This window comes from Mustela nigripes, chromosome 2 (assembly GCF_022355385.1).
Source record: "Mustela nigripes isolate SB6536 chromosome 2, MUSNIG.SB6536, whole genome shotgun sequence".
In the NCBI taxonomy this organism is placed as follows: Eukaryota; Metazoa; Chordata; class Mammalia; order Carnivora; family Mustelidae; genus Mustela; species Mustela nigripes.
The window spans coordinates 147,106,299-147,178,387 of NC_081558.1; the positions used below are offsets into that span (position 1 = coordinate 147,106,299).

The 72,089-nt window shown below is 37.4% G+C and overlaps 1 protein-coding gene across 3 annotated transcripts; it reads left to right on the forward strand.

The window, feature by feature from the left end:
* Window positions 1–5,498: 5,498 nt before the first annotated feature.
* LOC132010159 (phospholipid scramblase 4-like) lies at window positions 5,499–54,867 on the forward strand. Of its 3 annotated transcripts, XM_059388094.1 has the most exons (7): window positions 5,499–5,745; window positions 17,365–17,573; window positions 28,060–28,328; window positions 30,609–30,768; window positions 40,643–40,869; window positions 42,523–42,684; window positions 54,601–54,867. In XM_059388094.1, exons 5-7 carry the CDS (start codon window positions 40,645–40,647, stop codon window positions 54,814–54,816), a joined length of 603 nt encoding a protein of 200 aa, XP_059244077.1. In that variant the 5' UTR covers window positions 5,499–5,745; window positions 17,365–17,573; window positions 28,060–28,328; window positions 30,609–30,768; window positions 40,643–40,644; the 3' UTR covers window positions 54,817–54,867. The 3 variants fall into 3 exon arrangements, with proteins under 3 accessions (XP_059244077.1, XP_059244078.1, XP_059244079.1); XM_059388095.1 differs by lacking the exon at window positions 28,060–28,328; XM_059388096.1 differs by lacking the exons at window positions 5,499–5,745; window positions 17,365–17,573; window positions 28,060–28,328; window positions 30,609–30,768 and adding an exon at window positions 34,604–34,694.
* Window positions 54,868–72,089: the final 17,222 nt, after the last annotated feature.

Genomic DNA, 72,089 nt, shown 5'->3' on the forward strand with positions numbered 1-72,089 from the left:
ATCTGACACCAAAGGCAAAGGCAACAGAAGCAAAATAAACAAATGGGACTACAACAAACTAAAAAGCTTCTTCTGCACAAAAAGGAAATGATCAACTAATTGAAAAGGCAACTTACTGAATGAGAGAAGATATTTATAAATCATATAACTTTTAAGGGGTTATTTATCCAAAATATATAAAGGACTTATACTACTCAATAACAATAACAACTCCAATTACAAAATGAACAGAGGATCTATATTGACATTTTCCCACCAAAGACATACAAATAGCCAACAGGTACATGGAAAGAAGCTCATCACTAATCACCACAGAAATGCAATTCAACACCACACTGTGATATCACCTCACACCTGTCAGAATGGCCATTATCAAAAAACAAGAAATAACAAGTGTTGGCAAGGATGTGGAGAAAAGCGAACCCTTGTGCACTATTGATGGGAATGTACATTGGTACAGCCACAATGAAAAACAGTGAGGAGTTTCCTCAAAAAATTAAAAATAGAACTACCATAGAATCCAACAATTCCACTTCTGAACACCTATCTGAAGAAAACCAAAACAGTACTTTGAATATACACACCCCATGTTCATTGAACCATTACTTACAATATGCAAGATACAGAAACAACCTGCCTGTGTCCATTGATAGATAAATGGATAAAGAAGATGTAGTATATATACACAATGGAACATTAGTCAGCTATATAAAAAATGAATTCTTCCATTTGTGACAACATGGATGGATCTAGTGTGTATTGTTAAGTGAAATAAGTCAGAGAAAGGCAAACACCATATGATATCATTTATACGTGGAATCTAAAAGTAGAAAACAAATGAACAAACAAAAAAGAAAAACATAGATATAAAAAACAGATTGGTGTTTGCCAGAAGTGAGGGCTTGGGAGGTGGGACGAATGAGTGAAAGGGATGAAGAAGTACAAACTTCCTAGTTATAAAATAAGTCCTGCATATGTAACATAAAATATGGTAACTATAGTCTATTATATTGTATTATAAATTTGGGGGGGGTGGAGTGAACAAGTGGAGGATCAAATAGAAATATTAGAACTGAAAATGTAATACCTAAAATGGAAAAAATCGCTGGACAGATTAACTTAAAAGTCAGTAACTTGAAGAGAGAGCCATAGAATTTATCCAATTCTACGAAAAGAGTAAAAGAATGGAAACACAAACAAAGCTCAGTGATCTGTTGGGCAATACCAATTCCAGCATATATTCAGTTGGATTCCTAGATATAAGTGAGGATGGGGGGGAAATAGAGATAGGAAGAAATTTAAAAGAAAAATGGCTGAAATATAACCAAATATGGGGGGAAATGTGGACTGACATATCCATGAAACTCAGAGAACCTCAAGATAGAAAAATACAAAGAAAACAGAGTAGAATAGACTAAGTGCAGAAAACCAAAGATAAAAAGGTATCATCATAGCTTACTATCATCAGACAAAAAGGGAGATAAAGGTATGATGTCTTTAACGTGTTAGGAATTCAAACAAAATATTGCCAATCCACAATTCTATATTCAGTAAGATGACCTTTAAAAATGAAGGGAAAATAAAGATATTTTCAGATTAATAGAAGCTGAAAGAATTTATTGCCAGCAAATCTGCACTTTAAGAAATCCAAAAGGAAATCCTTCACCTTGATGGGAGGTGACACTATAAAAACTCAAATGTCCAAGAAAGAATGAAGACACATGGAATTGTGAACATAGGGGTAAATATAAAAAAGTTATCTTTTTTCCCCTTTGTCTTAATATCTGTAAAAACAACCAACTCTGTAAGCCAAAATTTTATTTTATTTAAATTCAATTAGCCAAAAAATAGTACATCATTAGTTTCAGATGTAGTGTTAAATAATCCATCAGTTGCCAATAACACCAGTGCTCATAATACCATGTGTCCTCCTTAATGCCCATCACCCAGTTACCCCAACACCCTACCCACTTTCCCTTCACCAACCCTCAGTTTTTTCCCCATAGTTAAGAGTATTTCGTGGTTTCTCTCCCTCTCTGATTACTTCCCATTCATGACTTTTCCCTCCCCTTATGATCTTCTGCATTTTCTTATACTCCACTTAAGAGTGAAACCATATAATTGTCTTTCTCTGATTGACTTATTTCACTGAGCATAATCCCCTCCAGTTCCATCCACATGGATGTAAATGGTAAGTATTCATCCTTTCTGATGGCCGAGTACTATTCCATTGTATGTATGTGTGTGTATATATATACATACCACATCTTCTTTATCCATTCATCTGTCAAAGGACATTTCGGCTGCTTCCAATCTGGTTATTGTGGACATTGCTGCTATGAACATTAGGGTGCAGGTGCCCCTTCATTTCACATCTGTATATTTAGGGCAAATACCCAGTAGTGCAATTGCTGGGTCATAGGGTAGCTCTATTTTCAACTTTTTGAGAAACCTCCATACTGTTTTCCAGAGTGGCTGTACCAGCCTCTATTCCCACCAACCGTGTAAGGGAGTTACCCTTTCTTCAAATCCTTGCCAATACCTATCTTTTCCCGACTTGTTGATTTTAGCCATTCTGACTGGTGTAAAGTGATAGCTCATTGTGGTTTTGATTTGTAGTTCCCTGATGACAAGTGATGTTGAGCATTTTCCATATGTCTTTTGGCCAGCTGTATATTATTGCAGAAATGTCCATTCATGTCTTCTCCCCATTTCTTTATTGGATTATTTGTTCTTTGGGAGTTGAGTTTGATAAGTTCTCTTTTTTTTTTTAAAGATTTTATTTATTTATTTGTCAGAGAGAGACAGACAGAGAGCATGTGCACAAGCAGGCAGAGAGGCAGGCAGAGGCAGAGAGAGAAGCAGACTCCCTGGTGAGCAAGGAGCCCAATGCAGGACTTGATTCCAAGATCCTGGGATCATGACCTGAGCCGAAGGTGGCAGCTTAACCGACTGAGCCACCCAGGGATCCAGAGTTTGATAAGTTCTTTAGAGATTTTGGATACTAGCCCTTTATCTGATACATCGCTAGCAAATATCTTCTCCAATTCTGTAGGTTGTCTTTTGGTTTTGTCAACTGTTTCCTTTGCCATGCAGAATTTTTTATCTTGATGAAATCCCAATAGTTCATTACTGCTTTTATTTCCCTCACCTTTAGAGATGTGTCTATCAAGAAGTTGCTGTGGCCAAGATCAAAAAGGTTGCTGCCTATATTCTCCTCTAGGAATTTGATGGATTCTTTTCTCACATTTAGATCATTCATTCATTTTGAGTCATTTTGTGATGGTATAAGAGAATGGCCCAGTTTTAGTCTTCTGCATGTGGCTGTCCAATATTCCTAGCACTACTTATTAAAGAGACTGTTCTTCTTCCATTGGATATTCTTTTCCTGCTTTGTTAAAGATTAGTTGACCATAGAGCTGAGGGTCCATTTCTAGGTTCTCTATTCTGTTCCACTGATCTATGTGTCTGTTTTTGTGCCAGCACCGTATTGTGTTAATAATCACAGCTTTGTAATAGAGCTTAAGTCTGGGATTATGATGCCACCAGCTTTGGTTTTCTTTTTCAACATTCCTTTGGCTATTCAGCGTCTTCTCCAGTTCCCTACAAATTTCAGAATTATTTGTACCAGCTCTGTGAAAAATGCCAGTATTTTGATAGGGGTTGCATTGAATGTGTAGATTGCTCTGGGCAGCATAGACGTTTTAACAATACATGTTCTGCCAATCAATGAGCATGGAATGTTTTTCCATATTTTTGTGTCTTCTGCCATTTCTTTCGTAAGTGTTCCATAGTTTTTAGAGTACTGATCCTTCACCTCTTTGGTTAGGTTTATTCCTAGGTATTTTATGGGTTTTGGTGCAATTGTAAATGGAATCAATTCCTTAATTTCGCTTTCTTCAGTTACATTGTTAATGTATGGAAATGCAGCTGATTTCTGTGCATTGATTTTGTATCCTGCCACATTCCTTGATTCCTGTACCAGTGCTAGCAATTTTGGGGTGGAGTCTTTTGAGTTTCCCATGTAAAGTATCATGCCTTCAGCAAAGAGGGAGAGTTTGACTTCTTCTTGGCCAGTTTGAATGCCTTTTATTTCTTTTTGTTGTCTGATTGCTGAGGCTAGGACTTCTAGCACAATGTTGAACAAAAGTGGTAAGAGTGGGCATCCCTGTCATGTTCCTGACCTTAGGGGTAAAAGTTATCGGTTTTTTTCCCCATTGAGAATGAAATTCACTGGGCATTTATGATATTGAGGTACATTCCGTCTTTCCTTACACTGTGGAGAGTTTTAATCAAAAAAGGATGCTGTGTTTTGTCAAATGTATAAGACAAAATTTTAATAATGTTTATGGAAATTATATCTTGAATAGTGACACAAGGGACTGAAGAACTGAAGTGTATAAAGTGTACTGCAAATTTCTTAATTTTGTACTGATATAATTAATTTCAAGTGGTTTTTGGCAACATAAAATCAATCAGTTAAAAATAATAACAAACAGGAAAAGATGTAGCTAAAAAGCATAAAGTAAAATTTTTGTTTAAAGCAGTGCAGTTGTTATCACGTAACTTATTCAAGTTGGAACATAACTGCATCATGTCTTTAAGACTTGACTGTGGATCACCATAGCTTTGGTGGTTATTTCTACAGTTGAGAAATGTCCTGTGCTAATGATATGTACAATAGAATTTTTTTAATGTATTTTCACATACATACTAAAAATGGCATGCAAAGAAAAATGGAAAATTCCAGAACTCCACTCCTATATGCCTTCCCCATCCAAACTTCTCCCACAGTGGAGCACCGCCAAGTACTCTTCAGAGCATAATATACCTCTACTCAGCTCTGGGATTTTGTTTTTTTTTTGTTTTGTTTTTTAATAATCAGGGACTTTTTTAGACTTCCCCAGCTCAAGTCAATCAATTGTGCTTCTCCCCATGGGCCACCCCAGAGCTGAATCGCAGGAGTCTGGGGCTGGGGGCGGGGGCAGCAGGAGGGGGTAGCATTTGTGCTCAGCAATGGTAATTAACAAAAGGCATTTCTCCCCCTGTGTCGGAAAACACAGGCTCCCCTCCCCCGCTCCGGAGTCCCCGCCTTCCTGCCTCCACTGGTCTCTTCCAATCCTGTGAGGGGGAAAAATAAAAAAACCCACAAAATGCCTGGGCCCGCGCCCGAGTGTTTCCAGGCGCATTGCAATGCCAAGGCCAATTCTCCAAGCCAAGGGTCTGAGGGGTGGGAGCAGATGCAAATTAACCCGGCTCTTGCGAAACTGGTTTCTTCGCTTCCTTTCCGCGCACAGTAACCGCTGTCAGCAAATCTCCTCAAAAACCTGCGTCTTCCATTAGAAACAACCGTCAACAGGCCCTTACCTCCCTCTTCACCTCACACTAGAGCTCTGACAACTTTTCTCTCCGTGTCCCCCTCTCCGTCCTTTCTCATTTGGACGCCTACAGCCGTGGCGCTCCGCGCCTCCCGCACAACCGACCCGCGGCGGCCGAGGACCAAGCGCGGGGGCTGGGGTCCGAGGTCCGCGCGGCCGCTGGCCCCGGGGGAGGGTCCGGGCGAGCCGGGACCACGCCCCTGAGCCCCGCACCGCCCCCTCCCCTCGGGGCTCTCGTTTGTTTTCCATTTGAAACGTCCTCCTCTTCCTTCTCTCCTCCCCTGTCCCTCCTCTCTACTCCGCTCCGCCGGGAAGGTTAGACCCTGGGGCCTGGCGTCGCGGGTGCGGAGAGGACATCGGGCCCGCGGTGAGTGGAGCCGGGGGCGGGCGAAGAACGGGGTCTGGGAGGCTGGAGGGCCGCCTGGGTGGTGAGGGGAGGCCGGGGCTGGCGGATGCGGGGGCGCGCGGCGTCCTGGGCTGGTGCTCGGCCGCCCCCTGCGCGGCGCGGTGCATCCTCAGGTGGTGCGGGAGTTTCCGGGCTCGAGGCGCACGTCTGCCGGGAGACTCAGTAAGGACCAGTAGGGAGGTGTGCGTGCTGGGAGAACTGGCTGGCTGGCCCGACCTTCCTGCCCGGCTTTCTAGCGTCTCCTGTGGGAAGAAGGCTCGTGGGGGCTGCTCTGGGCCACCTCCTAGTCTCTGTTCCGCAGGAGGGTTTCTACCGGGCCAGACTCCTCTTGCATGTCATAATGAACGTTTAATTTTATAGTTGTTATTCTTCAGGATTAAGGAGAGATGACAAAAACAAAAGGAGCTAAAATTTGACTACACGAAATAAAATATTGCGTGGAGAATTCCAATAAGTAAGGACCAAAGGCACGTTTCAAAAATATTTCAAATATGACAAAGTTCTACTAAACTTTATATAAAGAACCCAAGTTGGAAAGAAGAAAAAATAATAGATAAGAATGGACAAATGAAAGTTTGTAAAAAAAGGAGATACAAATGATCTTCAAACAAAAAATTACTCAACCCCTCAACGAGAAATTATTATTCTTTGACTATGAGATTTAATAGTGACAAAATTTTGATAGAAACTCTGTTGGAAAGTGTATACATTATTGCCAGGAGTGCAAACTCGACGGTAGCTATCAAAACAGATTTTTCCTTTTAGTTATGTAATTCAACTATAGCTATCAAAACAAATAGCATGAGACTTTGATGCAGCTGTTCTACTTCTAGGAGTATATCCCACAGAAATATATATATGTATATATATATTTATAATATATATATACACAAAAATGTATATATATATATATATATATATATACACATATTTTTTTGAAATAGCTGAAATTTTGAAAGAATTTAAATTTTCATTAACTGGCCAGTTAAAGAAAATGTGTTCAGTTATAAAAAGAAAAAAAGGTTTATATCAATTGAAATGATATAAGAAGACTAGTAAGTTTAAAAATAGATACACAAGGGGCACCTGGGCGACTCAGTTATTAAGGGTCTGCCTTGGGCTCAAGTCGTTATCCCTGGGTCCTGGGGTGGAGCCAGGCATCAGGCTCCCTACTCAGAGGCCTGCATTTCCCTCTCCCACTCACCCTGCTTGTATTCCTTCTCTCACTGTGTCTCTCTCTGTCGAATAAATAAATAAAATCTTAAAAAAAAAAAATAGGTACACAAACTCATATGGAAGACTGTCATTTGTATTATAAGATGCTATAGATAATGTTTGTGTCCTTTCAGAATTGGTATATTGAGTCCTAATGCCCAGAGTCATAGTGTTGGGTGATGTGACCTTTGGGAGGTACTGAGTTCATAAGGATGGTACCCTCATGAATGGGATTACTGCCCTTACAGTAGAGGCCAGAGAATGATCCCTTCCTTGCCCCTTCTACTATGTGAGGTTACAATAAGTCTGCATCTGGGAAGAAGGCCCTCGCCACATCAGGCTGGCACCTTGATCTTGGACTTCCACCCTCCAGAACTGTGAAAAATAAATGTTTGTTGTTTATAAGCCATCCGGTTTATGGTATTTTTGTTATAGCAGCACAGATGGACTAAGACACTAAGTGTACATATTAGTTTGGTTCTTAGAATGTCTCCTGGAAGACAAAAAAAAATCTGTTATCAGTGGTACCTTTAGAGATGAAAAATGGGGTTTGGGGCAGAAGGAATCCTTACTTTTCATGATATGAATATTCCCTGACTACTTGAATTTTGTTACTGTGTTTGTTTGCAGGTAACTCCAAGTCAAAGGAAATCTATCTTTGTAAATGTGAGATTTCTTGTTAAAATGATTTACTCATAGGCCACATGATCTCCTGCTTTATTATAATTTTCAATACCAGAAAACTAGACAGATCGATACAATAAGATAAGACATTATCTGTTAACAGTCCACATATAATTTACATGGCAATGTTTACTTAAATGAATTCTATAAACCTCATGAGAATAATTATTCTTCCAATATTTTTATACTCCAAAATGACAAAAACAACTTTCCTGAAAGCTAAAATTGAGAGAGACCTGATAGTCTCTCTAAACCACTTAACCCAATTTAATGTATTTAATAAAATTTATCTATAGACTGTAGTTATCAGCTTGCTTCTATTTGGTCTCATGCTTTTATTTTAAAATAAAACCAAAAGCTGACCTTTACAGTCCCTAGCATTTGTTGAAAAGAATAAAATATTCCTTCATATATCATTTGTTTGGAAGGTTATAGAATGAATAAAATAAGAAATATATTCATGTCGATTACAGAAAGGATAACATAAAATCAGATAGATTTTGCCAAAATACCATTTGTTCATAGTGAAAAGTCTTCACTTCTCAATTTTTTGTATGATTGATTCCATGTTAATATATAATTAAATGTATACATTATAGGGCTTAGTTAATTAAGCGGCTGCCTTTGGTCCCATATCATGATCCTAAGGTCCTGGAATCAAGCCTCAAGTCCGGCTCCCCACTCAGAAGGGAGTCTGTTTCTCCCTCCCTCTCTGTCTCCTCCCCCACCGCTCATGCTCTGTCTCCCTCTCTTTCTCTCTATCTCAAATAAATAAAATATTTTTTTAAATATACACATTACATATACAGTTCTACTAATAAGATGCTGTGAAACTATAGATATCTGTATATTTATGTTATCCCATTGTAATAGATCTTTGTTCATCTTGTTAGTGGAAAACCTGTATAGTGACTTTGAGGATAGTTTTTCTAATCTCAGCACATGTGATAGCAAATATAAAGATGCCAAGGTGCTGAATAGGAATGACTGATTCCTTCAGTCATTGGATTTGAGTTTGTATTGTGCCCACACAACTCTCTAGATCCTAAGTAACCAAGAAACTCGTGAAACTAGTCAATACAATACAATATACCACAGGAGCCAGTAATTAAAACCTATTATTACAACTGAACTTGGAAGAGTGTGCAGAAGCTATACATCAGATGAACTCAGAAGGTCTTTTTACTTACAGATTCACTACAAGAGTACTATTAGTTCTGGGGGTTTTTTCCATAGATTAATTTTCATTCAATTTTGCAAGGTCATCATAACAAATACACACTATTTTACGTTTTTGATTTAGTGGTATTGGGAGTTTTAAGTGTAAATAGGGAAATTTGTTGTTACTATAGATATCTTCAAGTTACAGTGATTCTTGCCTTCTTTTTTTCTTCTCTTTTATAAAATATAATGTAAAATTCACCATTCTAGCCATTTTTAAGTGTATAGTGCAGTGGCAGTTCTATTTTTATTATTTTTTTTCAACTTATTCAGGTTACTAAAGTCTATTTTATATTTATTATAGAAAGGTTGAAGAGGAAATACTACTTACATTTTAGTATTTCCTCTAGGTTTTTCAGACTTCTTAAAAACAAAGTTATCCACATTATAATTATTCATATTATAAACATTTTATTATTTTTTACAAAAGTACTTGTAACCATACCTCTTAAAGGTGTCAATAAGATTGTGTCAAGAAGTTTTGTTATAATGTTTTTACTGAACCATATGAAATATTTGCATTATTTTTCTTGTTTCAATATGATGAAAACTACACAGTGTTTATAGTGTCACAGAATTCAACTATAACTACAAATATATTTATCTAATTCTTTTTTCTGAAACATTTTGGATAATATTTAAATGCTTGAGAAGGTAGGAAAATGACTAAACACTTTGGAGATATTTTCACTAAATTGATAAAAAGTTTGGGAGAAAGCCAGTCATTTGTAGGAACATTGTATATCCTATTAATCATCCATTTTTAAAATAGCTACCATTTCAGATACCCCAGAAGAGTATTTTAACTAAAGTTTTAAAAATAATGTTATAATTTAAGCATATATATTTACTAAAAATAAATTTCAGCAACTTGATCTAATATAAAAATAACAACCAAATTCCCCTTTTAAATTTTGCTATAGAAGGCTGTAATTTGTATTTCAATTTTATTCTCAATTATTTTTATATTATTTTAGTGTCAAAGGTCTATATAGTTTTAAGTTTTTCAAAAAGTTACAAGTTTTGCACAAAGTAATTTGTGAACTTGATCGTGTATTAGGTTCTTGGGATCATTTCCCTAGGTCATAGTTACTTATGTAAATGCAGAGAAATCCCTTACCCCCTCCACCATTTGAGGATGCAGTGAAAAGAGTTATCTATGAACTAGGAGGTAGGCTCTCACCAGACAGAAAACTTGATCTTGCATTTTCCAGACTCCAGATTTTGGAAAAATAAATTTCTGTTGTTTATAAGCTACCCAGTCTATGGTATTTTGTTAGATTAGCCCAAGTAGAGAAAGATATGTGCTTCCACCAAAATGTAATCATTTTTTAAGACTCTTGACTTTACAAAAATGTTTACTCTTGTGAACTTACTTAAACTTACTTCTACCACTGCTAATTCTCTCCCTGTTCTCTCACAAAGTTCTATTAGCATCAGCAGGCTGAATCCGTTACTGCCCCACCTTATTTCCTGTTGAACTATACAATACCACTTGCCAGCCAGAAAGGGGCAGATGTGTTTTTTCTTTGGTCCAGCAGGTCTGTTGGACAATAGGAGGATGGCAGAGATTCCAACACTTCCTTTCATAAACATGATCTCCCCTTGGTTCGGTTTCCCAGGAAGGAAAGCTGGAGAAGCCTGTGAAAAGCATCTTGTTCTGTGTTTATGTCTCGAGAATTTTTGCTGCAGAATTTTTTGTGAATTATTTACCTACCTCAATATGTGTACTAAAATATATAAACTGACTCAAGTTTAAAATTAGAGTTAAATATGGCAATGTCACACATGAGTTGGCTGTTTATAATTCACAGAACTTTTCCTGAGCAAAATAAATGAAATAAACCAAACACCAGTGTGAGATGGTGCTATAAGAAGATCCTGAGCTCAGAGTGCCTAGATGTTGCAGTCATTAAGTGTCTGCCTTTGGCTCAGGTGATGATCCCAGGGTTCTGGGATCAAGCCCCACTTGGGGCTCCCTGCTTGGGGAAGCCTGCTTCTCCCTCTCACACTTACCCTGCTTGTGTTCCCTCTCTCGCTGTGTCACTTTCTGTCAAATAAATAAATAACATCTTTAAAAGAAAAAAAGAAGATCCTGAGCTCACTTCTCACAGACACACCAAATCTACAAATGTATATGGAATAATTCCCTCAGCAGGGGACCTAAAAACTGGATGAACAGAACCTCTACAACCAAGAATAGCACTGAGATAGGTAGAAGAAGCAGATATATTCTTGATAAGGAAAAAAAAACACAACACAAGTGTGGCCTTTTATGGTCAGAAGGAATCACAAAGGTACAGAACTTCTTTCTGAAGAGCAAGAGATTCAAACTTCAGGATCTGAACCCTTAGATTCTGCACAGGAAAGATGAGCCCTCAAAACACCTGGCTTTGAAAGGTAACAGGGAATACATCCAGAAAAACTACAGAACTGTAGGGAAAGGTAAATCTTCTCTTAAAGGTCTCAAACACAGACTCACTTAATTTGGTAACCATCACAAAAAGACCAGATCAAAAAGCACATCGTAAAGGAACCGACTTGCTAATCTTGGAGCACCTGCCAGAAAGGCAAGAGGCATCTGGGCCTCTCCACAGGTACTGAGACATTCATAGTAGCCATTTCTACTATTTCATTCAGTAGCTGATCCTGGTGCTTGTGGGTGCTCTTTTGGAATGTTCCCTCTACACTGCCTGTGCCAGGACGCATTCCCCACCAAGAGCCCTGTGCAGCCCTGTGCCTTGACTGGGCATAATAGCCATCATGATGATAAACCCACCTACCAATGGGCCAACAGCTCTAATGGTCAGGCCTTGCAGCCAGCTGGGCTGCAAACCAACCCATACAGCAGCATGCTAGCAGCATTCACAGCCCTGCCCCAACAGGAGGGAGCATACAGCCCCCAGAGGGGACATCTCTGAACACCTAGCTCTGGATGCCAGAGGGAATTGTGCTTCTGAGCACCACTGGACATCTCCTACCTAAGGCCACTCCATTAAGACTGGAAGGTATACCAAAGATGTAACTATCTAATACATATAAAGAAACACAGAGAGCCAGGCAAAATGAAGAAATAGAGGAATAACAAAAGAACAAGACAAAAGCCACAGAAAAAGAGCGAAATGAAAGGGAGATAAGCAGTCTACCCAATAAAGTATTCAAAGTAATGGTCATAAATATGCTTACCAAATTCAAGAGAAGAATATATAAACACACTAAGGAACTTCAATAAAGAGAAAGTATAAAAGAGTACCAATCAGAACTGAAGCATACAATAACAGAAATGAAAAATATATGGGAGAATAAACAGTAGGTTAGAAGATACAGAATGAATGAAAGACTCAATAGTGGAAATATGAATGAAAGACTCAATAGTGGAAATCAACCACACTGAATAGGAAAAAAAAAAAAGAATTAAGGAAGATGAGGATGAGGGTGCTTGGGTGGCTTAGTTGGTTAAGTATCTACCTTCTGCTCAGATCATGATCCCATAATCCTGGAATTGAGACTGAGGTCGGGCTTCCTGCTCAGTGGGGAGTTTGCTTCTCTCTCTCCTTCTGCCCCTCCCTCCAGCTCATGCTTTCACTCTCACTCACTCTCTCTCTCAAATAAAGTCTTTAAAAAAAAGAAAAGAAAAGAAAAGAAAATGAGGATAGTTGGTTAGTAAATCTCTAAATATTCTAGTGACAAATGGAAGTTTGAATCTGATTGATCATATTTCTATAGGTAAAAAACTTCAGTCTTCAGATATTTATTCTTTATCTCAATGTGCTTGCATGAGTGAAATATAGTGGAATTTCAGGAAATAGAAGGTGGAACTTAAAGTGAGTATGTATACTCATCTCCATATAAAAATGCTTATAATGAAATTTGTTTTTCATCATGCTTATCTCATATATATTTCAGCATGGAATGAAATAATTATAAATGTAAAAGAAAAATTAGCTAGTTTAAAAGACCTCCAGGACAACATCCAGCATACCAACATTTGCATTACAGGGGTTCCAGAAGGAAAAGAGAGAGAATGGGGAAGAAAACTTATTTGAAGAAATAATAACTGAAAACATTTCTAACCTAAGGAAGAAAACAGACATCCAGGTTGAGGAAGTATAAACACTCCTAAAGAAGACGAACCCAAAAGTATCCAAACTAAGGTACATTGTAATTAAAATGTCAAAAACGAAAGAGAACATCTTAAAAGCAGCAAGCCAGAAGCAATTAGTTGTATGTAATGGAAGTTTCCATAGATTATGATCATTCAGCATAAACTTTATAGACCAGAAGGGAGTGGCATGATACATTCAAGGTTCTAAAAGGAAAAAATGGCAACCAAGAATACCTGATAAGGTTATCAGGTATTCTTCAGTATTGAAGGGGAGATAAAAAATTTTGCCAGACAAGCAAAAGATAAAGGTGTTCAATACCACTAAACCAACTTACTAAGAATATTAGATGAATTTCTTTAAACATAAAGAAAAAACCAATACTAGAAAAAAAAATGAAAGAAAAAAATCTCACTGGTAAAGTAAATAGTAAAAATAGTGGGTCAATCACTTATTAATCTGGTATGAAAGTTAAAAGATAAAAAGTAGTAAAATCAACTATATTTGCAATAATTAGTTAAGGGGTACACAAAAGTTGTAAAATATGACATCCAAAACATAAAACAGGAGTTGAGTAAAAAGGTGGTGTTTTTAGAAAGCATTCAAACTTCAGCAACCACCGACTTAAAACAGACTGCATACCTAGCTAGATATAGATAAACCTCATGGTAAACACAAACCAAACCCTATAATAGATACACAAAAAAATAGAAAGGAATCGAAAAATAGTTCTAAAGAACATTCTCAAATCACAAGGGAAGAGGGCAAGAGAATAGAGAAGAACTACAAAAGCAACCAGGAAAAAAGAAATGAACAAAATGGCAATAAAAACACACCCATCAATAATCACTTTAAATATAAATGGACTAAAATCTCCAATCAAAAGATAGAGGATGGCTGAATGGATAAAATAGCTAGACCCATCTATATACTGTCCAAAAGAGACTCATTTCAGCTCTAAAGACACACAGAGTGAGAGTGAAGGAATAGAAAAGGATATTCCATGTAAATAGACGTGAAAAGAAAGCTGGGGTAGCAATACATCATACAAAATAGAACTCCAAAACAAAGGCTGTAAAGAGACAAAAGCATTACATAATGATAAGGGAATCAATCCAACAAGAAGATATAACACTTGTACGTATTTATGCACACAACATAAAGGCACCTAAATATGTAAAGCAAGTATTAAAAGACATTGGGGGGGGGGGTTTCCTACAGTAAAGCAATAATAGTAGGGGACCTTAACACCCCACTATCCATATCAATGGATATATAAGCCAGAAAAGTAATAAAGAAACATTGGCCTTAAATGGCACATTAGACCAGATGGATTTAACCAGATATATACAGAACATTCCAACTATAAAAAGCAGAATACACTTTCTTCTCAAGGGTGCATGGATCATTTTCCAGGATAGATAATGTTAGGCTACAAGACAATCTAAATAAACTTAAAGAAGATTGAAATTGTATCCAGCATTTTTCCCAACCATGATGGTATGAAATTAGAAATAAATTTTAAGGAGAAAACTGGGAAAAAACTCAGATGAGGAGGCTAAACCATGTGCTTGCTCAACAATCACAGGGTCATTGAAAAAATAAAAAATGAAATGAAAAACATATTGAAACAAATGAAAATGAAGACACTATGCTCCAAAACTTATGGAATGCAACAAAAGCAGCTCTAAGAAGGAAGCTGATAACAATATAGACCCACACAAGGAGAAAGAAAGAAGAAAGAAAAGAAAAAAAAATCATAGGCCAACATCTCTGATGAACATAGGTGCAAAAATCCTTAACAAAATGTTAGCAATCCCAATTCAAAATATATTAAAGGGACCATATACTATTATCAAGTGGTATTTATTCCAAGGATGCGAGGATGGTTGCAAATCAATGTGATATAACACATTAACAAGATGAACGGTGAAAATCATGATTATCTTAATAGATGGAGAAAAATCATTTGACAAATGGGAGAAAAACACCGATTTATGATAAAACTCTAAACAAAGTGGGTAGAGGGAATGGACCACTTCCTTATAATACATAAAAATAAACTTAAAAATTGGTTAAATACTTAAATGTAAGACCTGAAGTCATACAAGTGCTAGAAGAAAACAGGTAATAAACTTTTTGACATCAGTCTTAATACTTTTGCATCTGTCTCAGCAGACAAGGACAACAAAAGCTAAAATAAACAGATGGGACTAAAACTGAAAAACTTGCACAGTTGAGGAAATCATCAAGAAAATGAAAAGACAGCATACTGAATGGTAAAAGATATTTGCAATGATTTATCTGATAAGGCGCTAACAGCCAAAATATATAAAGACCTCTTGTAATTCAAGATAACTAAAAATGGTCAGAGGATGTAAAGAGACATTTTTCTAGAGAAGACATACAGACAGCCAACTGGCCCATGAAAAGATGTACAGCATCAGTAACCACCTGGAAAATGCAAATCAAAATCACGATGAGACATTCGCACCTGTCAGAGTGGCTGTTACTGAAAAAATCAGAAATAACAAGTGGTGGCAAGGATGTGAAGAAAAGGGAAGGTTTGTGCACTGTTGAGAATAGAAATTGTTTCAGTTGCCATTAAAACAGTGTGGAATCTCCTCAAAAAATTAAAAAATAGAACTACCGTAAGATCCAGAAATCCCACTTCTAGGCAGGGGGATGGTAAAACATAGGTGAAGAGGATTAAGAAGTACAGGCTGCAGCAAATGAGACAAATGTGGCTTCAGGAACTAAACTGCCTGGGCTCTAATCCTACCAGTACTTCTCGCTAGCTGTGCAACCCTGGAAAAATGCTCTTAAACTCCTCTGTGCTACAGTTTCCACCCCTGTTCTGTTCTATAGAACTTTCCACAAAGTGAAATGGATCGGTATTTCTAGACCATCTATGAAGATGTTGGGGAAGTGACAATTTAAAGATAAAGAGGTTCAATAATGAAGCGACCAAATTCTGAGTTGCTATATTGGTCATAAAAATAATAATCAGTTCTTATATATCTCAGGCATCTTAGCCTTCTCTATACACTGAAGTGAACTTTAAAAATATTCAAAAAAGAAGGTAAACTATAGAATGCATAGTAAGTTTAGTGAATTTACCACAAGGGTCCAGTTACACCATCAATGTATAAAATTGGGAAGGAGCAGAGTCCGTATATCTGGATACCCCTATCAAATCTGATTTAAATCTTTCTTATTAACAATTTCACTGCACCTATACTGGAAAATGTGTTTTACTTTTGATTATTATCTTATTGAATGCTAGTAACTCAACTACATTAATGTTCAGTACAGAATCCATAAACAAGCTCAATGGAAATACATTGCATTTGTTATTTTAAACTTCCAGTTGGGGAGACTGCTTGCTTAGGGACCTATTATATTTCTTTTTGTTTTTATCTTGCCTCATTTGAAGAAATTAATAAAAAGTTATATAGCTTTAAGCTAGCAATAGATGATTTAAAGTGTCTTACAAGATCAGATCTTTTAGAATATGAGGTTAAAATTACATACAGTACCATATATCTGCTATTCTGCAACATTTCTGCATTTAATTTTTTAAAACTTATTAAGCCATTATAAGTTAACTATTCTGTTTTAAGCAGTGCATAACTAGTATTTTCAGTACTAGAAGAGAATTATTTTATATAATGGTGTCATAAAATAATAGCCATAGTTTCCATGTAATAAATAGGAAGTGAATAAAGGAAAATAATATTTAGTGCCAAGATGGTCATTCATATGATTTGGGCTTAAACAGAAGGACTGTTATTAGAAAGAAAATATCTAGGCAAAATGTTTCCAAATTGTGAAAACTTTGTTGACCCAAAACCTTAACATAAATTATTTTCTACTAAGGCAATAGACATTAACCATTTGTACATTCAGACACTCATGTAAAAGTATATTTTATAGTATTAATCATAATTCAAAAAAAATTAAAACAGTAATAATAAAATAGTTTGAATTAGGTAGGCACAACCAATAATAGATAGCTTTGTAGTCACTAAAATTGTGGTTTAAAATAATATTTGTTATATCCAAAATATATTCATTAATGTATGACTATAGTATACTGAGATCTTAATTTTATTATAATATATATTGTAACTCATTCCTCATACATTCACACAGAAATTCACATACACACAAATGGATTATGCTAACATTTTAAGGATGGTTACTTTGGGAAAGTAAGAACAAAAATGTAACTCTTTTACTTTTTATGACTTTTTGTATTTCTTTATTTTCTATGAATAACATATGATTTTGATAATAAAAAAAGAATGTGTTATTGTGGTTGCATGTTATTAAAATGATCTTCTAAAATTTTCAGCATGCTCATGTTGGAAGAGGTCATCAAGAGCCTGTGATCACCAACTGACCTATGAGCTGGACCCCAACAATTATAGCTCCATCTTCTCCCCTGTCCTTGGAATATGCATTCTACTTGCCCTCACCAGGCTGGAAGATACCCAAGGACATAGGCTTGAGATAGTAAAATATGGTGTTGAGACCTTACAGATGTTGTATGTCACAGCCCAGGTAAGGCCTCTGTATAAACTTTAAGATTCTGGTGGCTGTAATGGAGATCTGCTCATAGCCTACAGCTGCCCAAGACAAGCCTTGTATGTAAGTCCCCTTGTTAAACTTGCCACCTACCAACTGGGAATGGTCTGCTTCTTTGTCAGTCTCCCCTGTCATCTCTCTAGGGAGACTGGTTTCAGATTCCACTGGGGAACCTACCAAGGTTGTGAACTAACATCTAATTTACCTGTAACAACTAAAGTGGAATAGACTTTTATGGATATAGAAAAATAACATATGAGCCTTTTACTGCAAAGACTAATAAATGATTTATTGTTAAGCACAGCATATTTTCTTAGGATTATTAGCACATTAACTTGGATGAACCCAGCCTTTATCCCTGTTGTGAAATATAAGGTTTATGAAATTTGAGCACTTCAAAAGTATTGTTCCTATTTGCTAAGAGCGTTATCAGGGGTCTCAAATAAAAAAACATAATTTTATAAATACTATCTCATTTTATACCATAAAGCACTATAGTAACAGAGTAAAAATATTCCATATTTCATATAGTAGGGTTGCAAAAAAAGACCTCAATATTTATGTTAAAATTTAATGAAAATTATATTTTTATAATATAATATTATATTTTCCTAGTTTTCAGATGTTTTAAACACTGCATTACTTGCTCTTTTAAGTCTATTGCTAAATAAATCTGAATGGTATGACATGATGAAACTATATCGAGCTAAAAGCAAACGCTGCAGACACTTAAGCTGGACTCTGAATCACTTTGTCTTTCATGTAGCTAGAAGTAAAGGCCCACTCATCAGTGTCTCCATTTCTAGTCCACTCCAGTGTTAAGCACAGTATAGACATTGTTTATGAGATGTTACCTGCAGGAATTGTGAACAGTGGAGAAAGAAGTTGGTGATGTTGGCTGGAAGCACAGCATAAAATCGTAGGCATGGGTGCTCAGGAATACATGTTAAATGGCTGAAAGGCTAACAGCTTTTTTAATATTATACTTCAATCTAGATATTTATTCTTGGTCTCTTCATTAGTTTGTGTATTTTATCTTTTGAAATAATAAGAACAATGAAAACTTACTGAAGGCATGGTCTACACCAGGCACCATTTTCAGTGCTTTCCAAGTGGGATAGTTTTTGTCTTCACAGCAGGAGTTCTGTCAGGTGGATCCAACCAAGATTACACTCATGGTATATAGGATAACCCAAGAACAATGAGGTCACCTGGTTCAACCCCGTTAAGGACATCTCTGGAATTTGAACCCATCCTCTGGACCACTGTCCACGTGGTCTGAAATGGGCCACCAGCTGTTTATCAGCCACCAACTCTTCTCTCCTACTCCACATAGCCCATCCACTTTACAAAGGATAACATTGTCTAATAGTTGCAAGTTAAACCCATAGAGGAGTTGAGGGATTTATTGTGATTTTAAATTTTTTTAAGATTTTAGTTATTTGTCAGAGTAAGAGACCACAAGCACAGGGAGCAGCAGGCAGAGGGAGAGGGAGAAGCAGCCTCCCTGCTGAGCAGAGCCCAATGTGGGGCTTGATCCCAAGGCCCTGGGATCATGAACTGAGCCAAAGGCAGATGTTTACCCAACTGAGCCACCCAGTCATCCCAAGATGAGGGATTTTAATAGCTGTAAAAGATTTAATGAAATGATTTCTCCTGTCCCTGATAAGAATCAGAAGGAATTGTCCAGACAGTGACCCTCTGCTTTCTTTTCTCTCCTCTCACAGCTGAAAGCCCTGGAGACAGGGTTGCATGTGCAGGTTTCCAAGCCTTATGCCTCGAGAATTGCAAGGTTCCATATGTCCAGTGGCTTCTCTGCCTAGAGGATAGGATACTGTCTAGTACATACACAGCTGCAAAGATCTGACCATTCTTCTGGTTTTGTAATTGATGTTTTAGATGCCCATGGTGTGGCTCTAGAGTCTGGTTTCACCGAGCTTTGCTAGCACGTCACTGTTTACAGGAGTGGAATTGAAGAGCAAGATACAGCACAGCTACAAGGTTGGAAGCAGCCAGGGGCCTCCCATGTAAATGCTCTCTTGCTGTAGAATGCAATTTACGGTGTCGGGCTGCCTTGCAAAGCAGCAGACCACAGCTTCACCAGCCTCATCCTCTCCAGCCCATGTCTCCTTTCCCTCTTTATTAGGTACCAGGTAGCTTAGATTCACTTGTATGCAGTTTAAGCCCTAAAAATGTGAAAGACCTCTGCAATGAAGAGCTTTGGGGACCATATAAAGCTAACACATTATGAAATAGAGCTTAGTTTAGTTTTCTATTCTGAATTCCATCTCACATAAAGCCCAATCTAGTCTCTTTTCAACCTATGGCACATTTTATTAAAGATTAATGTAGTGTAACATTAGTTTCAGGAGGAGAATTTAGTGATTCATAACTTACAAAGAACCCCAGTGCTCATCACAATTGTCCTCATTAATACCCATCACCCATTTAGCCCTTTTCCCCACCTACCTCTCTTCCTGCAACCCTCAGTTTGTTCTCTAGAATCATGAGTCTGTTTTATGGTTTGCCTCTCTCTTTTTTTCCCCCATGTTCATCTATTTTATTTCTTAAATTCCACATATGAGTGAAATTATATGATATTTATCTTTCTCTGACTTATTTCACTTATCATAATACTCTCTGGGTCTATCCATGTCATTGCAAATGGAAAGAGTTCATTTTTATGGCTGACTAATATTCCACCACACACATGCACCACCACCACCACCACCACCATTTTCTTTATCCATTCATCAGTCAATGGACATTTGGGCTTTTTCCATTATTTGACTATTGTTGATAATGAAGCTATAACCACCAGGGTGCATGTATCCCTTCAAATCAGTATTTTTGTATTCTTAGGGTAAATACTTAGTAGTGCAATTGCTGGATCATAGGGTGTTCTATTTTTAACTTTTTGAGGAACCTCCATACTGTTTTTCAGAGTGGTTGTACCAGTTTGCATTCCCATCAATAGCATAAGAGTGTTCCCCTTTCTCTGCATCCTCACCAACATCTTGTTTCCTGTGTTAATTTTAATCATTCTTATGGGTGTAAGGTGATATCTCATTATAGTTTTGGTTTGTATTTCCCTGATGACCAGTGATGTTGAGCATCTTTTCATGTCTGTCAACCATCTGGGTATCTTTATTTGGGAAAATGTCTATTTATGTCTTCTGCCCATTTCTTAACTGGATTATTTGTTTTTGGGTGCTGAGTTTGGTGAGTTCTTTATAAATTTTGAATACTAAGATATGTCATTTGCAAATGTCTTCTCCCATTCCAAAGGTTGCCTTTTAGTTTTGTTGATTACTTCCTTTGCTGTGCGGAAGCTTTTTATCTTGATGAAATCCTGGTAGTTCATTTTTTCTTTTATTTTCCTTGCTTCAGGAGATGTATCTAGTAAGAAGTTGCTGCAGCCAGTATCGAAGAGGTTACTGCCTCTTGATGTTTTCCTAACTCACACTTAGGTCTTTCATCCATTTTAAATTTATTTTTATGTATGGTGTAAAGAAATGGATCAGTTTCATTCTTCTGCATGTGGCTGTCCTCTTTTCCCAACATCATTTTTTGAAGAGGCATTCTTTTTCCCATTGGATATTCTTTCCTGCTTTGTTGGAGATTAGTTGACCATAGAGATGAGGGTTCATTTCTGGGTTCTCTATTCTGTTCCATTGGTCCATGTGTCTGTTTTTGTTCCAGTACCATACTGTCTTGATCCATACAGCTTTGTAATATAATTTGAAGTCTGGAATTGTGATGCCCCCTTTTCTTTTTCAAGACTGCTTTGGCTATACAGAGTCTTTTCTGGCTCCATACAAATTTTAGGATTTTATATTCCAGCTCTGCGAAAAATACTGTTGGTATTTTAATAGGAATTACATTAAGTGTGTAGATTGTTTTGGGTAATATAGACATTTTAACAATATTTATTCTTCCAGTCTATGAGCATGGGATGTTTTTCCATTTCTTTATGTCATCTTCAATTGCTTTCATAAGTATTCTTTAGTTTTCAGAGTGCAGCTTTTTTACCTGTGTGGTTAAGTTTATTCCTGGGTATCTTATGGTTTTTGGTGCAATTGTAAATGGGATTGATTCCTTGATTTTTCTTTCTACTGCTTCATTATTGTTGTTTAGAAATGTAAGAAATTTCTTTATGTTGATTTTGTATCCTGTGACTTTACTGATTTTGTGGGTCAACTCTAGCAATTTTTTGTTAGAATCTTTTGGGTTTTCCACATAGAATATCATGTCATCTGTGAAGAGTGGAAGTTTAAGTTCTTCCTTGCTGATTCAGATGCCTTTTATTTCTTTTTGTTGTTTGATTGCTGAGGCTAGGACTTCCAGTACTATGTTAAATAACAGTGGTGAGTGTGGACTTCCCTGTTTTGTTCCTGACCATAGAGGGCAGGCTCTCGATTTTTCCCCATTGAGGATGATATTAGCTGTGGGTCTTTCATATCTGACCTATATGATGTTGAGGTATGTTCCCTCTATGCCTACTTTGTTGAGGGTTGTTCCCTCTATACCTGCTTTGTTGGTTTTAACAAATTGATGCTGTACTTTGTCAAGTGCTTTTTCTGCATCTATTAAGAGGATCATATGGCTCTTATCCTTTCTTTTATTAATGTTATTGCTGTTGATTGATTTATGAATATTGAACCATCCTTGCAACCCAGGAATAAATCCTACTCAATCATGGTGAATGATTCTTTTAATGTACTGTTGGATTCATTTGCTAGTATTTTGTTGAGAATTTTTGCATCCATGTTCATCAGGGGTATTGGTCCATAATTTTCCTTTTTTGGGAGGGGAGGGGTTGTTTGGTTTTGGAATCAAAGTAATGTTGACCTTATGGAATGAATTTAGAAGCTCTCCTTCCATTTCTATTTTTTGGAACTGTTTCAGAAGACTAGATATTAACTAATTTTTAGCTGTTTAGTAGAATTCTGCTGAGAATCCATCTGGCCCTGGACTTTTGTTTATTGGGACAGTTTTGATTACTAATTCAATGTCTTTGCTGGTTATGGGTCTGCTCAAGTTTTCTATTTCTTCTTATTTCAATTCTGGTAGTTTTTTATGTTTCTAGGAATTTATCCTTTTTTTTTCAGATTGCCCAGACCATTGTGAAACCATCTTCCTGATTGTTGGCATGTAGTTTTTCATAATATTCTCTTATAATTGTTTTTATTTCTATGGTGTTGGTTGTGATCTCCCCTTTGTCATGATTTTATTTATTTGGCTCATTTCTCTTTTCTTTTGGATAAGTCTGGCTAAGGGCATATCAATTTTATTAATTTTTTCCAAAGAACTAGCTCCTGGTTTCACTGATCTGTTCTACTAGGTTGTTTGTTTGTTTTTATATAATTTATTTCTGCCCTAATGTTTATTATTTCCCTTCTACTGGATTTAGGCTTCGTTATTCTTTTTCTAGCTCCTTTAGGTGTAAGGTTAGGTTGCATATTTGAAATTTTTGTTGCTTTTTAAGGTAGGCCTGTACTGCTATATACTTCCCTCTTTTGACTGCTTTTGCTGCGTCCCAAAGGTTTTGGACTGCCATGTTTTCATTTTCATTTACTTCCATATATTTTTTAAAAATTTCTTCTTTAATTCCCTGGGTGATCCATTTATTCTTTACTAAGATGTTTGGTGCTACCTAGTCCCTGGAAACTGGAGAGGAGAGTTCCCATCTGCTACTGTCTAGCAAGCCCTCCCAGAAAAGTGAACAGTCTCCCCCTCATGTGTCCAGGGGACTCTCTGATCACTACATTCACCATGTCAATGTCTGGGCTGTGTACCCACCCAACAGTGTAGTGCACCTGTGTTCTATCCCAAGCAGGCTGGCTGAGTTTTAAAACTCCAAACTTTGGGGACCTGTGTTGGTTCTCTGGGAGAGGGTCTCCCCATGTTGGGAGTGATGCATGTTGTCCCAGAAGGGCAATCACACTAAAGCACAGGGGCATGGAGTTTGGAGTAAAGCACAGCAAAAAGCAGGTGTCCACATTAGCCACCCTTGGCAAAGTTCTCTATGCCTATGCTGAGGTGTGGGAGAGGGATATGGTGCCTGGCAGCTCTTTTGTTCCAGGAGAGGCAATATCACCTCTCCCAGATGCCCTCCAAGAAGGAGGACCATCTTGTCTCTCCCAGTGCATTCCCAGGGGTTATTTGCCTCTGGGCTATCTGCCCTCCTTCTGCATAGGAGCACTAGAGTGCCCTCAGGGATCCATACCAGCAGACCTCTAAAAATCCAGTCTTTGAACCCTGCTGGTTGCAAATACTCATAAAAGTCAGCCCCTCTCAGTTTCCCAGTCACTGGCTTTAGGATTCCCTGTGCACTTTTCTCTCTGTCTCTCTCTCTCTCTCTCTCTGATCAAGGCTCCTTCCCCTCCACTGCACACACAATCAGTTCTTTCCTCCAGACCATGTCTCTGCACCTCCTACTTTCCACAATGTGGCCTCTTCTCTCTCTCTAGTTGTGCAGTTTGGTTGGGCCTTGTATTGATTTCTTGGGTATTCAGAGTGATTTGTTAAATAACAAATCATTTGTTAAATAACAAATCTAGCTGTGCTTGAGGGATGAGGCAGGCCTAAGGTCCTTCTGCTACTCCACCATCTTAGCTCCTCCACCTCTTTTTCAACCTATGGCACTTTTTATGCTTGCTAAATAATAGAGAAATCAGAAAACGATCCACTGAATGTTAAGGAACAATTATGTAAACAATATCCATGCTTATACCAACTGGAAATTATTCTGCCTCATAATACATGCAAACTAAGTAGAGACATGTTGTTATAATTAGAAAAATATGCAAACTCCTAGATTGTAAAGGAAAATAATATTGTAAAGAAAGAATGGAGGATACTAGGTGGTAGGGAAAAAATTAGCATCTCAAAGGAGAGGGAAGTTAAGCAAATTAAGAACATTTGCAGCGTATGAGGCAGTGTGCAGGTGCATTTCACTTTATTAAATTCATTGATACTAACTGCTTTTTAAAACATCTTTATAGATTGATTTTTCATTTGAATCATATTTAAATTCTAATTTCTGAATGATATAATTGAGAACTGTTTATTTATGAGAACTAATTTTCTTTATCACTCTCAAACATGTCTGATTATAAGACTCACATGGGTCTCTTATTAAAAACACACATTTCTGGGCTTTTCCCTAGAGATGCTACCTAAGAGAGTCCAAAATTCTACATTTTTTTCTTAATATTTATTTTGAGAAAATTTCAGATATGTATTTTTATTTAGCATTAAAATAATGGTGAGTTACTGGATGTACGGATGGATAGATAGATAGAAATAGGTCCTAATAAATTGTTCTAATAAATTTCATTATGAGTTCTTAACAGTTTGAAATTCTGAGACTTAATCTAGAAAGTAACAACAAACCTTTAGTCAGTAAAACAGTACTCTCAACATGTGGCTGTCAAAAGGTCTTGTTCAATGTAATGTCATACGTCCGAAAACATGAGTTTAAACATATAAATATCATTTAAAGAATAAAAACCCATCTTCCCTGTCCTTAATCATTAGACTGTTAGCAGGAAATTAGAGTCCCTTTTTCCTCCACACGTAACCTCTGACTAGATATTGTATTATTAATTCCCTAGTTTTTCTTTAGAGTTTTATTTTCATGTATATATCTGAAAGAAAGTATTTAATTTTCCTGCCTTTGAACATAAAAATAAAATCATACCATATTCTTCAATGACTCTTTTTTTAAATTTACATATTTATTTTAGAGAAAGCATGCAAGCATGAATGGGGGGAAGGGGAGAGGGAGAAGAGTCAAGCAGAAGAGTCACTGCTGAGTGAGGAGCCCAACATGGGGCTCAACCTCAGGACCCATGAGATCATAACGTGAGCTGAAACCAAGAGTCAGATGCTCAACCGACTGAGCTTCCCAGGTGCCCCCAGTGACTTACTTTTTTTGCTCAATATTGTATTTTGAGATTCATCTCTGATGATGGATAAGGTTCTGATTTGTTTCCACTACAATATACTGTTATATGATTATACCCAGATTGATTTCATCTACCACTGATGGATAATAAAAATGTTTTTAGTTTCTCTTCATATGAACAGTGGTGTCAAGAACATTCTTGTGTATGTCCTCTGTGTACATGTACAAGAGTCGCTCAAAAGTATGTACCTATGGTTGCCTGGGATTGAAGCTTCTAGAAAGGTATCAGTGTTTTTCTAAATACCAGGGATTCTTATCTTTGGAGGGTAGAACTCCTTTGGCTGGCCAGCAGTTGCACACACCAGTTTTTTGTTGAGCTCTAGAATATTTTTATACCTCTTGAGACATTGTACTAGTAACTCAGGCTTGAGTGACATTGTGGAGATGATCCGAGCCTAGAAATGTTGTTGGTTTCTTTGCCCCATACTTAGTAGACAAACATTTGGGCTGGGAATCTGTATACTGGCTTATCTTAAAACAATATTCTTAGGTCAGCTCAATATTCATAATGATCACTTACATTCTCTTCTAATGCTCCCTTCGCCTACCCTGCATGAGTGGCTTTCTACTGCACATGAACAACACAAATGACCACACTCTAGATTCTGATCAAGGAGATGGCCTAGTGGAAAGAACATGGGCTTTGGATTTAGAAATAAATGACTTTCATGGGCTTGATGATTTAATGAGCATATAGTTAAGTTGCTTTATTTCTCTAAGCCTGTTTTCTCATCTATAAAGTTGGGATAATAGTTTGTATCTTAGACACATGCTATTATAATTAGTTAAAATATGCAAATTGCTTGGCCCTTTACCTGACCCTTGATATCCATTTACTAAATTATAGTCTTGGTTGATACTGTCCTCATTATTTGTCATCACCCTCAGAAATCTGGAAATACTATAATTCCTTTTTTTAATTGATAACCTCATTTTTTCCCTGCCTAATGGTATCAATTAAATCCATAACCCCCTTAAAAATTTCGTCTCAACTTCTAGTTTCCCACCCTGAGTTATTCTCATAATGTTCACATAAAATATGTCTTGTGCTTTGTTCTTAAATTTTTTTTTGAAGAAAGGATCATATATAGACATACTTCATTTTATTGTGCTTTGCAGATACTGCTTTTTTTTTTTACAAATTGAAGATTTTTGGCAGTCCTATGTTGAACAAGTCTACTTTTGCCATTTTTCAGTATTTGCTCACTTTATGTCTCTGTGCCATGTTTTGGTAATTCTCATAATATTTTAACTTTTTTATTATTATATGTGAATTGCTGCAATCTCATGATAAAGTTTTAACAGGTGAGGAGTTGCTTCTTACGGATAAGCAAAGAAACTTGTTCCTTAAGATAGAATCTCCTTCTGGTGAAGATACTATGAAGACTGCTGAAATAACAAAGGATTTTAAATATCACATAGGGGTACCTGACTGGCTCAGTTGGTAGAACACGTAACTCTTGATCTCAGGATCATGAGTTCAAGCTCCACATTTAGTAGAGATTACTAAAAATAAATGAACTTTTTAAAAAAAAATTTTATATATATATATCTATATATATATAAAACTTAGTTCATAAAGCAGTGGCAGGATTTGAGAGAATTGACTATAATTTTGAAAGAAATTCTACTGTGTAAAATGCTACCAAACAACATCATATGACACAGAGAAGTCATTTGTGAAAGGAAGAGTCAATTGACAGGTCAAACTTCATTATCTTAAGAAATTGCCACAGCCACTCCAGCCTTCAGCAGCAGGCACCTGAATCAGTTAGCAGCAATCAACAGCAAGGCAGGACCCTCCATCAGCAAAAGGTTGATGTCAGTCTTAATTTATAAAGATGACTGAAAACATAGAAAGGTAAATTCCTTTGAAAGAAAAGCAATGATACAGTTCCCCTAGAAATGAGAGGCATGGCACAAAACACAGGGCCACAGGAGGGATACCACATTTTGATCAGGAAGAAGCAGAAGTTAAAAGAGTTCTTAGATCATGGCCTTTATTGAGGTTTGGGGGGGGCATGGTGGAGGGATGAAGGCAGGGCAGGGCAAACCACTGAGGACTGGCTGGTTTGAATAATTGTGACATGTTTCTAGGCCAAAGGAATAGCTCCTAGTTACCTGGTACCTGGCCAGGGGAAGATTAAGGCAAAGGAAATTATCTCCTGGGGTGTAGAGCCCAGACAAAGGAAGAGGTAGGGCTCTGGAGCAGTTAGTTTGCATATCAAAGGCATGCTCCTGTCAGAGCTCTTTGCTATTTCTAAGAATTGGCTAGCCCTGAGGGGTAGGTCCTCTTTCCCAGCCAGGAAAGTTTATGTTTTTAAGATGAAAAGACATTTCTCATAATAGAAAATTAATAAATACACACAAACACAAACAATATTTTCTGTTAATTATTTTGGTCTCTTCTTAAACAAAACATGCCTATTTTGAGCTTTTGATTCCCACCCTCCCCCGTCCCTACCATTTCCCCACCATCTTCCTCTCCAGCACTATCATCAGCTCCAGTACACTGGCCTGAAAACCTATAGCTTCTGCTCCTGACCACACGTGGACCTCTCCAGGGTGACCTCCCCGGTCTAAGCCAGCTTCGGTCTCACCGGGATTACGGCTGCCATCCCATCCTCACTGTGTACTTCCACTTGTGCTCCCTCAAGAGAAAGTATAAATCAGCTCTCATCTCCCCACTGATTCAAGTCCTCCGAAGACTGCCCAGCTGCAGTTACAGCAAATCCCAAACATTTTGCCTCGGTCTTCAGGTATGATCACCTTGTCTCCATCTCTTCACTCTCTTCTCTTCGCTCCCTGGGTCCCAGTCACATCTGACGTCTTCCTCACCCTTGAGCATCCCAAGCTCAGTGCCATCTCAGGGCCTTTGCACATGTTGCCTGTTGTCCTAGAACTCCCTTCCTGCATCTGTAGTATAGTGCCTCCTCTCCTCGTTCAAACAGCTCAAAAGTTTATGCCCCAGAGAGGCTTTCCCTAAAACTCCCGGGACCCCATCCATGTCTTTCCTCAAATTTTTACTTTGTTTTCTTTATAACTGTAGAATGTAGATTCAATCTTAAATATTTGTTAATGTGTTTTTAATCTCATGCCTCTAAAATAAAATCTCTAGCATGATGGGCACTTGGTTTTCTGGTTTATTACTGTATTTTCAACATCCATGTTAGTGCCTGATATATAAAAAATGCTCAGTAAGTATTTGTTGAATTAATAAAAATATGAATGAAATGTAACTGGAGACAAAAAAAATCATGGAACTTATTACATATATCACTATTAGTAATATGTATTACATATATAAATATGTATAAATATATTAGAGCATTAAAACATTTTATTTTTTAGTATTCATTAGAATTCTTCAAAAAAGTTAGCAGTCTTTTGTGAACAAATTTTATTATGCTTCATTTTTTTTTTTTAAAGATTTTATTTATTCATTTGACAGAGAGAAATCACAAGCAGGCAGAGAAGCAGGCAGAGAGAGAGAGAGAGGGAAGCAGGCTCCCCGCTGAGCAGAGAGCCCAATGCGGGACTCGATCCCAGTACCCTGAGATCATGACCTGAGCCGAAGGCAGCGGCTTAACCCACTGAGCCACCCAGGCGCCCCAGGAACATTTAGTCTTATGCTGGCGAATGATCACAGATAAACTGTCAAATTCCTGAAACTTTCCATGGAAGAACTTAACAAATGTTTTTGTTGTTATTGAATATTGATCATTCATATTGTGCTTAGCTCGTGTGAAGAATCATTATGGCATTATCCTACCTTTTTTTTTATCCCCATTTTAAATGTGAATTATATGACTGTTTTCCTTAATAATAGTTTGAGTTTATTTCACTTGGAAATTGTTTTTGTTGTTGTTTACCATTTGGCATAGAAAGGACTAAAGGAGACTTATATTGGTTGCATCTAGACAAAGATACTTAAAATACATGAGAAAAATGAAGGAAAGAAAGGTAAGAGTAGAAAAATAAGTCTAACAAAAGAGGTGATAGCAATGAAAAGCTTTCCTTGATAGAGGAGGTCTGAAAAGTGGGTCCTGAGTTTTCCTGCAACTGATTCAAGGAGAGGAATATCACATTTAAGGGACTTGTGTTCTCTATGAGATAAAAGCAACCAGTTTTTTCAGGAGCACTGAGCTGTTCCTCATAGTGAGGTCAGGGAAAATGTCTCCAATCTCAGTGAAGGGGCAGGGTATAACATGAAACGGGACCTCAACACCTTCCTTTCAGTAAGTGTAGTGACCTAGGTTGTTTTAGGAAGAATAAGTCAACATAGGAGTCACTGGTAAGCACACTAAACCACCTCTAAGTGACTTATGTGTGGCACACTGCTTTTTTTTTTTTTTTTTTTTTTTTTTTTTTAAAGATTTTTTATTTATTTATTTGACAGAGAGATCACAAGTAGGGCAGAGAGGCAGGCAGAGAGGGAGAGAGAGGAGGAAGCAGGCTCCCTGCTGAGCAGAGAGCCCGATGCGGGACTCGATCCCAGGACCCTGAGATCATGACCCGAGCCGAAGGCAGCGGCCTAACCCACTGAGCCACCCAGGCGCCCGGCACACTGCTTTTTAAACCATTAAGTATTTATGTTGTTTTGTTTTGAATTTACTTTGACACAACCACTTTTCAAAAAAGTGTGTAGGGGAAAAATCAGATTCACTCCATATATGCCAGTTTCTCCATATTACATCCTGGGACAAAGAATTTGTACTATTTTGAAAGGAATTTATCTATGTAAATAAGAGTCAGTATCAGGTCCACTGAACCACCAGCCTGGGAACTCATTGCTTTAATCCCAAGCACAGGGTAATTAGTCAGCTTTAGTTTTTTACTCTATGTTCAGCCTAACAATTTATCATATGCATGAATTAATGTCTAATATATGTGTGTATTATGGGTGTCATTAGAAATACAGTAGTGTATTTCATAATGATTACATACACTGATATTGCAGCAAACTAATAAGGAAAAAATTAGTATCTTCAGTAATAAATCATCCCATTTCTCAATTGTGCGCCTCCATTTCCTCCAAGGCTCATCCCCACAAGTGCCGATCGACCTGTGGATGACAATGAAAATAAAACAAAGTCCTTGGATCCAATACCTGATACTCCTCCTGACTACACTGCCATTTAAGTTCAGCAGATCCAAAACCTGATGACCCTCCAGAGCATAATCCCCATTATATATCCGGTAAGTTAAATCTTCAGAATCTTTTCACCACTGCAGAAAATGACACTAAGGGTTAAGCTGCTTGTTTAACTAATTACTTTATTGTTTCAATAAATAAATATTGAGTACCTACTGGATGCCAAGTAGTTTACTGAATATCAAGTAGAACATTCCTATCCTCAAAGAATTTACTGTCTCCTGGAGTAGGAAGTTCTATGGAAATATGAAAAGAATGTGGTAGGGACACAGACCGCAGAGTATTGACTGTGAGATTAAAGGGAAGGCCTAACTGAGGAAGTTGGGTTTTGTTGGCATGATAAGGAGTTTCTCAATCAAATAATGGGTGGGGAAGGGAGAATGTCTGGGCGAAAGAAAACAGGTCCAAAAACAGAAGGTCATGAAGGCCTGGTGGTATGATTGGAACTTGATAAGGTCCTGCTTGGATCAAAAGACAGAAGGGCAGAGCATGGGAGATAACAACTGAGTCTTCTGCTGATGAAGGAGTTTGCATCTTATCCTGGAGCCTGTGTGGGCTGTAGAAGCTTTTTGACAGGACAGCAACACTTCAAAGCAGATACTTGAGTTTGTCTTTCATCACTTTCTTCCCAGCTTTGGGCACAGGGTCTGGTACATAACAGGTGCTGAGTAAATGTCCAGTGAGTAACTGATTGGATGTCTAATAAGATAGCTTTTGTGGGGGGAGGAGGTGGCACATGGGTGGCTCAGTCCTTTGAGCATCTGCCTTCAGCTCAGGTTATGATCTTGGGGTCCCGGGATCAAGTCCTGCATTGTGCTCCCTGCTCAGCAAGGAGTCTGCTTCTCCCATTCCCTTTCCCCCTCCCCCTGCTCATGCTTGTGCTCTCTCTCTTTCTCAAACGAATAAATACAATCTTTTAGAAAGAAAGAAAGAAAGAAAGAAAGAAAGAAAGAAAGAAAGAAAGCAAGCAAGCAAGCAAGCAAGCTAGCTCTTGGAGCCAGTGTGAAGGAATCACTGCAACAGAGGAAAAGCTAGTTAAAAAGTTACTGCCGTCATACCATCTGGATGATGCTTAGAAAGAGTGAGTGTAAAGAAGAGGCAAAAAGCTCACAGTTTGGAAAAAAATCATCAATGAGATGATAACAGAGATATTATTTCATTCTAGAAATAAGATCTGTGGAACTCAGGTAGCCTCTGCCCCTGCAGTGTTTTCTGAAAACAGTGGAGTTTCCTTTTCCTTTTTCCTCTGTGTATATTTTGTATGGCTTGTAATCCAGTATAACCACTCAGTACTGCTCAGTTCCTGCTAAATCCAGGGTATTGACAAACCTATATTATGGCCAAGCTCCTTCTGGCCCTTTCTCAGTATTTTACTTCATTCAATGTCTTATTTCTATATCTTTCAGGTGATTTATCTTCCTTTTTTTTTAATGGAGGTACAAGTCACATACATAAAATTCACCACTTGAAAGTGTGTAATTCAGTGGTTTTTAGTATATCCACAGGGTTGCCATCATACTATTTCCGCACCCCCCCCCGGACCACTTTATTTTTCAATTAAAAAAATTATAATGCAGATATTTCGAAATTCAAATGGTACAAAAGGACCTTGGAAATTCTCTAATCCTTGTGAGCAATGTTACTAGATGACAATCTTGTGTAACCTTTGGGGCCATATTAAACTTAATTCCTGATCTGACATTCTTCAGAAAAATCCTAATTTGTTTTGTTTGTTTTGGGGTTTTGTTTTGTTTTTTTTTTTTTTTAGATTTTTTATTTATTCATTTGAGAGAGACACAGAGACAGAGATTTCACAAGTAGAGGGAGAGGCAGAGGGAAATGGAGAGGGACAAGTAGACCCCCACTGAGCTGGGAGCCCAATATGGGGCTCGATCCCAGCACCTGGAGGTCATGACCCTTGCCAAAGGCAGATAGATGCTCAACCATCTGAGCCACCCAGGCACTCCAGAAAAATCCTAATTTAAAGTTTGCTGCAAACTCATACCGTCACTACTATTTAATCCAGATTATTTCCATCCTGTCCCAGATAAGTCATATCCATTATCAATCACTCCACATTTTGTTCTTTCCCTAGCCCCTGGCAAGCACTAATCTATTTATAGCTGTATAGTTTTGCCTATTCTGATATTTCATATAAGTGGAATCATAACATGTATAGCCTTTTGCATCTGGCTTTTTTCACTCAGAATATTGTTAGGGTTTATCTGTGTTGTAGCAGGTGCTCTGAATCATATTTTATTGTATAAACAACTTGTTTATGCATTTATTACTTCATAGATATTTGAATTCTTTCTACTTTTTGACCATTATGAGTAATGCTGCTACATACATTGACTTTTTTTTTTTTAAGATTTTATTTATTTATTTAACAGACAGAGAGATCACAAGTAGGCAGAGAGGCAGGCGAGTGAGGGGGAGCAGGCTCTCTGCTCAGCAGAGAGCCCAATGTGGAACTCAATCCCAGGACCCTGAGATCATGATCTGAGGTGAAGGCAGATGCTTAACCCACTGAGCCACCCAGGCACCCACACACACCACCCACCCACCCACCACACCCACAGATTATATCTGCCATCTGCCATCTGCCATGAAGGTGAGATGTGAATTTGAATTCCAGTGTTACCACTTGCTACTTATATAAAATTAAGTTTTAGAAAAAATTCTAACCTGTTGTTTCTTAAAGTGTAGCTTAATATACTAGGTCCATCAAAATAATGTGAATTTCTTTTGCTAATATAAAAATGCAGGTCCTGGCCATCTATTGAATCAGAATCTCCAAGACAAATCCTGAAAAAGAAAAATATCCTATCTGGTTGGTTCTTATCAACAGCTAAGTTTGAGGAACACTTTTAATAATGTGTTTTCCAAATTGCAGATCCATCAGTAGGCTATAAAACTAAACTAGTGATTCACAATAAGTTCTTGAAACAAAAATGATAAGAATATTCAAAATAAGAAGACACAAATATAATCAAAGCTTCAGCCAGTTTACTTCAGGTCTCAGCTGAACTCTTCTGCTAACATAAAGTTGGTTTTATTTCATTTTAGCTAAAATCACTCTGTAATGAAATCTGAAAAATAAATTATTGGCCTTATCTCATGTATTTAGTTTTCAACCACAGTACTTTTTTAAAAAACTCTTTTTTCTGGGATCAGAAAGAGAGGATCTTTTTTGCTGTAGGCTTGGCTTTTCTTTACTTTTTGTTCTGGCCTTTCCTAAAAGTTCAGAGAAAGGCAATGAGTGTTCTCTCTCTCAAATGATTTCAGTAAAGGCTTTCCAATGCTAGGAATAACTTAGGAATTTATCAGGTACCCACTTGTAATCAACCAGAGCCCAGTTACTTATGTAAATAAATTAAGTAATTATTTTAAATCCAAGAAAGTAAAACAAAACACGCCAAATCTGGTGGTAAACGTATCCAGATTTTACTTTTTTAACACTATAGCTACATCTCAGCAGTATGGACACTCTCATATCTAAATGCTGTTAATTCTCCACATTGTTAGCAATCCATGTAAAATGCTTGTGAAATCCCTGCTTCTCCAGTGGATGGCGGGGGACCAGTCTTCCTTTCATAGAAAAGGGGGTGAAGTGCTCCTTGTTACTGCTGGTCAGGAGTTCAAGCTCCTTACTATGCCTGCTCTGATCCATCCTGGCTGATTCTAAGCACGCTTCTTTTGAGACATTTGACATTTGATAAAAGAAGCAAAATCTGAAGTCATACATTAGTGGTACCCTCATACTAATTCATAATTTGAGTGCTTCTCTTCTTAAATTTTGTGATTCTTTAAAGAAATCTGATTTTATTGACTGTGGTCTTATTTACATTGACCGAGCTGAAATTAAACTGACCCCTGGTTGAAAGAGAACAGTGTGGAAACAGATGAGGATATAAAGAAGTGACTGGGCTAGCAACAATATAGCAGTCTTCAAGTCACCATTTTGAAGGTGAGATGTGAATTCGAATTCCAGTGTTACCACTTGCTATTTATATAAAATTTAAAATAGTATAAAGAATATAAAAACAGAAATTTGCACACCTAAAACTAACATAATATTGTATGTTAATTATATTTCAATAAAAATATTTTTTTAAAGATTTTATTTATTTATTTGACAGACAGAGATCATAAGTAGGCAGAGAGGCAGGCAGAATGGCGGGGGTGAAGAAGCAGGCTCCCTGCTGAGGCAGAGTCCCAATCCCAGGAGCCTGGGATCATGACCTGAGCCGAAGGCAGAGGCTTTAACCCACTGAGCCACCCAGGCGCCCCCTTCAATAAAAATATTTTTAATGTGAAAAAAATAGAAATTTACATAGTGCTAAACTTATTTCAGTCCCTCGGCTAACTCTGCAGTAACCTTATGAGATTGGCATAGAGAGGCTATCAAATTATACTTCATCTCTTCAACCTTAGTTTTTGCATTTGTCAGGTGAGCTTAACTATTTCATAAGGTTTAAGAGGATTAAATGAGTTAATAATCTCTACTACATTTTTGGTACACGGCATGTCCTTCCCTCAGAAAATGAAACCTTTTACTATTTTCAAGAAGCCTCATGTGACCCATGTGATTTCCATGTAAAAATTTGTGCTAAGTTTCAATACAATGTAGTTTCAATCATGTGTAATTTTTGCATTTGATTTTGGACATGGAGTCCCCAGTAGCTACTGTCCTTTCACTTGCATACTACCCAGGAAGCTTGTTTATGGGATACCACAGTCCACATCAGCTCAGTACCTTCCCCTCGTACCAGCCAACTGGTGGCCCTCATCTTATATAGTACTGGCCTGGCAGATGTCCATTGTTCAATCAGTCTGCTCCAACAGCATGGATGCCAGAGTCAATTCCTGTGCCAAATTGCCCTCATGGTCTGGAATACTTATTAGCTCATGTACTCTATACAACTCCAAATTATTTTTCTTATGAAATATGACCTTGGGGACCCAACAAAAAGAGACACAGGCTGGATACAGCAGGTAAAGGTGGTAGGTCAGTGATGACAGAGGTCCACTTGTGAGACTATAGTAGCAGTGATACTGATTTCAGATATGTGAAGGGGGAGCAAAAGTATAAGAATATTTTCAGTAGGAAGAATATGACTTTCATAATGGATTCAGACTGAGTTGTAAGATATTCAAGATGTCCTCCTAAAGGAAATTAGAAAAATAGGGTTAGAAAAAAAAAAGCTAGGGACGCCTGGGTGGCTCAGTTGGTTGGACGACTGCCTTCAGCTCAGGTCATGATCCCGGAGTCCCGGGATCGAGTCCCACATCAGGCTCCCAGCTCCATGGGAAGTCTGCTTCTCCCTCTGACCTTCTCCTCGCTCATGCTCTCTCTCACTATCTCTCTCTCAAATAAATAAAAATAAAATCTTAAAAAAAAAAAGCTATCATAGATGCCAACTGGAGTGTCATTTACTTGGAAGTAAGAGTAAACATCAAGAAAGAGAACATAGGATGCCTGGGTGGCTCAGTCGGTTAGGCGGTCATGATCTCAGGGTCATGAGATGAAGCCTTGCATGAGGCTATGCACTCAAGGTAGAGTTTGCTTGCCTCTCTCCTTCTGCTCTCCTCCTGCTCTCTCCCTCCCTCACGAATAAAATCGTTTTAAAAAAGACAACATGAAGGAGCAGAACACTTAGTGAAAAACTCATCAGGTGACTTGGTCCCTTGCTTTCCCCTGCCATAATTTTACCAGCTACCCTTGCCTACATAAAAACCTATTACCAGGTAAACATAAGGTGCCTACCAAGCACACATAGCTTCAAGCCAAGTCCGTGAGGTCTCTTCCCACAAAGTGGTGGTCCCCTAAATTCCTTCTGTATAAAAATTATGCAATTACTCTGAAACTTAGGTCATACAGTTGAGGGATAAGCAGATTTGGTTGTAAATTCAAATGGTGTAAACTCAAAAAATTTACTAGTAAAACTGAGATATAGCTAGCATTAGATTCTTCTGTAAGCCTGACCATCTTTGCCTTGGAAACAGGAGGTATTTAAGTTCATTATAAGCAAGGGACTCTGATTCAATACTTCACTCCCCACATAATCAATATAATATTCCTTGAAGTTGACAAGTTCCTTTTGCAATTCAATATATTAATCTTGTGCATTGAAAACTGTCGATACACCACTGTCAAAATAATATGTGAAATGCAGTACAATTGGATGAAGAAACTGGAATTTGTAGGAACCAAAAATTTTACTAAACTGTCCCTTTGTAAAATAACTATAAAATACACATGAAGTCATTAAAGCGCTAAAGTAAACCCCTTTGTTATTTTAGAAGCTTACAGGATGCTTATAGTTAATAAATTTTAGGAAATCTTTTTACACTTGCACAATAATAATAATTTCTCCTTGTAAGTCTGGAGTCTCCTAGACCATTTCCCCATCTTTTTAAAATTGTACAGCTTTAAAATTAAAATAAAAATAAAATTATTTATTTAATAATAAAATTATTAAAATAAAAATAAAATCGCTCAACTTATCCTGACAGAGATTAAATGATAGATATGATGGATTCAGTTTTCATTATCCTGACAGAGATTAAATGATAGATATGATGGATTCAGTTTTCCCTTTCAAAAATGGATGAATTAAGAAACAAAACCAGAAACAGATAAAAAAACAAAACTGGGTTTAGAGCTAGACAATGTAGTTTTTAATTGACTTTATTCCTTACTATTTCTATAACCTTGAACAAATTTCTTAAATAATTGATGTTTCAATTTCTTCATCTATAAAATAGTATTAGCTATCTCTATCCTACTGGGCAGTTCTGAGAATTATCAATGTCTGATACAATTCCTGGCACCCAGGAACCACTGCAGGGATGAGATACTGTAATGAGGCTATTTAGTTGAAATGCCTGCTTAGGTGTGAGTGGAAGGCACCTACCCAGTCACATCCCTCTAACTTCTCCATTTGAGATTCCATTTGAGATTTGAGATTTTCCAAATTTGAGATTCCATTTGAAGGATATCAGGACTCCCCAGAGGAATTCTGTCCAACACAGCAGGACTATGAACTTCTGAACTTTGACTTTGCGAGCAACTCCACTAGCTCCTTCAAGAATTTCTCCTTAATGGCCACTGTGTCTTATTAGGTAAACTTCTCCCTTTTTTTAAAAAAGATTTTATTTATTTATTTGACAGAGATCACAAGTAGGCAGAGAGGCAGCAGGGAGTGAGAGGGGGAAGCAGGCTCCCCACTGAGCAGAGAGCCCGATGTGGGGCTTGATCCCAGGATCCCACGATCATGACCTGACGAAGGCAGAGGCTTTACCCCACTGAGCCATCCAGGCACCCCAAACTTCTCCCATGTTTAAGCACTTCATTTCTTTAGGTGGACACTTTATGAACCACTTTATGAGACACTTTATGAATTTTTTTGTCTTTTAGTCCTAGAGTTTAAAATCATGCAATTTTTAAAATAGGACTATAAACCATTTTGGGAAGGCACTTTTGAAAAGTTGTAAGAGATGCATAGACCCCCTCACCTGGCTGTGTTTTCATACAAGAAAAGGTCTTGAAATAAGCATGGACTGAGTTCTCCACTCCCATGGTGGGAATTCACAGTGCCGGGACAGACAAAATCTGACTTGTATCTACCTCCCTGGATGGGACTAATAGAAAAGCAAAAGAGGATGCCCCGAATGTTGGGCCTTCTTGGAGGTTTCTTGGCTGAAAGCAGCCAGATTCTTACTGCTGCTCGAGATTCTCATGGGAGTAAATGTTGAAACTTTGAAGGAAAACAGGCACCTTTGGTGATCTCGAACTTCACAAACTCCTTGCCTCCTCACCCTTATCATACGCCGCCCCCTATATTATTATCCTGACCATTAAAGTTAGTTACACGTTCCTCCTAGCTTTGTACTTATACCTGGTGCATTGATAAGACCCCAATGAAAGTGTAGACAAAGCTTGGCTTGAGACCTTTTGCAACTAGAGCGTCAGGCACCAGGCCTCTCCTTTCTCCTACTAAGGTGTCTGGAGTAATCTGTTCATTCACCATCTCAGGGTTTGCTGGCCAAACCCGACATCTTATAATTAAGCACATGATTGAACATTCATGTCCAGTTAAGTCACTTTCAATTTTATTCATTTCAAAATCTGTTCATTAACTTATTCAACAAATATTTAAGGAAATATGACATTTCAGCCGATGTTCAAGCTCAGAAGTTAGGAATGACAGGAAATTGTGTAAGATAGGATCAGTCTGCCCTGGAGGAGTTTTTTTTTCTCCACTATAAAGATTCAAGCATCTTGGGAGTAATCCCAAAGTAAAACTAAGATAAAAATGGTATTTCTAATTTCCGTTTTCAAGGGCTCGTATCCCAGAATGTTTCCTGTCCTTTGCCCTAATCCTATTTATGAGCTTCCTGCCCTCTTGGACCCTCCCCTAATTAAAAGTGAACACCTAGGGAAGAGCGTGGTGTTTAGTAAACCCAGTGAATGGAATCAGTATGTTCATCTGTCAGAGGTACCTGTGAAATAATATAAAATTGGACAGTTCTGTGTGAGGTTCACCCTGGCTGACTCCCTCTCCCTAAGCCACTGAGATGATTGCCTTCTCTGTGGCTGGTCCATGTTAAACCATCCTGAACTTCCAGAGCAACACCAGTCTGTAGGTCATTGAGGCCAGTGAGTAGGGACTGAGCTAGAAACAATGTATGTCAACACAGCTTCTTCTCGATGCTGTTACTATGGCTGAAGGTGATTTTCTGATAGTTTATCAAAAACATTATTAAATTTTTTAGTCTAGAGTATAACTGGAGGAAAGGGTTTTTCCTTTTTTTCCTAACTAGACAGTTCTCCTTATATATGATCAGGTACAGATAGGTTAATTTCACTTGATAAAATATATTTGTAATTAATTAACTTACATTAAAGATATTTTAAAAATCAATTGATATATGGCAATAAGTTCTATCAATTTCTTTTCTAGTGCTAACTTGTTTTAATTCTGTTATTTCTATCTTCCCTAATTACTTCTTTCTATCCCACTAGTTGGACAACAACCCCTGGAAAATATGTGTACTTCAGTGGTGATCAGCAATTTTAGAATCAATATTATTTGATACCCAGTTCTTTATTCATACTGATCATTTTTTAGTGGTTCGAAGAGGAAAGACTGTCCTAGAAACTTAAAGAGGGAATTTTTTGTACAATTTTATTAATTTATAAATCATAGAATATTGAATCTTAGATTGAAAAAGATCTTCTATATTATCTGGTCAACGCCATTACACTTTTCCCTCTTCCCACTCCCATGATTCACATTTTATAGATGAGGGGGAAAAAGAGCAGAAAAAAATAAAGGACGTAGTGAGGGACCAGCAGGATCTAGATTTGCTGGAAGGAGGAAGAAATGAGCACAGTAAACATGAAGCTTGTCCTTTGTTCATAGGAAATTATTCCTGACCCTTAAAGCAATAACTTTACACATTCCTTTGGCTGTATGTAAGACCTCCAGCTCCTCTTGGTTCCTTTTTCTGTCTGCAGTTTGTAATGACCTTGGTCATCTTACCAGATTTCATGAGCTGACTCACTTGTGATGCAATATGTAATTTCATTAAAATATTTTTATAAAACTGAAGTTTTCTGATACAGGTATTATATAAGACATGATCATCTTATAAAAGATGTTTTCAATCTTTCCTGTTACATGAATAAACATTTTAAAATCATCTTGCTCTGAGCTTAAAATAAATGTTTTAAATCCCAATGCTTATAAGGATTATAAAATATTGTGATGTTCCAAGCAATTGCATATGCTTCAGTGAGATTTTGAAAAAGCTTTTTTTCGTTACACACTAAGAAATGCTATATGAATACTCGAGGCCCATTTTAACTGCTTCTAATTTAAAGTGTCTTTCTCATTTTATTTTTTTTAGTGATGACATCTTTTGAAACCAATAATAGATATGATATTAAAAACAGTCTGGACCAGATGGTTTACATCGTAACTGAAGACACAGACGACTTTACCAGAAATGCTTACCGGACTCTAAGGCCCTTTGTCCTCCAGGTCACCGACTGTATGGGCCGAGAAATCATGACGATGCAGAGACCTTTCAGATGTACCTGCTGTTGCCTCTGTTGTCCCTCCGCCAGGCAAGAGGTCAGAGAATGCAGGTCTTATCCCTGGTTTCTTCTTGATCCAAGTCTTCCCAGCATCCCTGTGCTTCTTCCAGAATGACACAGGAGGGGATTGTCACTGGCTCTGATGATCCAGTGACATCTCTTCTTTTCTGATGAAAGAAGAGAGTGGGGGAGGCAGGCCACATTGTCTCATGCAAGGAAAAACACAGAGGGCTTTTTCTTGTGGATTCTTGCCTTCCAGTGCTAGTTGGGGGGTCAAGCACAAATTAGGGTTATTTATTCAGTGACTGTAATTCTGTCAGTTGTGTCTAGTGAATTGGAAATGTATTTATGATCTAAAACAGAAGTCACACACATTTGTCTACATGTAGCTACGTATCCCCAGATAAGATGTCGCTAGACCTCATCAAATACTTTTAGAATTGGAAGAGACCTTGGATGACTTTACACTCCCCATCCCAGTCCATACTTGCCACAGATAAAGAAGGGGTGGCTCAGAAAGATGAAGTGCCTGGTGAGGTTACAGTCCCCTGAGGGCCAGACCTACAGAGCAGGCGTTCTGAGTTACAGTTGGGTTCCTTGTCTACAACCCGTGTGGCTCTAGGAAGGCTGTTTGCTGTAGGGAAAGAAGCAGCTTTAGTGAGAGGTCCACCAGAATTTTGAATTCCAGATATGTCACCTACTTAAATTGTGCAATTTACTTAATTTCTTTGGGCCTCAGTGCTCTGGTACATAAATATGCACAACAATACCCCCATAGGATTGCTATGTGCCAGCACATATTAAATGTTAATTTATTTATAACCTTTTCTGTGTTTTGATTTCCTATAAGATGGAGGTAATAATTGTATCTGTACACAGGATTGCTTTGAGGTCTAAATAGTAAATAAATGTTAACTGTTCATTACAGTACCTGGCAGATAGTACAGTGCTCAGAGAACGTTGTTCCCAGGTATCTTACTCCATCATTACTGTTTTGTAATTATGGCCTGATATTTGAGATGAATCTTCACTTTTAATCTTTAATCCTTTTGGATTCATACTCATGAGTTGGGTTTTCTTCTCAGATTGTATAAATGCAACCTCCCATGATTAAAGTAAGCCATGATGTAGTAAAGCTAATCAAAATTATAAATGTACTCAATTTATAGAACATTTATTTCATGATAGATTTTTTTTCTCATTTCTCCAATTTTACTTGTATTCCTGTGTGTGTGTGTGTGTGTGTGTGTGTGTGTGTGTGTGTTCAGTTTTCTGAGGTTTGATCACCTGTGTTGATTTCTATGTCCACCACACAATGCAGATACCCAACAATTTCATCACCACAAAAATCCCTTTCGAACCATGCCCACCATAGACTTCTTAGAGAATGAACTGGCTTTCCGTAGCAAATGACAAGCAAGTCTCCCCTGTGTCCTGAAGTAAAATGTGACTTTATCCCTCAAGGTTGCTCCCTCCAATGACAACCCCAAGAAATGGCCAAGGGAAAGAGCAGTCAGGGCCTTGCTTTGCTTCCACACACAGCAAGAACTTTAGAGTATGAGAGGCCTGTGGAGGCCTCTCTCTCAACAAATTCCTAAGTCGTTAAAAGTTTTCAGAGCACATCTAGGTGGTGTGTCCACATGTACATCGATGCATAGCTTCCTCCCCTCTCTCACTTCCTCATTTGCAGCTGGAGGTACCGTGTCCTCTTGGTGTCACCATTGGCTTTGTGGCACAACACTGGAACCTGAGCAGGGCAGTTTACAGCATCCAGAATGAGAAGAAAGAAAATGTGATGAGAGTGCGCAGGCCATGTTCAACCTACGGCTGTGGTTCTGATTCGGTTTTTGAGGTAACCTAATGGTAAAATAATGTTTTTAGAACTTTTTTTTCCTCCATGGACTGACCAACTGCAGAATGATCCTGTTACAGTGTACTGTTCTATGTAATTGAAATGAGGTTTACAACATCACTTACAAAATAAATAGAGCAAGTATGATGAAATAATTGTAAGCTACTGTGCTAGGTATTAAGGAAATGCAAAGATGTACAGAATAGTCCTCTATCCCTCAGCAAGTGTAAAACAAGTCAATATATAACTATAGTATGAAGCTCAACAAGAATTCTTGGTGTAAAATAAATGCAGTTTATCAGTTTGCACGTATGTATCACATGGTTCTCACTACCACACCATGAGCTAGGTGTCAATCTTATTGTTCAGAGACAAAGCTGAAATTCATCAGGAGTTAATAGTAAGGAGACAGGGTGCTGAGGAACTTCTTCCCTCTGGTGTAATTGCAATGAAGGGAGCTGGAAAGAAAGGGAGACACATGAGAGCTCCTGGAGGAAGGGAAGCAGAACAGGTGGAACTAGCTGACATGAGCACTTGAAGAGCTGATGGGTCTCAAAGGCCCAGCAGAAGTCTGGGGTCCTAACCCTGTTCTCCCAGGTTCTGGAGGAGGCTGGTGGTCAGTGTCCACTTGTGTGTGTGGTGGCAGTAGGGGGAGGTGCTGGGGCTGGGATGACCCTGAAGCATCCACTCTTTTTTCTTTTTTCTTTTTAAAATTTTTATTTATTAGAGAGAGAACAAGAAAGAGAGAGCACAAGCAGGGGAGGAGGGAAAAGTAGGCTCCCTGCTGAGCAGGGAGCCCTATGCGGGGCTTAATCCCAGGACCCTGACCCTGGCATCATGACCTGAGCTGAAAGCAGATGCTCAACGGACTGAGCCACCCAGGCACCCCTGGCACATCCACTCTTGAGGTAAAAGCCATCTTCAATGTACTCAACCATGTGTGTGTCTTAGAGGAGTTTAACGTGTAAAATTTTCTGGAGTTTGAGAACCAAAATATGTGTATGTTAACATAACATTTATAGTTAATTTATAGTTAAGTGTAGTTAACATAACATTTACAAATCACAAAAATGATTTACACTGGAAATCTACAAAAAGTATAGTTTTAAACAGAAACAAAAAATAAATAGCAAGTTCTAAACACATGTTCTGTAATTATGTAGTATAATGGTTGCCCATTAAATTTTCTTTCAGTTCTTAGTTCTGCTGCCTCTCAACCAGGAAGCCAGTCATGTGAAATCATATAATTATATCACATATGGTTTCTAGGTTTACCTCAAGATTTAATTCTAAGCCAGAAGGATAGGCATCTGGGTAAATTTGGAGAAGAATCAGCCTAACCATGGAAGAGCTGGGATACTCTAATCAGTGACCCACAACTGCAGTGACACTAATGATGATAAGAGCAGCTGTCCTTTTCAGGGCTCCCTGTCTTCAGGTGTGGTTCTGGTCCTATCTGCTTCCCACATACGAACTCATTTAATTCTTATAAACAACCTGTAAGACAGATGCTATGATAATTTGCCTTTCAGAAAACTGAGGTTAGAGATCTTGTGCAAAGTTAGTCACAAAGCTATTATTTGAAAGTGGTTCCAGAGCCTATTCCCTAAACCACTATGCCCTGTGCCTCTTTCATCTCTGTGATGTTTCATCTCTTTGTGTGTGAATATAGGAGAACAGAAATAGAGTGAAATGGTGGTGGGTTACTTCATGTGCTCTCAAGTTTAGGATCATGGCTGAGAAGCCAAGAAGTCTCCAAGGAAAGACATCTCGCCTGAGGGCATGCTCTCCTGAGAGGCTTGATTTTGCTTCTGTTGGGTCCCAGTGATGTAACAAACAGCAGACCATTTTTTAATGTTATTCTTTCAGTTTGGTGTTTCCCAAGTCATGTGTATATTTTAAATATTGAGTACAAATCTTGATTATGAATTCTCAGTAGACAAAATTTTCCCTACCTCTAGTTTAGGCCAAGAGAGTCAAGCTTGCTTGCTTGCTTGCTTGCTTGCTTGCTTTTTTTTTTTTTTTGGAGTCTCTATTTTTAAAATTTTTTTTATTAGTATGTTTAATTAGCCAACATATAGTACATCATTAGTTTTTGATCTAGTATTCAATAATACATTAGTTCTGTATAACACCCAGTGCTCAAGCTTTCTTTTAGTCCTGGTTATGTAGTCTTCCCTTATACTGGGTTGTCTCCCTTTGAGAGTTCCCACCTTATTGGGGATCTATAATATAGGACATTCATTGCTCAGGCCCAAGGCCCCACGACTGCCTTGCCTGATTGGGGAAATCAAATCCCCTTGCCAAGGAAGATTGGCACCCCAGAGAAGCCAAAGAAAGTGTCAGCCTCTGTGTAACATGTAACACTCAGGATTTTCAGACTTTTCCCTTTTGCTCCACAGATTTCTCTCTCTTAAGAGCTTGGCTTTGCATGTAAATAGGCTTTAATATATACTTTAGTCAGCACTTTTAGGTTTTCACATTATGCACTTTGCAACATTGCCAAAAATGGAAGGAACAAAATTGTTAAAAGGTTCACAGATTTTAGGGTCAAAGGCATAAGAATGTTCAAATATCAGTATAACAATTAAAATAATTTTTCTTGTGATTAGTGATTGGCAATAACTAAAAAGATACTCCTTTGTTTTCTATTTAAGATGACAGATATAATGTTTTTGCCATATGGAACTCATATGGAATTTGAGATCCTCTGAAAATGTTTGTTTTATGAGGTAAAACATCATTCAATTAATATTATAGCAAGTGTTTTATAATCCAAGGGACAGGAAAATTTATCTTGGAAAAAATGCTGAAACCATGTTTTTCATGAAAGTTTCAAGAGCATATTTGCTCAGTTGTCTTAGGTAATAGTATTTGAATGCTATTTGTTCTCTTGTTAAAAATAAAACAGATTTAGAATATAAACAATTTTAGAAACTCTTGTTTATGCAAGGATAGGGAGATATGAGGAATGCTGTAGAGAATAATTAAAATGACAAAATACTCATCTAGTTTTTTAAATTAATTGCTGCTGGCTGCCTTTTGCCCTCCTCACCATAAAACTGAGGAAAACAAGCCTTAAAAGGGGGGAGGTACTAGCTTATAGCTTTCTTTATTAAAATATGCTCATTTCTTAGCCAAATTTATTTCATCACTAATCAATACATTTTAATGAATAGAACCTAAAGATTTCAGAGCTAGAAGGAACACGAAGGACTCTCTGCTCTATATTCTAATATAAGATGAGAAAACTGTAAAGACCTAGTTCATGTATGCAGAGTTATACTAGAAATCCAGAACTATCATTTCAAATCCCCCTTTTTTGTCCAGTATTCTTGCAACCACATCTCAAATTTAAGAGATTTAAAACATTTCAATGTGCTATCTTTTCTTTTTTTAAAATTTTTAAAATTTATTTATTTGAGAGGAGACAGTGAGAAAGAGCATGAGAAGAGAGGTCAGAGGGAGAAGCAGACTTCCCATGGAGCTGGGAGCCTGATGTGGGACTTGATCCCAAGACTCCGGGATCATAACCTGAGCTGAAGGCAGTCGCTTAACCAACTGAGCCACCCAAGTGCCCCTGTACTATCTTTTCTAACAGTGACCTTTCAATTGAAAAAAATTTAAACTGTCTCAAATTTTTCTAATATTCTAAATTATTTTTAAGCACATGCTAACAGAGTTCATCTCAAAACTTCAGACTGATACCACCACAATCTTCTAACCATGAAGAAAGAACTAAATTACCATGTTACAAAAATGAAAACATTTAAAATGTCTAAATCATGGATGACATAAAGGTTTATGTTATTTAGAACACTGATACACTTAGATTGTTCTTTTCATAGCCATCATTCCCATTTAAGTTTAAGTTTTCTTATTGTATCTGTTCTTTAGATTTCTTTGGTTAAAATGTATTCCGCATTTGATAAATTCACTTGCCTTGAGGAAATGTAATTGCTGGTAGCACAAGGAATGTCAAATGCGCAGAGATAGAACCCAGTCACTACCTTGATTTAGGGAAAGACAATATGTTTAATGGGCAGTTGGATACAATTCTTCCCAGACACAGCCTGGCCTGACTGTTGACCTGGGAGAAGTCATTGCTAAAATGGAATATTTTACAGCCAACTATGAAAATTCACAGCCAACTATGAAAATTCTTCTGGGTATTGTTCCTTAATTTCCCCCTTCCTTGAGTTCATTTTTTATTTTTCCATCAAATATAACATTTCCACTCTTCTCTGTGTTTTCTGCTATCTGTATATTTCATTCTGTTCTGTATTTGATTATATATTTCTGTCTACATGTAATTTGTGCCACTTGTTTAAGATACAGCCATGGGACCTGCCTGAATAGGGAAATCAAGGTGAGACTGTGCTCTTTTCTTCACTGATAGCTTTTTAACTTTCTAAGAAAAAAACAAATGTGTTCATAGTTTTGGCATTTTGAGAGACCAGTTTATAATACTGCTGCTCTTCGGCTGTGAGTGAAATCCCTGAGAGATAGACACAGGAGTGAGAAACACATCATTTTTGTACTGAAGACATGGCTACACTCTGTGGCAACCATAGCTTTGTACAGACTGAGAGTTACTTCCCAGTCTCAGGCAGAGGCAAACAACCCTAGTCCTTTCTTGTGGAGGCCTAACACTGCAAACTGTTCTGTGGAGGGGCTAGGAATGTGTGCTCTCTGCAGAAAGGCTGCCTCTCCAAAAGGAGTCAAAGATAAAGAGGGCTGAACTACTCAAATCCAGTGTCTTCTTCCCAACCCACCAGGCCAGCAGTTCATCCCTGCTCTCTGAGGCAAGAAAATAAGGGGACAGAAAAAGGTCAAGTGTGTTTTCTAAAGCCAGTGTCTCTATCTGGACATTTCAGGAGTGGAGAGGAATTGTGGTAGAAGTGAGCTAGTCCCTTAAGTCTCTCCTCTTCTTCCATAATATTATAACCTGTGTTTTCACTGACTCCACATGAAACCTGGAATAAAGAGAATATTTGCTACCTTCCCATGCAGTTAAGTGTGTTCAAGTAGCAAAGTTTTGGCCTATTAGAAGTGAACTATAGAACTACTTTAAAAGCGAAGTGGTGCACACTATTTTCCTCTCCTTAATTCTCTCCTCATTCCAAGTAGAGATATCTCAGGAGAGGTGATATAAGCTGATCTGGGGAATGAAAACTATGAACAGTAGAGCAAAAGGTAGGAAAAGTCTGGGTTCTTGAGGTCTCCTTAGAGCTAATAGAGCTAGCAGAGAGATATCTTGTGATTTCTAGGCTGCCCAATTGCAGACTTTTAGGTAAGAAAGAAATAAAAGGTCTTATTCCAGGTCCCTGTTCCTTGCACCTAAACATAACATGAAAAGATGTATCTCTTAACACACTTTTAAAAAAAACACAGAAATCATGGGCCAAACTATTATTTTTAAAAAATATGTTTGAGTTGATGAACTTAACTGAGCAATTAATTTATTTAAAATAGAATAACCTAATTGATTTTTTGAGCTTTTCTTTCTAGGGGTAATTCTCAGAATATAAGCAGACTAGGTTACTTGCAAATGGCTTCCTATAATGTAGCAGGTTGTTATACTTGACTATACATAGGAAGAACTGTCTTTTACACTGGTAGTTCCTAACCTTCCATTTCTCTCACTCTCTCAACCCTTAAATAAAACAAGTGTTTTACTATTTTTCCAAAATATAAGAAAATTTCCTAAGCGCTATGATCAAACTTAATAAATTAAAAGGTGTGGAATGTTTTTAACTGGCTTGAAAGACATTGATGAAAAGACTGCATAACTTTAAGTTCATTTATCTGAATCTACCAGGATTTTCAGTTTTCCATACGTTCCCAACAAAATACAATTATCCCGAGTAGAGAACATATTGTCACATCTAAACTAAAAATTTTATAGATTCAGGAAGAAGGCAAGATGTTCCCTCTCATCACTGCTTTTCAGCATTATCATGGAAGGCCTAGCTAATGCAATAAGACAGGAAATAAAAGTAATACAGATTGGGAAAAAAAAAATAAAGCTCTCTTTATTCACAACTGACATGATCACCTATGTAGAAAACTTGAAAGAATCAACAACAAAAACAAAAAGTCTTGGAACTAATATGCAATTATAACAAAGTTGTAGGATACAAGGTTAATATGCAAAAGTCAATCACTTTTTAATAAACAAGTAGAATTTTAAATTAAAAGCACATTACCATTTACATCAACATCCCCCAACATGAAATAATTAGGTATCAATCTTACCAAATATGTACAAGAGCTATATGGGGAAAACTATAAAACTCTAACAAAAGAAATAAAAAATAATTAAACAAACCTATTCCAAAGTATATGGATAGGAAGACTCAGTATCATCAAGATGTCAGTTTTTCCCAACTTGTCTGTAGAGTCAGTGCAGTCCCAGTCAAAATCCCAGCAAGTTTTCTTTGTAGATACCGACAAGCTGATTCTAAAGTTTATATGGAGAGGCAAAAGACCCAGAATATCCAACAGAACACTGAAAGAGAAGAACAAAGTTGGAAGGCTGACACTACCCAATTCAAGGCTATCACAAAGCTATAGTAGTTAAGACAGCATGGTATCAGTGAAAGACTAGACAGAGTGATCAGTGGAATGGAACAGAGAGCCTGGAAACAGACAAACATGAATATACCAAGGACTGCTGCAAACTGGAGACTGCAGAGAGCATCAACACACTGAGTCACTGGAGGGAGATTTACATGGACAGACTGCTAGGCAGGCTACGCTAGGTTATGCTGTAGTGACAGCTCCAAAGTCTTAGTGGCTTATAAGGAAAAAAAAAATGTTTTCCATACTTACCCTATGTGTCCAATGCCAGTTATTAGAACACCTCTGCTCATCACAGTCTCTCAAGGACCCATGCTAATAAGGACCATCTTAAATCCAATCTTACATAAGTGTTAGGATATAGGGAAGTGCACAGGGCAACTCACAGACTGGTTCTTCAATTTTTGCCCAGAAGTGGAACATCTTACTTACAGTCACAATTCCTTGGTCAGTGCAAGCTGTATAGACACAACCAACTTCAAATGAGCAGAAAAATGCAATCTTACCAGATTTTAAAATCTCTAAAGAGGTTAAAAAAAAAAAAGAGTTCATAAATAGCACTAATAACTACCTCCCAAGTGTTCTGTTTTTTTGTTTTTGTTTTCTTTTTCTTCCAAATAGCCTGCAATAGAGTAGTATGTGGTATGTGAAATTGACCGATACGTACCTGTGGGCAACTAGTTACATTTTTATAACAGAATCTGCAGGTTGATGATGCTTGCTGGCTTCTAGTTTATCATTTAATTTTTATTAACTAACATCTTAGTAGAAATTAGGGTAAATCTGTCAGTTTAGTAAAGGCAGTTAAAGGCCCTAAGAAAAAAGGAAATGGAAGACATACAGAGGAGTTGATTGATTGATTGGACATAGGCAGGAGTATCAAAGATACACTTTTACCTGCCTCACAGTTTGCCTGCCCAACTGGTTAAAATTAAAAAGTCTGACAAAACCAAGTGTTGGTGAGAATGTGGAGCAAATGGAACTCTCATAAATTGTTTCAACCACTTTGGAAAGCCATTTGTAAGAATCTAATAAAACTAGACATATAATCATTCTGTGATTCAGCTCTCTAACTTTAGGTATGAGAAAAGTTAAGTACAAATGTTTACCAAAGGTTAGGTACAACAGTGTTTCTAGTGGCTATATTCATAGCCTCAAATGCAAAGATTCCAAGATGTACATCAGTAGGAGAATAGATAGTGTTATATTCACACAATGGAATGCCACACAGTGATAAAAAGGAGAAACTACTGATGTACAGCACAATAGGAGTGATGAATAAATCTCAGAAACTATGTGTATTTGGACTCTCCAGAGAAACTATTTATATTTATATTCATATTCATATATTTATACATGGTTATGGACACTAAGGAGTCCCATAGTCTGCAGTTGGCAAACTAGAGACCCTGAAGGGCTAATGGTACAGTCCAGTCCAATTCCAAGCCTGAATGCAGCAGAAAACTAATGTCCCAGCTCAGGGAGACAGAGAGAAAAAATTCCCCCTTACCCTACATTTTTGTTCTGTTCAGGCATCCAGCTGATTGAATGTGGACCAACCACATTGGGAGGTCAATGTTCACTCAGTCTACCAACTCAAATATCAATCTCATCCAGAAACACCCTCACAAACATACTCAGAATGTTTAACTATGTATCTGGGTATCCCTTGGGCCAGTCAAGTTGACACACAAATTAACCATGACAAGTTCACTCCTTGTCAACTTGGCAACCATACACATCTCTTTAAACCATACTTAATCTCCAAATGTAAATAACAAGGTCATAATGTCATATAACCTCATACAACTACACTATTTACCATTAAAAACGCAACCCATGGGGCGCCTGGGTGGCTCAGTGGGTTAAGCCGCTGCCTTCGGCTCAGGTCATGATCTCAGAGTCCTGGGATCGAGTCCCGCATCGGGCTCTCTGCTCAGCAGAGAGCCTGCTTCCCTCTCTCTCTCTCTGCCTGCCTCTCCATCTACTTGTGATTTCTCTCTGTCAAATAAATAAATAAAATCTTTAAAAAAAAAAAAAAAAAACGCAACCCATTTTTGACCGCTGGCCTTCAGGGATATCTCAGGAAGGGGATAGTGCTGTGGCTGTCCGCTTTCAAAGGGTGTAGGCATATAGTGCAGAACCACCTGTAACCCAAGCCTGAGTCTTTTCTTCCTCTGTCAACTGTTGGAAGGGAACTCCTTATGAGTCCACAAGTGCATGATGAAAGGGAAGGAAATATGGCAGCAGAGGGGACTGTGGACATTTGGGCCACTTCTTCATGTAATTCGTGCCTTCAGGGCCTGCTTAGGCCCCACTGCATGTATGCTACTTCCATTTGATGATGGTGTCCTGCAGTGCACACCCAGCTTGATGGCTTGGATGGTCAGATGTCATCTAGTTCCTGATGGGTAATTTAGGTTCCATGGTGACCAGGTGCCCCTGCTCAGGTGTTTGGTCTCTACTAAGGCCCATTGCAAGCCAAGAGATATTTCTCAAAGGAGAATGGTTTTCTGCAATGGATGGCAGGATTTTTTTCTGAAATTCTAAGGGTCTGCATTAAAATTCACCTGTAGGGACTGCCAAAGATTCCAAACAGCACCCCTATCTGCCCCTGACTGGTCAGGTTCCACTGGATGTGCTGGGTCATAGGACCCAAGGGGCAGAGTAGCTTTTACAGCAGCCTGGACCCATTGCAAAGTGTTCTCTTGTGCTGGGCCCTGCTCAAAACCAGCAGCATTTCAGGTCACTTAGTAAATGGGCTGGAAAAATAGACCCAAATAAGGGATATGTGGCCTCTAAAATCCAGAGTCTCATTAGACATTGTGTACCTTTTTGTTGTTGTTGTAGGAGGGTCCAGATGCAACAAGTTATCTTTCCCTTTTGAGGGGATATCTCAATATACCCTATGCTACCAAACCACTAGAAATTTCACTGAAGTAAAAGACCCCTGGATTTATTTCGTATCCTCTGATAAGCAAATGTCTTACCAATAAGTCTAGAATAGTTTCTACTTCTAGCTCACTAGGTCCAACCAGCATGATGTCATCAATGTAATAGACCAGCATGTTATCTTACAGAAACAAACAGTGATAAAGGTTCCCATGAACTAAAATATGACACAGGGCTAGAAAGCTGACCCCCTGAGGTAGTATAATGAAGGTATATCACTGGACTTACCAAATGAAAGCAAACTGCTTCTGGTGGACCATATGGACAGGGATAGAGAAGAAGACATTTGCCACATCAATAGCTGCATCCCAGGTACACAAAGATAGGCTGATTTGCTCAAGCAATGAAACCACAGCAGCGGCAGTTGGAGTCACCACCTGGTAAAGCTTATGATAATCCACTGCCATTCTCCAAGATTCATCTCTCTTCTGCACAGGCCAAATATATAAAATTGAATGAGGATATGGTGAGAATCACCACTCTTGGTGGCACTAATCTCTGTGATACTTCCAGGAATCCAGTATTGCTTTTGGTTTACTAGTTTGCTAGAGAGAGGAGGCCCTAGCAGCTTGAACTTGGCCTTTTCCACCACAGAGGCCTTCATTCCACAGGTCAGGGAACCAATGTGGAAACTGTACTAGCAGCATAATATACCTTCCGATTGTGCATTTTGCAGCTGGGGAATAACCATAGGACGGGCTCCAGGACCCACTGGTCCCATTGTGAGACAGATCCGAGTTGCAACTCCATTGATCACCTGAGCTTTTTAAGCCTCTGCTCTGACTGGTGGCCCCAGTGATATTTTGGTTCTCTTGGAATTAGTTCAGAGGCAGTAATCCCAGAAAGGTCTGAGTATTTCATTTTCCTCAATGCACAGTTACACTGATAAAAGGCCATAGATCCCCTTGGGGAAGGCTGTGAGAAATAATAATATTACAATTTTTGGTAATGTCTCAGGGTCCTTCCTCAGGGGGACCTGGTCCCCGCTTCGTTCATGGGGTTTTGAGTGTATAAATGGCTTAATCCAGGAATTGATTGAGGGGCTGTGATCCCTCTATTTTTATGATTCAGATATGACTTTTGTTTTCCTGATCCAGAACTTTTGTGCTACAAGTACAAGACATCAGAGAATGAGGGAAGGGAGTGTCACTCAATCTGCTGTCTCAAAATGAAATATCAATAGACAAATAAATAAGCAAGCTACTCTGCTGGGCAAACCATAACATGTGGATTGGTCTGATGAAGGCCAAAGGTCTCTGTCTTCACCTGTCTACAAATGGTGTCTTTATACCAATGCACGGCTTTTCAGAAATAAACAAATGGCCTATTAATAAAAATTAAGTTCTTAATTTATTACAAACTTACTTATAAGAAATTTCCTCCTAATTAAGATCAGGTGCTACAGAAACATCAAATTAGAATTAGCATTCCAGCTCTGCCACTTGCTACTCTGTGCCTCACTTTCCTCTTACCAGCTCCATGCTTTGGGCAAGTCATATTTAACCCCTCTATGCCTTAGCTTCCCTATCTGTAAAATGAGCAGAATAATAATACTTACCTTTATGAGTTGTTTTGAGGATTGTCTTATTGTGTATAAAGTGCTACGACCATGCCTGGCACCCAGATAGTAAGCACTGCCAAGGCATTAGCTATTATTTCCTTACTAACTTTTACTTTGTAAAGAAAATTTTCTTGTTAGCTTGATAAGCTGACATTTCTATCACACCTGTATAGTTCAGTTTTTTAAAAGTATTTGTTTTCCCTTTTAAAAAATACTTAAAAATATTTTTTTCTCTTCAATTTTGGATGAACAGCATTAGAAGTGCATTCATTACAACTAACCCTTAAGCTAAGGATTTCTTAGAGCAGGGGTTCTCAAACTTAATCTCACATCAGAATCCCCTCGAGGCCTTGTTAAATTGCAGATTGCTGGGCCCATCTCCACAGCTTCTCCTTCAGTAGGTTTAGGGTAGAGTCTGAGGTTTTGCATATTTTAGCAGTTTCATTATAATGCTGCTGGTCTAGGGACCACACTTGAGAACAATTGTCTTAGTGAACAAAATCTAATGTTTTTTGGAGAAAGAATTTTGGAAATGTATAAGGAAGTTTATTCTCTTTCTTTGTGTATATATGCATCTATGTGTATATATAGTAACTATGTAAAAGATGTATGAAATTATTAATATAACATTTTCCATATAGTTAAATAGGTAAATCTTGACAAATAAAAATCACGTAAAAACAAATATTTAGGAAGTTTATATAACATTTCTAATTCAGTTGCCATTATTTGGAAAATTTTGTTTCAGAACTATGGCATTTTTCTTGCTAATAATTCATTTTTTCAAAACAACTAGTTATTCATCCTTTTATTGTCTGCAGGATTTCTACATGATTACTGCTTATTTACGGCAAGAAGACTTTTCATGGGGCACCTGGGTAGCACAGTCAGTTGAGCAGCTGACTCTTACTTTTAACTCAGGCCACGATCTCAAGGTCCTGGTTTCAAGCCCCACGGGCTCCACACTCAGCAGAGAGTCTGCAGAAGACTCTTCCTCCCTCTCCGTCTGCCCCCCACCCCTTCAAATAAATAAATGAAATCTTAAAAAAAAAAAAAATACTTCTCACATGTTCTTTATGCCACGAACCTCAAGGTAAAACTCTGCTAAAAACTAAGCAAGCAAATCTTTTCTTGCATCTGATTTTGTGTATTTGTAGGGGGTGGGGGAGATTACGTTGATGAGATGTAATCATTTGGCAAGGTATAATTAAGAAGTTCTTTAAAAGCTATGTGGTATTGCATTTGTAATAAATATTAGTTGTACAGTAATGGTGAATAAAGACCGGGATGACCAGCCCAAACAGTAGTGAGCTTGGGGGCGCCTGAGTGGCTCAGTCGGTTGAGTGGCTGACTCTTGATTTCAGCTCAGGTAGTGATTTCAGAGTTGCGAGATGGAGCCCCACCTCCAGCTCTGAGCTCAGAGTGGAATCTGCTTGAGCTCTTCTCCCTCTGCCTGCCCTCCTGTTCCCTACCCCCTCAAAATAAATAAACAAAATAAGTCTTAAAAAAAAAAAAGTATTGAGCTTGTATCTTCTATTTTAAATTATCTAAGTTGTGTATAAATGAAAATGCAGGACAATATAGACAGACTCTTGTGTTCTTCCCTCTGTTTTAAAATCGTTGTATAGGGACTGACTCTCCAGTTTTATCATACGTGGTATTTTTATGAGCAATATGTAACACACGATTTAAGAATGTAAGAAGGAGGGCGCGTGGGTGGCTCAGTGGGTTGAAGCCTCTGCCTTCAGCTGGGGTCATGATCTCGGTGTTCTGGGATCGAGTCCCGCATGGGGCTCTCTGCTTGGCGGGGAGCCTGCTTCCCCCCCTCTTTCTGCCTGCCTCTCTGCCTGTTTGTGACCTCTCTCTCTCTGTCAAATAAATAAATAAAATCTTAAAAAAAAAAAATGTAAGAAGGAAATAACAATTAGCAGAGTGAAAAAAATGGTAGCTTCATGCAATAGAAACACAGATTTGAACCAGTAATAATTTATTACATTTTTTCCTATCTTACTGAAAATGTGGATGTGAATTAGTTAAGCAGGCACTTCCTTAAGAGAAAGATTTCACTTTTTTAACTCTTCATCAATGTATATAATGTTGCAGAGCTTCTCATTTCATCAACTTGTGGAAAAAATCTTGTAGAATTCCGCCAAGTGATGAGGTAGATAGTGTTCCGGATCCCGGGGGCTGGGGAAGGGAGGGAACTAGAATTGATACCATGCGAGACCATGGGTTCTCTGGCACGAAGGAACACATGTCTGTGAAGCCAGTTTAACTAAAGGGTGGCTCCGTTTTTGTTCCTGTCTTGGTTTCTAGCACCATCCTGCCTTACTGCACAGCTCACAAACTGCCACACGTGCAGTGTGGAATTGATGGAGCTTTTTCAATAAGCGCCATGTTTATGTTCATGACCCTAAGTTTTATGAGAGTCAGTGTTTTTTGAGAATTATTAGCAAAACCTCCCTTCTAGTAGTGGTTTGACTTTAATCCATTCTTTGGGAATTAGGAATAAGGGTAAATAATTAAATCCAATCATATTATTGGATATAAGAAATGTGTAAAATGATACCACTTTTGCTTCAGAAATCCAAATATGACCTGGATTTGATTGCTTGGCTCTCTCCTTTTTGTACAAAAACCTTAATGAAACCTCCCTAACCATTGGTAAGTAATTGTAAGGGAGTTATTACTCCTCTCTATAGGGTTTTTTCATTATTAAATATGTTTTACTCTTATTATTGTTATTTATATTATTAATGCATCCCTGTTCTCAACTCTACTTAGATAGATGACAGTGTACTGTAAACATTGTTTACAGCTTTCAGATGATGCATAACTGCTCTAAGTGGGAAATAAATGTCTTAGAAGAATAATGAGAAAGTAAAGTTTTATTACTTCTGAGTGTTGGATATATCTAATTTAGCATTTTCCACACTCAGCAAATACGTGCTCTCCTACATTACTGGTGTATATTTGTGACATATTTCTAGTTGTTGGTACTTGATTCAAATAATAACTAATTCTTTATGTGTGCATTTATGTAAACAAGCCACATATTCTCCAGTTTTGTATTCCAACATTATTTTCCTCAGTATTAGTTTTCTTGAAGACTTGTTTTAAGTTGAAAATCCATAATTCAGTTAAGTTCTACATTTTAAAATATGTGGCAAACTTGTTTCAGAGCATATTAAGAATATTTGGGAATATTTATACAATCAGAGTTTTATAATTAGAAGACATGTCAGTATTATTTTATAGATAAGATGTTTTACAAATAGTATTTTTTTAAGATTTTATTTATGTATTTGAGAGAGACAGACACGGAGAGAGAGGGAACACAAGCACGGGGAGTGGGAGAGGGAGAAGCAGGCTTCCTTCTGAGCAAGGAGCCCAATGCGGGGGTTAATCCCAGGATCCTGGGGTCATGACATGAGTGGAAGGTAGACACTTAATGACTGAGCCACCCAGATGCCCCACAAATAGTATTATTTCACATTATTTATTTTATTCATAAGAAAACTGAGGTTCCAAGTATTAGTTAATTAATGTTCATGGACATCATGGACAGGTATGACATTCTCTTTATACCCACAGTCTTTCACAGATGCCCTGGTCCTTTCCCTCTGCTCAAGGGGACTTAAAACATTCCGGAATGTTGCATTATTCATAGGTCTGTGCAGGAAGTTGGCGGAGGATCTTATGCAGTGGGGCAGCTCATCCATGGAATCCCTACCACTTGTGTAGTCATGGTCTCTCTATCTCTCTTCTATTTTCATATCATTTTCACTCCTGTTTTGAATCACTATAGTCTTCGTTTTTCTTTTACCCAGAGCCTGGCACAAAAGAGGATGTTCTGATTCACATTCAGGTAGTCTGTCTGTCTGTCTCTCTCTCTCTCTCTCTCATATATGTGTTTGAGGCCACTACTTCTCAATAACTTGCCCTCACACAAAGTGCAAAGAAGTGAACCAATACAACAGACAAGAACATGCAATGCTCTTAAATTTTATGTGCCATCATGGGATTCTTTATTATCTCGTGTATAATCTTATCATTAACCTAGGTAATTATATAATTTTACTGAATATTTTCTAGCACTTTAAAATTACATGAGTTATCATAGCTTGAAGATAGGCAGGACCCATGACTTGCTTCTAAAACAATAGGATGTGAAAATGAGATAGGATGTCTCCCCCTTAGTTAAGTCACATTATATAACAAAGATTATGGGATGTCACTTTTACCTTAGTTGAATGGAGAAAGATTTTTTCTCTATTGCTGATTTGACAAAGTAAGCTGCCACATCGTAAGTGAACGCAGGAAGAGGTCCAGGTGGCAGAGGACAACAGACAGACTTCAGCTGACAGCAAGCAGTAAGACAGACACTTTAATCATACAGTAGCAAGAAACTAAATTATGCCAACAAGCTGATAAAGATACACCCACAGTCAAGTCTCCAGAGGATAATGCAGCCAGACTAACAACACCTTACCTACAGCCTTGTAGGATAAGACATTTATGAAAAAAAAGAGGTAGAAATCCCTCTACCTATATTAAGGCCTAATACACTGCTACAATAATGAGGACTGTGTGGTATTGGTAGAGGCATAGTCACATAGATCAGTGGAACAGAATACAAAGTCAAAAAATAGATCCACATAAGTTTGTTCAAATGATTTTTTTTAACAAATATCAAAAAAAACTAATAGAGAATGTATAGCTTTTTCAACAAATGGTGCTGGGGCAATTGGACATACACAGGTAAAAATATAAATCTCAAGCTAAACTTCATATGTTACACAAAAATACCTCAAAATGCCTCAGATATTTTAAATGTAAAATACAGAACTATAAAATTTTTAGGAAAGCACGGATAAAATAATTAGGATCTAGGACTAGGCAAAGAGTTCTTAAACTTGACAATAATATCACAATCCATAAGAGAAAAAAATGATAAACTGGACCTCATCAAAATTGAAAACTATTGGTCTGCAAAAGATGTGAAGAGAGTAAAAAGACAAACTACAGATTAGGAGAAAAATTTGCTAATTATATATGCCCAAATGGGCAAATATCTAGAATATATTAAGAATTCTCAAAACTCAGAAGTGAAAGATAAATTGTTGACCTAGAATTCTATGTCAAATGAAAATATGCTTCAAAAATCAAGGTGAAATTAAGATATTTTAAGGTAAAGTAAAATCTGTCACCACCACACCTGAACTACCAGAAATGCTAAGGAAAGTTTTTCAGGCTAACGGGAAATTACACCAGCTGAAAACTTGTATGTTGATGAGGAATGAAGTTCATGGAATGGGCAAATGAAAAGACTCTTTTCTCTTAATTCCTTTAGATACTTAGGAATGATTTAGCCAAAAATTATAGCCCCTAAGGAGTTTATAACATATAGAAGAGGTACTACATGTGACAACTGTAGCAATAAGGATGAGAGTAGAGTAAATGGACCCCCATGTTTTCAGTGTTTCTACATTAATATGAAGTGGTATAATATTAGCTCTTCTATGTTGTAAAAAGTTAAGAATATGTACTATAATCCAGAAGGGAAAAACCCACTAAAAGTTATATAAGTGATTATAACTAAACATTCAATAGATTTATTAAAAGCCAGAAATTTTCAGCATGGATAAAAAAATAAGACCTGATTATACACTACATATAGATATTACACTTTAAATTAAAGATGCAGAGGGATGCCTGTGTGGCGCAGTCAGTTAAGCATCCAACTCTTGGTTTCAGCACAGGTGATGATCTCAGGATCGGGAGATCAAACCCCATGCCAGAACGCTGGACATGGAGCCTGCTTAAACTTCTCTCTCCCTCTCCTCTGCCTTTCCTCACCTCAAATAAATAAATAAATCTTTTAAGAAATGAATGAATTAAATAAAGATACAGATACCACAGAAGACCCTGAATAGCCAAAGCAACCCTGAAAAAGAAAAAAGTGGAGGCATCACAATTCCAGACTTAAGTTATAATACAGAACTGTAGTGATCAAAACAGTATGATACTAGCAGAAAAATAGACACATAGATCAATGGCAGAAATGAACCTACAACTATATGGTCCACTAATCTACAATAAAGCAGGAAAAAACATCCAATGAGAAAAAGAATGCCTTTTCAACGAATGGTGTTGAGAAACCTGGACAGCAACCTGCAGAAGAATAAAACTGGACCACTTTCTTGCACCATACATAAAAATACATTCAAAATAGATGAAAGATCTAACTGTGAGACCTGAAACCATAAAAATTCTAGAAGAGAACACAGGCAGTAACTTCTTTGACATCAGCTATAGCAACTTCTTTCTAGATAGGTCTCCTAAGGCAAGGGAAACAAAAGCAAAAATGAACTACTGGGACTACATCAAAATACAAAGCTTCAGCACAGCAAAGGAAACAATCAACAAAAGTGAAAGCAACTTACAGAATGGTAGATGATATTTGCAAATGATATAGCCCGATGAAGGTTTAGTATCCAAAATCTCTAAAGAACTTATGAAACTCAATACCCCCCCAAATCAGCTAATCCAACTAAAAAGTGGGCAGAAGACATAAACAGACATTTCTCCAAAGAAGAGATACAGATGGCCAATAGACACATGAAAAGATGCTCAACATCACTCATTATCAGAGAAATGCAAATCAAAACTACAATGATCTATTACCTCGTACCTGGTAGAATGGCTAAAACCAACAACACAAGAAACAACAGGTGTTGGCAAGGATGGGAAGAAAGGGGAACCTTCTTACACTGTTGGTGGGAATGAAAACTAGGGCAGCTGCTCTGGAAAAGAGTATGAAGGTTCCTCAAAAGTTAAAAATAGAACTACTCTATGATCCAGTAATAGATAGCACTATTAGATGTTTATTCAACGAATACAGAAATACTAATTCAAAGGGACACATGCATGTCAATGTTTATAGCACTGTTATCTACAATAGCCAAATTATTAATCAGAGAAAGACAAATATATGATTTCACTCACACATGAAATTTATGACACAAAACAAATGAACAAAGGAATAAAAAAGAGAGAGGGAGGTAAATCAAGAAATACACTCTTAACTGCAAAAAACATGCTGATGGTTACCAGAAGGGAGGTTAGAGAGGGATGGGTTAAATAGGTGATGAGTATTAAGGACTGCACTTGTCATGAGTACTAGGTGATGTATGGAAGTGTTGTATCACTATAGTGTACACCTGCAACTATTATTACACTCGATGAAAACTTAAAGATACAGAAAGACTGAAATTAATGGATGAAAATATATACCAAGCAAACAGTAAGCTTAAGAAGGCTGGAGAGTTAATATCAATACCACTAAAGTTGTTTTCAAGAAAAAGATTTTATCAAAGATAAATAAGGACATGTTATAATAAAATATTTCACTTTATCTTGAATAAGAATATAAATATCAAAAGTTACACCAATCTTCAAAATCAGAACTCCACATTCAAGAAAAGACTTGAAAGAATTAAAAGGAGAAATTGACAATTCCACAATCACAGTTGAAGATTAAAGAAGCCTCTCGGCAATTGATAGAACACTAGGAATAATAAATAGAGAGATGATAGACAGATAGCCAAGATCTGAACAATAATATTAACTAACTTAACCTAATTGATATTTATAGAACATTATACCCAAGAACTACAAGATCCATGCTCTTTTTTTAATTACAAATGATACATTCACTAAGATATATCATATGCCATCAATAAAACAAGTCTCAATAAATTTAAAAGAATTGAAATCAGACAGAGTATACCCTCCAACCATTGTTGGATTAACTTATAAATTAGTAATAAAATATCTTTATACTGGTAATATTTGAAAATTTAAATAACACATTTCTAAATAATCTGTGGATAAAAGAAGACATCAAAAAGGAAATTATAATGAATGATAACAATACAACATACCAAAATTTGCACAGTGCATCTCAAGTAGTACTTTCAGGAAAATTTATATTTTCAACTATTTATATTAGAAACTTTTCTTTAGAGAGAATCATTTAAGACCCCATCTAAGGAAGTAGAAACTCCAAGTATACATAAGGAAGAAAATAAATATGTTGGCTTCAATGAAATATTAACAATGGAAACCATCAACAAAATTAATAAACCTAACTAGACTTACCACAAAGAAAAAGAAAAAAATAAATTATTATTATCAGGAATTGAACAAACAAGATAAAATAGATCAATGTCTTGAAAATACAACTATATTTGAATGTCTCAAGAATACAATTTACAAAAATTAATGCAAGGGGCTCCTGGGTGGCTCAGTTGTTAAGTGTCTGCCTTCAGCTCAGGTCATGATCCCAGGGTACTTGGATCAAGTCCCATGTCTGGCTCCCTGCTCAGCGGGATGCCTGCTTCTCCCTCTCACACCCCCCTTCTTGTGTTCCCTCTCTCACTGTTTCTCTCTCTGTCAAATAATAAATAAAATCTTCAAAAAAAAAAAAAAACTAATGCAAGATATAATGGAAAATGTATATGATCCTGTATCTAACACAGGAATTGAATTTCTTATTGAAATCCTTCCACAAGGAAATTTCCAGGTCAAGATGGTTCCCTGATTAATTCTATCAGACATTTGAGGAAGAAATCACACCACTATTATTGAGAAAATACAGAGGAAAGAAACACTTTACAATTGATTTTATAAAGCCAATATAATTATTATATTGAAACCTGATAAAAAATATTACTAAAACCACTCTAAACCAATATTTCTCTTAAAATCACAAAAGATTTTTAATGAGCTATTAACAAATCAACTCCAGTGATACACAGAGAAGAAAAATACATCTTGATCAAGGGATTTCATCCTAAGAACATAAGGCTGGTTTGACAATCATAAATCAACCAATGTAATTCACCATACTAACAATAAAAGACAAAGTCAGTATGATCATTTCAAAAAAAATTTGACAAAATTTAACATGTATTCATGGCAACCTCAGCCAACTAAGAATAATAAAACTTTCTCAACCTGATAAATGGTATTGAAGAAGCTACTTAATGTTGAAATATTTAATGCTTTTCCACTATGATCTGAGAAAAACCAGAATACCCTCTTCCACCACTTTTACTGAACCTTGTACTAAAGGTCCTAACTAATTACTGTAAGACAATAAAATATTTAGGAGGCCTAAAATTCAAAAATAAACAAACATCTCCCTATCTCAATATGACAAAATTTTTAACATAAAAAAAAATACTAAGGACACTATAATAAAGATACCAAAAATAATAAATGAGCTGGCAAGGTCACAGGATACAATTAAAAATTAACTTCATTTATATACATTAATAACAAAAAAATGGAAAATGAAATTATAGAAATATTTCTATTTAGAATAGGATCAAAAAACAAAATATTTGGAAATAAATTTATGAAAAGCTATAAAATACATTTACCTTAGAAACTATAAGACGCTGATGGAAGTTAATAAAAAAGACCTACGTAATTGGAGTCCATTTAATGGAATTCATTGATTTTGAAGGCCTAGAGCCATTAAGATATCAATTCAATTCAAATTGGTCTATATGTTCAGTTCAATCCAATACAATCCCAGAGATGTTTTGGTAGAAACTGATTCTAATGCTTATATGGAAGCACAAGTGACCTAGAATATCTAAACCAATCTTTAAAAAGAACAGATTTGGAGACCTTACACTTGCTAAACTCAAGACTTGCGGTAAACCTATAGTAAACAAGATGATGTGAAACTGGTATAGGATTTTTTTTTTTTTTTAAGATTGTGTTTATTTATTAGAGAGAGAGCAAGTTGGGGAAGGAGCAGAGGGAGAGGGACCAGTAGGCTCTGTAACCAGCACAGAGGCCCACACCTGGCTCAATCCCAGGACACTGAGATCATGACCTGAGCCGAAATCAAGGGTTGGAGACTTAACCCACGGAGCCACACAGGTGACCCTAGCATAGGATTAATAAACAGATCAGTCTAAAGAATGGGGAGTCCAAATATACAATCATACATGGGTGGTAAATTAAGTTTTGACAAAAGGGCCAAAAGAATTCAAAGGCAATAAAATCTTTTCAACAAATGGTCTGGAACCACCAGATATCCATATGGGAATAATTAACTTCAAAGACTATCTAATACTATACACAAAAATTAAGGTAGATCATAAACTAAAATATATTAGCTAAATCTGTAAAACTTAAAACATAAGGACAGTATACTATCTTTATAATTCAGAGCTAAGCAAGGATTTTGTAGACAGAAAAAAGAAGGCAATAACCATATAAGTAAAAGATGATAAATTAGACCTTATGAAAAGTAAAAAGTTCTGTCATCAAAAGATGTTTTTAAAAATGAACAGGTCACTCAAAGAAATATTTACAAACATGTATCTGAGAGAAGACTGCTATCCATAATATATTTTAAGACCTCTTAAAACTTAATTAAAAGACAAAAAGAAATAAATTAAAATGAGCAAAATATTTCAATAGATGTTTGGGAAAGAAAGAGATCCAAGTGGTCAGTAAGCACATAAAAAATATTCAGTATTACTTTGTGACAGGAACATGGCTATTAAAATCACAAAAAGATACCCACACATCTCATCAGAATGGTTAAAACAAACAAACAAAAAATGAGTTAACAAATGACCTAACTGTTGGAGAGAATGTGGAGTAGTTGTAACTCTCATACATTATTGATGGGAATGCAATGTGGTACAACGACATTGGGAAAAGCTTTGGCAATTTTTTATGAAACTAAACATATGTTTATTTTTTGACACAGTAATTCAATTCCTAAATATTTATCTAAGAGAAGTGAAAGCATATGTCCACAAAAACACTTGACAAAAATGTTTATAGAGCTTTATTTGTAACAGCTAAAGCCTGGAAATAGCTTGGGGTTCCATGAGAGGACAATGGATCAAGAAATTGTACTTTTTCCATACAGTGGAACACTTCATATTAATGAAAAGAATGAACTATTGGTACATACAACGGCATGGACTTATCTCAAAATACCCTGCTGAATGAAAAAAAAGCTCCATACTTAAAGTACATAGTGTATTGTTTCCATTCATAGAATCAATAAGGAGGCAGCAGTTTTCTACGGTAAGAAAAAAAATCAGAACAGTTGTGATGCCTATAAAGGGTGGGGGTGGGGTAGGAATTTACTTGGAAGGGGCATGAGGAAGATTTCAGTGCTGAGGCTAATGTTCAATATCTTGATAATGGTCTAGGTTATGCAAGTATATATTTGTAAGAACCCATGACATGGTACACTTAAGATTTATACATTTTACCATGTGGGAATTTTACTTTTTAAGAAAAAAAAGGAGCCCAATACAAATATCAGATAGTTAGTCACAGGCATTCTGAAGTATCTAGTGGAAGCGTACTGGTGTTTTCAACTTACTATGAAATGCATAAAAAAATTAAGAAGCTTTAATTGATGGGTAGAGGGATAGATGGATGGGTATATGGTGAAGCAACTGTAGTAAAATGATCATTATAAAATATAAATAATGGGTATATGGGTGTTTGCTGTAATGTATTTCATCTTTTCTGTATACTTGAAAATTTTTATAACTAAATATTAGGAAAAGCCAATGCATATCTCTTATTAGTTATTTTCTGCAAAACCCATTTCACTGATCAAGTTGAACATAATCTTCGAGATAAATTTAATCAAAGAGAAAATGCAAATGAGATTTCATTTTTCTTCTGATTTCCAAATCTTTAACGTTTCACTGATATATATATATGCAACATTTGTTAACATTATTATTTATTTACTTTTATTTGTTATACAGTGGTGATTATTATATGTGATTATGGATTTATAATCACATTCATATGGACTCAGTGATAATATATGTTAGATGCTGCTGAATGATAGTAGTTGGTGATTTTGAAGGTGTCAGTACTCCCACTGAAGCCGATTTTAGGTCACTGAATGCAGAGTTGAGAAGAGAGGCTCACAGTTGGTTCCTGTGAGCCAGTGCAAGCAGGCTCCAAAATACCTCTGTTCTGACCTCATCAAACAAAGTTAGATATTTTTACGGACAAAATTAGGCCCCTGCAAAATTCATGTTAAAGTCCTACCTCCCACCACCACCCCCCGTGTAACTGTGCTTGGAAATAGGGCCTTTTAGAAGATAATTATGGTTAATGAAGTCAAAGGGGTGGAGCCCTAATCCAATAGGACTGGTGTGTCCTTACAAAAAGGAAGATATATATGAGAGAGGTTTCTCTCTGCACATGTGCACAGAAGAAAGCCCAGGTAAGGACACAGGGAGAAGGCAGCCATCTGTGAGCCAGGAAGAAAGTTCTCACCAGAAACCGGCACTGAGAACACCAAGAACTAGACTCCAAAACTGCAAGAAAAAAAAGTTTCTGTTGCCTTTTTTTTTTTAAGATTTTATTTATTTATTTGACAGAGATCACAAGTAGGCAGAGAGGCTGACCTAGAGGCAGGCAGAGAGAGAGAGGAGGAAGCAGGCTCCCCGCTGAGCAGAAAGCCCGATGCGGGGCTCAATCCCAGGACCCTGAGATCATGACCTGAGCCGAAGGCAGAGGTTTAAGCCACTGAGCCACCCAGGTGCCCCAAGTTTCTGTTGCTTAAACTATCCAGTCTGTGGTATTTGGTTATAGCAGCCCTGGCATAGTAAACGAGAAATCATGCTTTGTTCCCTGATAGAATGCTCTAAGATTGGTATTCCTCTTAAATTTTTTAAGTAGTCACAGGATTTTGACTGATGAGTTTGGATCCTGATCCTACCACTTTTGAAAATTACATATTCTATCTAGAAAAATCTTCCTCTTCTACAAGAAGATGGCCTTAATCACATTATCTTTCAAGAGACACTCTTATTTAAGTGCCATATTCCAACTGTATATTCCAACTGTAGTTGGAATATACCTATATCTATAGTTGACTAGATAATTAGCAGTACTTTTTTGTCAGCAGTACAAAAAGCAGTCCTTTTTGTCACATGCTGTTGAAGAAGAATTTATGCTAATAGTGACTGGCTTTGTCTTATGCTAAAACATTAATTTAATCAGTGGCTCATTTTCTCTTTAGCTAAAACATTAGCTAAATCACGTTGAGAAAATAAAACCCAGAAGCAGAAACTAATTGGAAACATTGCTTTTAGGTAGTGAAGCACTTACACACCCATTTTGGGGATTCATTAAGTTTTATTTGGGGTTGGGCAAAGTTTTCACATAACTTACCTTAAAAACAAATAATTGGGATTGAAATACCTAATTGCCAAAGTCATGGAATATGGCAGGGGAGGGGACTTCGGCAATTCATTTCATTTCACCAAACACTTCATCAAAATGTTTTTAAATATTGGAAATCCAAAGATTAAAAAAAATGAACAAGGTAATATTCTACTATTTAAATAAGTCTAGTAGAGGAGAAACACATTTACACATCTTCCAGGTGATAAGCGCAATAGAAAGGAATCCATTCAAACCCTCCATCCCCACCCCGTGCCCAACTAAGCTTATACACAAAACTCACAGGTGTCTGCATGTGGCCCTAATGCTTCATTCTCCTAGGTTATGTGACCCTACATTCCCAGTAAACAGAGCCCAATTACAAAACATATTCTTCTTTAGGCTGATCACAACCCATATCCCAACCAGAGCTCCTTGAGAAACCTGCCACCTCCTGCTGTCCCTGGCCAAGAGTTGACCCCCACTTCATAACTCTCCTCTGCTCCCATGGGGGCAACTGCAACATTCTCACATCCTTCAAAACCCCTTAAAATGCCCAGCCCAACAGAAAACTTGGGGCAACATTTCTCTCGAATGTCTGGCCCCTCTCCTTCCTTGGAGATTGAATTAACTCTGTCCTGCTTGTTGCTCCCTTCTTGGTGCAAATCTTTGTGTCCAGCATCACAGGTCAACCTAACAGCAATTAATGATGTTTCTATCGGGTGCTATAGGACCGCAGTGAGAGATCTTTACACTCTTTCTAGGTAGAACACAGTTCAGAAACAGTGTTGTAGTTTCTCTCTCTCCCTATCTCTCAGCTTTTGTATTTTGAAGATAACTGCTAAGAAGGGTCAAATTATCCTTTCAGGAAACTAGAGAAGTTACATTTGTCCCAAGTTCTGTGGTTTCCTCAAGACCCAAAGAAGCCATTCTAGGTAACTATAGAAAGAACCAGGGATGTACCTTCCTTTGGAGAACTCCAGAAGCATCATCACGAGTGGAAACACTTCAGCAATAAGTGAGCACACTCAGGGTCTATGAGTAGAATTCTCCATAAAGAGAAAACTGGTATCTGAGAGGTGAAGATGTTTTACCAAAATGAAAAGAAATGAATCAGTCCCAAAGGTATCCAGGAGCAATTTTGCTAGTTGATAAGTCTAGAGTTTATGGCACCCATTATAAGCATGAAGACTCTTTAAAAAGAGCCATCCAGAACTTTTCCAGAAGCAGGACCAGCTACATAATTCTGGGTCCAGGGAAAACCTGAAGTGCTAGGTCCCTTGTTAAAAAAGTATGAAGAATTTCAGGGAGAAAATAGCAGACTCTAAACCACTTGTGGTGTCCTGTGCATTTATACTTACTCTGGAGCTCTGGAAGCCTGTCCTGGCCAGTGTCACTTTAAATACTGAAGCAAGCTAAATAGTCCACATTTCTGTCTGGTATAGGAAATCACAGATGGTAATAAATGTAGATCTGAGTCCTGGCTCCATTGCTCATCAGCTTTTGGATTTGGGGCAATTTTTTTTCAGTTTCCTCACTGAAATGTAGCCACGCAAATTATACTTCCATTGCAAGGTCCAGCATCTCATGAATTACACATGGGAATTTTATTCTGGTGAATTTACAGTTATTTAACTGCATGTATTATTAAGTAAGAATTATAAAAACTATTGATTTTAAATCTTTCTAATAGTTTTACAACAAGAATTACAGAACTGAAACAATTTTTTGCTTTTCTTTTTTTCCTCCCTTCTTGGCGATCAGTTTCATTCCTCATCCCAGCTGTGAGCCGCCAATCACAAGTGAAACTAACCATACAGTTCATTTTAAGATCAAAAACATTTATTATTTGAACAAAAGTTATATATTTAGAATTATAGAACATGATATCATGGACTTCATATATTCCACATATCATATTCTTCATAGTAATCTTTCACCATTACTTTGGGTATTCATAGACAGATGATTTTAATGTACATAGCGTTTAGCAATTCTAAACATCCTCTTGCTTACCTTCTGTCACTCCCATATACAATAACAGTACTGGTTCCTGCCTGTGGACCTCTCTGTGGGTAGGATGGCAACTTCCTAGCACTGTCTCCAGGTACTAGAAAGCTAGATTTTCTGGTATATCATTAAAAAACTGGCTCTGAGGCTCAAAGTATCTACTTCCTGAGCAGGATCACTGTTATGTTATCTCCGTTAAATAGAGAGCAACAGAGGGCAGAGTACCTCTGCCTGTACCCAGGCTCACTGTCCAACCCACCTCTCTAGGAAATTGCAAAAACGGAACACTCGTGCTGCTACTAACACTGTGAATTCCCACATGCATTATGTGATGCTTGCTACTGTGTGCCCCCAGTCTTTACAAGATAACCCTTAAGTCATTGTTGGGTAAGAGGGGCAAGAATTATTCACCTCATTTTACCAACGAAAACCACAAAGGAATTGTTTCAATCAAGGTGACAATCATGAACTCTCCCTAAACACCCCCACCTATTTCCAATATGAACACTGAGATGTGGTTCATTCTGTATGTATCTATGCAAAGTCTTGAAGGATAATCTAGAATTAGGACCCACAGACAATTCATCTGTGCCTCACTTGGGTGTACCTCATATCTTTATGTGCTTGGTTTTGAAGCAATTCCCAGTTTCCGAAGTCATGCTCTAGATTTCTCCTAATCAAGATCCTTATTTTTTTTTCCCTCACCTCTTGATTCACAAGCCATGTAAGAGAGATCTGAGCTTATTCATGTTGCTATAGCTTCATCAAAGACTAAAGTCCACAAAAACAAAACTTGGAGGCAGAATGTTTCAGTGACCCTCTAATGGGAAACAGTTAACTGTCTGGAGTGGTTCGGGTGCGTTGTATGAATGGATAGATTTTTAAGGAACAGCCAAGGCCGCAGAACTCCCAGGAGTAACTGGTGAGAGAGAGCTGGTAAGCAATTCTAAGTTGAAATCTTTAATGACTATCAGAAATCAGAGAGGAAATACAAATGCCAAGTCCCCAAGGCAGAAGCAAGTGTTAAATGAGAGAAAGGATCAAAGGTCAGGAAACAGATGGAGATGGAATTTAAGAGTTAGCAAACCAGGAACATAAGAATAGGGATGGTCTGAGATGACAAGCAAAGTGTGTGTTTTGGGGCTTGTTATTACCTCTCGGTGGTGATGGTTGCACAACTCTCTGAATATACCAAAAACTATTGAACAGGATGCTTTGGAAGAGTGATTTTTATGGTATGTAAAATCTACCTAGATAAGTCTGTTTTTAAAAAGTGTATGTTGGGATACATTAAAAAAATCAAGGAGGAAGTATGTGACAGGAACCGGTATTCCTAGTAATCATAAGCTCCTTAGATGTTAACACAAAATTTTTGTGGATATAGAGAACTGAAAATGAAATTGCATCTCCCAGCCATGGCTTCCAGCATAAATCACAAATGATGATATTATTAAGACACTGTAGATCCAAGGGAGCACAAGGGAGCAGCAGAGGGATTATGTAGTTTTCTCCATCTGAAAAGCATGATGTTAATACCCGCTGGTATGAGAAAGTGAGTTTATTTTCTAGTCAGAGTTATCGGGAGTATCAAAGGCATATTCCAAAAAATTATATTTTTCTGAATTTAATGATAAGATTTACATGAAGTGCTTTCTTTAAATCATCTAAAATGGTTTTGTTCTACAGCTATTTTTAAAGACATATAAGATATAGTTGACAATACATTCTGATTTTTTTTTCCTTACCAATGTGAAGCTCAGTCATGAATCAATTTACTCAAGGCAATCATTTAAGCAAATTATTAAGGACTTGGCTCAGGTCTAGCAGAGCACAGATATATATTAAAATGTAAAATAAACATATAATGGATATTACTAGACCATATCCAGCTCAGAGCTAATTTTGTGGTAGATTGTATCATAGTTTTATGTTCAAGAACATTCTAAGTTTGTTGAAAATCTCTGCAAGGTAAGGGAACAGGAATGTGTAAACACGGTTAAATAAAACAATAGTTTTAACCTCTTTTTTGGATTTGTACCAAAGTAATGGAGGAAAAAATTACCACCAGCTGACATACAAACATTTAACTTAACAAATATGTCTTTAGTGTATTGTTAATTTTTTTCAGTGTATCGTTAATCTGTTCTCAGAACATTTTCAAATGTTCTTGGATCTTAATATAATTGAAAAGAGGTGAAAATCAGAAAAATGGAACAGTATGTCCTTGACCACAATGCCTATGCTACTTTCCATTCAAGAAATCTAGTAAAAGATACCAGCATTTGTCCATTAAGATATGCACTGAATCCAACCATGTGCCAGCCACTGTGCTGAGAACGAGGATTCTACGGGTGCCAACTTGGACACAGTCTGCCTGTGAGCCTACAAATCTAAATGTACATACTGTGTGGAGAATGATGATAAGGAGAGGCACTGGAGAATCCATAAAAAGTATTTAAACCAATGAGATGAAGGAAGACTAGCAAAGAGAAGGGTTAGAAAGGCTTTTGGAATAAGGCCTGAACCAAGTCTTATATAGGAGTTGCCCAGGTAAACAAAAGAAATCGAAGATGGATGAGTAGAAGATCCAGAAAAAGGAGATGATGTGAAAGGAGGAAGAGGAATGATAAATAGCACAGTATATGAGGAGTTTGCTAGCAATGGGTTCTGATGAACATAGCAGTGAAAGTGATGGCAGAAGGGATGACAGAGAGTCCTTCTAAGAGGAGGTTGGCCATTATTCTGCATGTGTGAGTGAGGCACTGAAGGATTTAAACAATGTGGTTTGAAATGTATTTTGGTTACATAATTAGGACTATGTATACAGTGGAGATAGTTCGAATACCTTTGTGGTATTAAAGAGGAAAAAGAAAAAAGTCACTTGAAAGGCAAGATCTACACACACAGAGCAACTGCATAGAAGTGAGTTAGTGGGGGTGCCCGGTGGCTCAGTCAGTTGAGCATTCAACTCTGGATTTTGGTTCAGGTCATGATCTCAGGATCGTGGGATTGAGCTCCACATCAGGCTCCAGGCTCAGCATGGAGTCTGCTGGACATT

What these genes read in the sequence shown, in the direction of transcription:
- LOC132010159 (XM_059388094.1), top strand. Translation starts at nt 40,645, where the DNA reads ATGACATCTTTTGAAACCAATAATAGATATGATATTAAAAACAGTCTG. An exon ending in GTCCCTCCGCCAGGCAAGAG is followed by an intron (nt 40,870 to 42,522) that starts GTCAGAGAATGC and finishes CCTCATTTGCAG; the next exon opens with CTGGAGGTACCGTGTCCTCT. An exon ending in GTTCTGATTCGGTTTTTGAG is followed by an intron (nt 42,685 to 54,600) that starts GTAACCTAATGG and finishes TATTGTCTGCAG; the next exon opens with GATTTCTACATGATTACTGC.